The 72,089-nt window shown below is 39.4% G+C and overlaps 3 protein-coding genes, 2 long non-coding RNA genes and 2 pseudogenes across 5 annotated transcripts; 3 read left to right on the top strand and 4 right to left on the bottom strand.

The window, feature by feature from the left end:
* Window positions 1-27,850: 27,850 nt before the first annotated feature.
* Window positions 27,851-29,097, bottom strand: LOC129720551 (ficolin-3-like; annotated as a pseudogene).
* Window positions 29,098-33,991: 4,894 nt separating this feature from the next.
* Window positions 33,992-37,286, top strand: LOC129722459 (angiopoietin-related protein 6-like; annotated as a pseudogene).
* Window positions 37,287-43,644: 6,358 nt separating this feature from the next.
* LOC129722456 (ficolin-3-like) lies at window positions 43,645-44,695 on the bottom strand. The gene is made up of 2 exons (XM_055675907.1): window positions 44,125-44,695; window positions 43,645-44,065 (listed from the first exon to the last, which is right to left on the bottom strand). The coding sequence occupies exons 1-2, from the start codon at window positions 44,443-44,445 to the stop codon at window positions 43,652-43,654; spliced, it is 735 nt and encodes a 244-aa protein (XP_055531882.1). The 5' UTR covers window positions 44,446-44,695; the 3' UTR covers window positions 43,645-43,651.
* LOC129722457 (microfibril-associated glycoprotein 4-like) lies at window positions 44,323-47,291 on the top strand. Its single transcript, XM_055675908.1, is given in 4 exon segments — window positions 44,323-44,705; window positions 44,766-45,015; window positions 45,072-45,355; window positions 45,414-47,291. Coding segments are annotated over 4 exon segments (723 nt in total). The 5' UTR covers window positions 44,323-44,643; the 3' UTR covers window positions 45,541-47,291.
* LOC129722458 (uncharacterized) lies at window positions 45,253-54,809 on the bottom strand. The gene is made up of 3 exons (XR_008727606.1): window positions 54,623-54,809; window positions 54,452-54,561; window positions 45,253-46,293 (listed from the first exon to the last, which is right to left on the bottom strand). It is a non-coding gene; the product is annotated as an uncharacterized LOC129722458 (long non-coding RNA).
* A 1,476-nt stretch (window positions 54,810-56,285) lies between these two features.
* LOC129722455 (basement membrane proteoglycan-like) lies at window positions 56,286-57,379 on the top strand. Its single transcript, XM_055675905.1, has one exon. The coding sequence runs from the start codon at window positions 56,348-56,350 to the stop codon at window positions 57,227-57,229; it is 882 nt and encodes a 293-aa protein (XP_055531880.1). The 5' UTR covers window positions 56,286-56,347; the 3' UTR covers window positions 57,230-57,379.
* Window positions 57,380-61,006: 3,627 nt separating this feature from the next.
* On the bottom strand, window positions 61,007-61,419 carry LOC129722454 (uncharacterized). Its single transcript, XR_008727605.1, has 2 exons — window positions 61,186-61,419; window positions 61,007-61,129 (listed from the first exon to the last, which is right to left on the bottom strand). It is a non-coding gene; the product is annotated as an uncharacterized LOC129722454 (long non-coding RNA).
* Window positions 61,420-72,089: the final 10,670 nt, after the last annotated feature.

The following is a 72,089-nucleotide window of genomic DNA, read 5'->3' as shown; positions in this document are numbered from 1 at the left end:
CGCTGTCGAAAGAAAAATCTGCCCACGAACGTCTAGGAAGGGAAGTTGCTTAGACGTACATATATCCCGTTGAAGGAAACTCGTCTGGAAGCAGCAGTGCCATGATTTAGTGGCCCTCCTGCACTCGATGTTTAGTGAAAATGACGAATTCCAAACTCTTTAGTGTAAGCACGCTATACGATGCTTGAGCTAAGAAACAAGAGAAATCACTTTCTTCCGCGAGTTCCTGTGGAGCAAGTGGCGTATCGTTTTCTCCGGGTTTCTGATAGGATAAAACGCTACTACCGAGAAATGGGATGCAATAAATTTCGATTGTCGATTCCGGAGAATGCCCTTATACACAACCAATGGAATCCGGTTATATATCAGAATGAGGGAAAAAATCGGAGACTTGTTGGATTTGCTCTCCCTAGCGTACGGAGAAGGACTCCATGAAAGACATTTCCGATGGAGTGGAAGAACGAAAAAAAATGTTGAACGAAGGGTTTGTTACCACAGAAGAATCGTCTGAACGAACACTTTGTTTGCAGTTTTTTTTTCTCGCTCTGCTGTGGGGAGTTTGATTGAGAAATGCGCGCCTATCCAATGATTTTATCAACCACCGTGCAAACTAGTTCGCATTTCTTCTGAATGGAGTTTTCAGTTTGTAAGCTACGGAAATTGGAAAATCTAATAAAAAGGTTAATGTAGAAGCTTGGAATTATGCACCCTTCACAGTAGACGAAGTGTAGTAGAAGTCATTTTTATTTTTTTAGAGGGATTCCACGCAAACCCATCAGTTTAGTTGGCAGCACCTTATGAGTTTGGTTACATCGGCAACTTGAACATGATACTTGAAATCTCAAACAATACCTGCACGTCCTATTTGATATACTCTTTTTTCTAAAAACAATTTGATCTGCAGATTTTTCAAACAAATGAAATGAGAAGAATATGTACTTGGAATATTTGAACTTAAAAATGCATTTTTTGATTAGGTATGAAATCCCTCCTTACGCGGACTCAGAACGGTATGCACCGGGTTTCTCTCGATTCGCGCACATGAGCAAAATAGTGAATATCCCACCCTTCAAGACATTGGTAAACACACCCAGAAACACCTAAACGATTGTAATTTACGCCACAAATAAAACCAAATGCCCCAAGCAACGATTGAGAGTTCATTTTTTACGCAAACCGTAATTTGAAAATACCAAAAGTGCAAAAAAATGGCAATGCGTTACGTGATCAGATTCGATAATCAGTTCGGAAGCGGGTCTGACAAGTCAATCAAAAAACTTCCACCCCGAAGAGCGGATACGAGAGCCGGGGGTGAAAAATGTAATTCATCACCTAGTCTAGACCGCCACAGAGGGCGTCTTCGGTTTGATGGTCAACGCCATCAATTGAATTTCACCCAAACAGAAGCTGCTAACCCTCCGGAATCGGTGTTGGCGTTCGATTCAAGCAAGCTGACTAGTTTTCCGATAGGACTAATCTACTCCAGCAGTCATGGTGCGTTATTGAAGCTTATATTATTTATCATCTGCCCTTCTGCGGTGATACTGGGGGTTCGAGTATGCAATGCAGCACTGCGTGCTTAAAAGTGGCAACTCATGGCCGGCACCTTCGACTGCAGCAGTAAATTTAATTTCATCCTACCAACTGGATAAGTAAATACGCCACGAATGGTGCTGCAACTCCCAACTTGACGTTATTAATGACTATTTTAAATGAACTTCATTTAAGGGTTGTTTTTGCTCACCACTTTTGCAATGCGGTGCAAGGTGACTGACTTGCAGAAGTTCGTAATTAAGAAGGGTGTGCTTGCATGAGTCAGGAAGAAATAACGAGACAGCCCAATTGTGCAGTCCCGGCGACTTTATCAAGATGATTCCGATGGTTGCTCTCCACTGCTGGGCGACTGCTGACTGCGAGTGCGGCGGGAGTTTTATTAGGTACAATTCAACCGAACGACTTAGCTTTTCCATTGGGGCGATAATGAGTTTCGTGTTGTTAGCCTTTCATTTCCTTGTCTTTTTTTTTTTGCTCTACTGGAAATCCTTCCTCTTCCGTAACCGACTTGAACCGGTTAAGCATCCGACGAGTCATGCTTGCTTCATTAGGCAGCTGAATTTGAATACGATTTGCTTGGTAGTTTTCATAAATGCTAATGTTTTTATTATTGACTTTTTGCTCTCGCTTGTGGAAGTTGGTCGGAGAAACTCCTGGTTTAATTTGGTTTGAAATTTGGCCGAAACACCAATAACTTATTGGCAAAATCATTTATCTTCGTCATTAGATTAGATGAGTTTGTATCGTCGACATGGTGATTGATAATTTGTTGAGTTTACTCTTCATGCTTTGTTTATCATTTTGGCATTCCTTCGTAGGAAGTTCGTGAATAGTAATTAAATAATCAAAACCCAACGTAATTCGAGAAAAAAATATTTTTTGTTCTATCGTTGAAGTGTTAGAACTACTCAATCTGTTTAGAGAAAGTTATAGTTTTATTCTCAAACTCAACAAATGGTCATAATTCTACCAGCATTCTTGAATCAGTCGTCAAGCAGACATTTTACAGTTGTAAACAAAAGTTTGCGTTAGTTTACTTGATGCAGCTGATCTTCGTCTGGACATTAGTTAGCACTACTGGAAAAATAACTTATTTATAGAGTCGTGTTACTAGTTATACATCTGCAGCTTTTTGTAAAGTTGTTAAGCCGTGACGAATTACGGGTAGTATACAAAAATGTTCTTCACTTACAGCAGAAAATTTAAATGACAATTTTATACGAACAACCATTTTATTTGACCATTTTTGTTCTGCCTGAAACTTTGCACAGATGTTTCTATGAGTTAGAGATGTCATTTGGTGTTATTAGTATTTTTTAATCACGACTCATTTTCGAGAAGGGATTATGTGAAAAATTATTGCTGAATACAAATATTTTCAGAGCCACCACGGTTTGTTTTGATTTTTCGGTAAAGTTATAGATAATGATTTTTTATTTCAAAATAAATAAAATGATAAACCTAAGCATTCATAATTGTTTGATCACGAAGAAAAGAGAAATTAAACGTTAAATTTTTGATGAGTGTTAAAAAATTAAACCCGCAACAATTTGTTTATTTAGTGAGATATCTTGTATACAGTAATTGTAGCTCTTCAAAAATAATATACACCGCAAGACAACAAAAATCAAGGAAAGAAAAATAATATTATTAATTAAATATCTCAAAGAACTCACGTTTCAAAAATCTGGATTTTGACGCAGTATTACGTTTAACGACAACATAGGGGTGCACAAAAAAATTTCAGGTTATCGAGAGTGTGATAAACAGTGTTAAGTTTAGTCTGTTCTTGTTAGTGATAAAAATGATTTTACATTTTTATCACTTTCTTGTCTTTTATTGTTCATTTATAAGTTTTTGATCATGAAATTTGCAAAACAAAAATCATGGGGGATTGTTATAAAGCTACATAATAATCTAGGGGGTGGGTCCTGACTTTGTGTCGAAATGCTTTGATGGGGGAGGGGGGGGGTCAAAATACCTAAAAAAAGCTACGTCATTTATGGATGTTCCCTAATCGCTGCTTCCACAACAAAATGACGTTGGTAACATAACTTGGTAACATAAGCTTTGTACTGAAAATTCAACCCGCTGTCGCTTACGTCAGTCTGCGAGACCACGGCAGTGAAATACCGCAGTGAAACTAATGATTGCATTAACCCATACACTTTTTTACAAACCACCGATACTTGCGCATCCCAGATCAAATTATTGTCCATGATTATACCCAAATTTATGGCGATTGATTGGAGAAAAAGAGATAAAATTATCTCCAAATGATCTCCAGCGACAACTGCTCTGGAAATGTCGTTTATGAACATCGAAAATAAAAGTGGTCCCAGAATTGATCCTTCTGGGACATTGCTTGTTACATCAGACAAGTCATACTTAGCGTTATCAAACTCTATATATTGTGATCGATCCGAAAGATATGAGTTACAAATTTCTCAGTTTTGTACAAAGCAAATTATGGCTTATAGGCTTATTATACGATAATCAGAGTCAACCGAAGGATTTTCGGTTCGGTTTGATATAAAACGAAAATTAAATGTTTTATCGACGGGTTTATTTTTTAAAACATTTTATTGTAACTTAGCAAAGCCTTGGTGCTACATTTCGATTCAGAACTTGAACTTCTGTTTATTAATACAAAAACTTCACAGCCGAATCTTCGAGTCTAGACTCGAACCTACGACGACTGGCATTTTAGGCCAGCATCGTACCTCGAGACTATCTGGGAGATATTGTAACTTAAATGTAGTGAAATAAGAATAAATAATATATGTGTTGAGACTTCGAAGAGTTATCAGGGTTCTCAGATCGTATTGAAACATTCAGGGTTTGTTTGTTTATATAACTACGGAAAAGTCATGCATAATCTCAGATTTTTGAAAAAGGTTTAGTGTGGGTAATAAAGACAATAAAAAATTTGAAGTCCAAAATCTGCTGAAAACGAAAGTAATGCCTTTATTTTTTTCGGCGAAAACTACACGACGATAGGAAGAGCATGGTGAATATTTACCGCTCGCTTCCTGCCTAGCATTAGCGCTACGTGCAGCAATTATTTGCAACACACTTCTTTATTCTGCTTTGTGTTGTATTTCTGCCGCTTACAAGAAAAAATCAATACACTTGCTGCTTACACGACAGTTGAGCGAAAATACTAATAGAACAAATATAAATATTGGTGCAACCCACAAAGGTATCAGTGCACTTGCTATCGTGTTAAGGAAAAGAATGAAGTTGAATTTCCTACACGCAGAATTTTGTATCGAGTTGAGCGAAGATTTTTGCATTGAAGGCGTGGTCATGCAGTTTCGAGAAACACCTTCGATACTACTGAGTAATTTTCATAACCCTCTAGTACCCAATGCCGCCATTTGACGGGTTTCTGTCAAACCTCCAAAAAGCTTCAATAAATACTTAAGAAGTGTTTATAATGATTCATAGTGTTTTTACCGAAGCCTGTCTAGAAATTAACTTGGGCACTAGAGGGATAAGCATCAAGAGAAAGTTTGTGCTTTCCCGATGCGAAAATTGCTCTGGTTCATAGATTCACTAATTTATCAATATTTGACCGATAACGGTGTTCGAGTGGGCACAAAAAAACAATTGAACCAAAAAAACACTCAACATAGCAATGGAACTTCTTGAAATGAGGGTTATATCTTGCTGCAATTAACTGTTCATAGGCAACACTACCGTTTATCTTTGATGCGCTGGTCGTTGATATGAAAATGATTATTGAGAAATACATGAATACATGAAAATTTCAAATGCGTGCTACATAACGCTGATGATTGCACCACCGGTAGCATTGAATATTTTGCCTGGCCGCGCATAATAAAATTTGCTTTCCGCAGTGCCCTCCGGCAGCGGTGGCAGCAAAATATTCTGCAGCATACGTGTTGTTGCCGTATGCAAAATTAAGGTATGTGTTCCGCAGTGCCTGGAATTTGACTCGTATGCAGCTCTCGTTTCCTGAAGTCTCTAATAGCTATACTCCACTCGTTAATGTGTGACAAACTAGAATGAAACTGAATTTTCTACACGCAATCTTTTGTATCGAGTTGAGCGAAGATTTTTGCATTGAAGGCGCGGCCACGCAGTTTCGAGAAGGAGAAGCGAAACAAAACAGTTTGTTGAGTCAGAATATGTGGCAATGGCAGTGGAATTTATTCCGTCTATGTTATTGTTATCCATGCTCGGGAATCAAGGCAATAGCGACGAAAATGTATAGGCAAGCTTGACCATGGAACTTTTCACCTTTTTTCACCATTAAGCAGTAAAGCAACAATGTTAAACATTATATCAAACAATTGTCACTCATTTTATCTATCACACCGATAAATAAATGACTAAGATGCATTAAGTCGTAAGCTTGCTATAATCGTTTGAAATCTTGCCCAACATTTGCCAGTTTCATTTTCAATTCTACAAAATGTAATCTAGTATAAAAACGAAGACGTAGTCTTACGTCAAAAGAGTGGTGAATCACTTTAGTAAGAATACACAGAAGTATACCGCGGTACGCACTGCTAAAATTATTTCGACAGCATTCGAGAAAACATTGCGTGACCGGTGGCTGGATTTTTTTTTTTCAGTGTCGAGATGCAAATCGACCAACGCAATCTACTTTTCTACCTAGATGCTCCCCTCAATTGACATATGCTTAAGAGGCATACAGCAAAAGCACTGCAGTGAGCTTTGTTGTGTAGTTATTGTGTGTAATGTCATTTATGTGAGAAAACTCTCATAACCATAATCATAATCATAATCTCTTTTTTCTTCGGGTGCAGACAGCTTTAACATTCAGCAGAACACCTCACTGGGCAATAGTGAATTTCTGCATCAAGGTACTCAAGGTATTACAGACGCCAAATACTCCAGCTCCAACGCGCATAACTTTCATTACGCAGCAGAAGATAGAAAGAACTTATCGAAAATTATAGCCCAGCACGAGATGAACGGGTTTTTTCATCCCCTTGGCTTTGTTCCTTTCCCACGAGCAGGTAATACACACTGAGCCACGAATGGAATCTAGCAGAACAAAATTATTAGTGCTCTCAGAGTTTAACCAACCGGTTTCTGATCTTCTTCAAAGTTTCTTGGTATAGTTATAGCCTCAATTAGGATGTTTCAATAAGTTCAGAATGAAATTTGTCTGCATTTCAGGTTTACTTGTGATAATTTTATAAGTTCCAAGCAGCCAATTCCAGACTTCCGTACGTTTGCTATTAACAAGATGCTGGGGCTATACCTAAAGTTGTTACGAAATACACTAATTTGAAGGCAATTGTTTCATTCATCCTGTCAAGCACAAATTACAGTACAATCAAGATAGAAATCTGATTGAGCTGTTTAGTAATGTGTAACACGGATCAAATCAACAGTTTCATGCAACGACATATCTCTAGAAAATAGTTTGATTATGTTGAAAGAAATACTGTCAGCAATATCTAGAAATCAGAAAATATAGTTATGAGTTTCCATTAAACTCTACTAGAAATTTGAGAAGTAAATATTGAAAATATTACTAATCCGTAGGCATATCAAGGAAACGACATCCCGCGGCATATGCAATAACCAGAAAATTAACAGATTCGCTGAGTGCCCATATTGTGACAATTGATTGCGCTTTGGAAACATTAATTTGAAATTGTAAAACAGCGTGGGTGGGACTGGATTTTGCTTTGAAAAAGGAAATCGCTTCGAAAATACACTATTTATCACTATTAGCGTTTTGGTAGATGGCAGAAAAATAGTAGGGTAACCGCTCCTATATTCATCTCAGTACCTATATCCATCTCATCACGCCTTTTTGATCAATTTATCGCCAAATTTCACCATATTTTCAACGTAAAACTTTCAGCCGCTTGTGAAAATCGAGAAGCAAATAGATTTACTTTCAAAAATTTGTAGAAATTTGACGGTAAATTGGACAAATGAGAGGAATAAGATGAATATAGGTGCACCAAGCTGTTGAGATGAATAATGGAGCGATTACCCTATCTACTTCAATTGAACAATTTCGAGGCGCTCAAAAGTGCCATTGGTGTGACAACCATTTGGTGTGGATTACCAATTGCCGATTACATGGGATGGTTCTAGTTCTTTGATTATTTCTTCACACACTGTAAGTAAGCAAACAACACATCTACCAATTATTGTACATTTTCACGCCGTGCTACACATATACCTCCCAGATGGTCTCGAGGTATGATACTGGCCTAACAAGCCAGTCGTCGTAGGTTAGAGCCTCGGCTCGAGAGAGAGACTGCTCGTGTTAGTAAGATCGTAACGCTAACCCCACAATTGTCCTGTACACTAAACAGTTGGCTGCGAAGTCTGTGAATAAAAAAACAGAAGGTCGAGTTCCGATTCGGAATGTGGACCAAGGCTTTACTTTGCTTTACACATATACCTGTATGGGGGAACATCCAATAATAATGTAGCTTTTTAGGTTTTGTAACCCCCCCAAAACAACAAAACAGTGACAGACAAACAGACAAAACAGTGATAAAAAAGAACAATGAGAAAAAATCTACATTTTTTTCATATTTGTTACGTAGCTTGGCTTGACCCCTCCCCCCTCCCCATCGTCAAATTTCGTCACAAAACTGCAACCGCCCCCCCTCGACCATCGAATGCTACGTCATTTATGAATGTTCCCTAAGCTAACATTCATTAATTTGTTGATGATCCGCCTCCTCCCGTGTTACAAATTGTAACATATAAGGTACCCCCTAATTCTTTCAATTATATCCCCTTCAAAATGATAATGCGATATTAGGATTATAAAAGTGTGAAAGATCGAAAAGATATAGTGATCCTATTATTTAAGCTCACTACACCTCAATTAAAAATATTATAGCCCTTTCCGACCGAGCCCACACAATTGTGTAGGTAAAAAATGACTGATAACAAAACTTAAATTGCAGCAAGTCCTATATAAAAACACTTGCTTGCTCCGGTTTTTTATTTTTCGTAGCAGCTGCGATGTTAACACTAGCGGTGTGAAAAATAAAACAACGAATAGGACGTTCAAAAAGCAAGAGAGAAGGTTTTGTTCAAGTCACCTTTTACCTACGTAATAATATAGGCCCTGTCGGAAAGGGATAGGAATGCTAGCATTTAATTTAGGTTACAAGTATTTGGAAATGGATAGCTTACTGCGCACATGAAACGATTTTATTCACATGGACTTGGCAGTAATTACTTATAAAAGTTATGCGTAGAATGTAAAAAATAGGCTTCAGGACGTGATTTTATCGTACGTAGAGTACAAAAGGCGCTTACGCCATTTCGATTTCGTGATTGCTATTCTGCCGTTCTACGCAAATTTGTCCCATGTTTCATATCATGCAAACGAGAAAAACGATGTTAAAGTTTTACAATACTTTTACGCATTGCGTCAATGTGACAAATGCAATTATGGGCTTCTAACCAGTTTTACCTTGCAATAGACTGTTTCAATAAATCTAGTTGGAGGTTTTTCGATTTAACACTCTTTTCCATGAAAATACCCACTGGGACAATAATGCCGAGAAATTTGCCTTCCAATATGTGATTTCCACGCATATCAGTCCCATCACATGCATTCGATGTTTCCCAATACAAAGTTCGTACTGGGGATACAAGGCTGTTTAACCTTTCACGAAAATGATCACACTAGTCTTGTTGTCTTTATACGCAAGTGATGATAGTCGAGATGAAAGTTTAGTATCAAAGACAAGCGTTTTTAGGTCGATTTTATCCTTTAATCGTGAAAAACAGAAATCGACAACTGTTGCGCTTACGTCAATCTCCGAGATTACGGCAGTTCACTAGCGAGATCTCTCATAGTCCCCCTACTCCCCCTCATGTCATAGCGCTTTCTAGCTCACTAACTGCATGCTGCTTGCCTCTTGCTTCCACTCTAGCAAGTTGTAAACAAATTAAAATATATAAACCTTTTTGCAATGTACCTAATCAAATATGCGAGTTGGACGTCACAACGTTGATGGAGTTACGCAATTCTCGCCGAAAAAAGTTTTCAAAGTTAGCGACGGTAGTTTGGTTGTCGATTCACGCCGAGTAGAGTGCCCCATGTTAGCGGAGAGCTCTTTTATGCAGAGAGCAAATATTAATCAACAAATTAGCACGCGTATATATAAATCTCAGGACAAACGATGTATTGTGTAAAGATGTGATACTAGGAAATACGTGTTACCCTAGTAATTATTGTGTGGTTGTGTGTGAAAATAATATTTTACAAAATATACATTTATAAACAACAATTATTGCGTAAAGAAATTGTCTTAGGAGTCTTCCACAAACTACGTAAGGGCTTATGAGAGAAGTGAAGAGAGGGGGGGGGGGACTTTTGCACATTGAAGTTAAGTCAGAATCAACACAAAGTTGAATGAATATATCTCCTCGGTAGGTTCAGGCGTAGAGTGAAAGTCCCTCACTACCACGGTGACAAAGGTATCCCTTCCTTTCCGTAACAGTAATCGGAGATGCAGAGTTTAACTCGGTCTCTGGCAACAACGATCGTAACACTCCTTTCGTTCTCCCCTAAACGACCGTGCAAATGTAGCTAGTGCCGTTCTCGATCTTATAACAAAGCCGAAGCATATGAGTTTTTCTACATTGAAGATGGAAAATTAATCCCAAATAGCCATCTTTATGTGATTCTTTGTACAACTTCACTAGCTCAGATCCACCACAAGGAGCAACTACACGAAGTGCGGTCGGTCAAGCTCAAGGTAAAACTCAAGATATGAATTATGTTGGTGACTTTTTCTGTTTTATTTTCTATATTGAAAAAAGTGCTTCTTCTTCAAATTATAACATTGTTTTATATTTATAGATTTGTAGGGAAGTACTTAAAAATTTTACAGAGCCTTAATGTGTGAGGGGAGGGGGTCGATCATTTCAAAAAAGTCCTTACGTAATTTATGGACGACGTGCTCTGTATGCACTGTGTGCTTCACGTGGGTATTTCAGTAGCTCTCAAAGTAAAGCTTTGTTGTTGGTTACAGGCATGGAGACATTTTTGTTCAAACAATTGCTATTTTTGAAGTTTTCAACATGAATGAACTTAAACTATGGCCATCTTTTTCAATTTTTAGTCAACAATCCTGACCAGTAGAAAGGATTCAGTTTCGCTTTAAAATAAATAATTCGTCACAGCCCAGCAGTACAGGAATTATAAGAATTACGTTGCACACCCCGTAGCAAAACCGCTCACTAATGAGATGTTTTTGACGCCCGGGCGTACGTCCGGGATTATTTCCAAAAAACCATTTGAAATATATATTATCGGTGCACTCCAGGATTATTGTACACATTCGTCCAAACGAACCGAACGAGAAGCGTGCCGCACGGTTGGGGGTGCCTGAATCGTCTACGTTTTTCACGTGCACACTCGCTCGCTAATCAATGGCCCGGGTGCTGCACTCTGCACCAATCCGATTGTGTCCAGGGTCCACACCCAGTCGGTGGGAACAACCGAACGCTCTCACAAAGGAGACTTTATTTATAATTTATAATGATCCTTGTGCACATGGAAACAATTTAATTATTCATACTTTTGTTTGCATGTAAAGTATTAAAAAGGGACACTCTTGTGTAGGCTGGATGAAATATTAAACGAATCATTTTTGATTTTATCACCCGGTGGCTTCCGGGGTGTGCGACTTCCAGCGAAAATGGTTTTATTGTAATTAATGTTTTTAATCGGTTCTTCTTCTCAGACCAAGGCGGGCTAAATTTGATTTGATGAGAATCGTTTTAATTTTATTCACTAGCTTAGTTAAAAGCATAAATTTCAATTATTAGAATTTCAATTATTAGCACAAAACTAATTTTAAATAATTTCATTAGTTTCGAATGTAATTTTATACATTTACTGATTGTATTCTTCGAATACCAACTTTCGAACCTGCAATCGCAGAGCATCTCTCTGCGCTCATGACGGCTGCCAACAACCGTGCAATTGATCCATAACGTGAACTTCATAATCTAGTATCAATGCGCCTTTCGCCGACCGTACGACCATTAGCGCAAGCCCAACCCCAAATCGGCCCCAACTGGACGGTGTGCGGGTAAACGAATCCGCTACCGGCCAGCTCGAATTACGCCGAACGGAAGGGCCTAGTCCCCTGCCATAAGCGGATTTCATAAAGTGCAAATCAAACGAGGAAACCTTCCGATTTTCGGATAATTTTCAGGTGTACTATCGATCCGGTGTATGACTCAATCGTACGTGCAGAAATGAGGCTGAAACTCGATACTGGGGTTGAATAATTCACCCTCCCGGAACAGACAGATCCCTGCATAGGCCGAGCGAAAGTAGCATTGATAGACATGTGCTATGGATGCGTTTTAGCTGAAGCAGACAACGTTGAAATGTTATTAGTGCCAAAGTAATGAATCAAATGGAATGGAAACTTTGTAGGAAATCGTCGGATCATGGTTAGGAAATAAAAATAGTACTCAGTAGTCGACCTATGAAAGTTGTTTTTCAATTTTATTACAGTTTCTCACCAAGCTTACTCTTTTTTAATACCTCATATGTTAATGCAAAACAGACCTACGATGAGGAGACGGTTCACCTGCTGCTGCCTGTTAGAATAACGAAATATGACACTGTAAGACCTAGATTAGCTGCTCCCCGCAATTTTTTTTCTGCCCTAGGAGAGACTCTGCCAATGCGGAAACCCTAGTAAGGTGTTGAAATCGCTTTAGAACCGAAAAGAGGTTTATGTAAATTAGCCGTTATACTTGTGTGAATGCGATCACTGAACCGAGCCAGGCATATCGGCAGGCAACGCCTGTTGGCAGCTCCCTGTTTTCGTGGTATTCCTCGCACGGAGCACCTACTACTTAAATGAGGTAATGAGCTGAGAATTTTGCGCTCATGCGTGCTGTCATTGCTGGATTATACAAGAGTTTAATGTTTTATTTTATGTTTGTTATTTTTGCATTTCAAATATGCTATGAGCGGTACCGCGGTGTTAACGCTTGGGGAAAGTGACAGGCACATAGGTGAAAATGTTGGTTTTTTTTCTCTGGCTGATGGATCTTATGGTTCTTGTGGTTATGAATGGTGGCTTCTCCCATCTGATTTCGGTATACGATGTTGGGCTAAGATGTCGTGTGTTCGAGCCCCGACTCGGGCGAGACTGTTAGTGTCAGTAGCATCGAAGCACTAGCCACTAGCCACTAGCTAGTTCTCGAACAATGTCGCATAACTATCGCATTTTCGTATGCAAACTACTACCAATGTTGGAATCATCGGGCCGACGAAAAATATCGATTTATAATCTGTAGTTTTTGTTGCCCAAATTACAAAATCTGAACTTGGTTGAATTGTGGTTGTGGAGAGCGTCACATGCCACTCAGAACACAAAGCAATGGACAAAATTCTAAAAAGGCCAAATACTCAGAAAATTTACCCCAGTGAAATGAGGCCAGGTATAGACCCCAAAATATTTTTGAAGCTACGATGCAAATCAATCTCAAAGAAAGTAAGGTAAGCGATGCTTTACCACTTATTTTAGACTAGCAGCTACCCAAAACTTTAATAAGCAAACATTGCAGATTGAATCAGTTATTCGAGAAACAGCTTATGTGTTTTATAGCTCAACTATTGGGTAATCCTTGTAAAAGATTATAAGCCCTTACAGGTACACTTCACATTTGCCTTTAGTAATACACTAAGGTCTTTTTTACGTGAGGGATGCGTTCCAGATTTATATGAGGCCGCGTAAAAAACTACTTTTCTGAGATGGAAATATAACGAAGCCTCAAAATTATTCAACCTTATTTGACCTTTATAGTGGTTAATCAAAAGGTCAAAATGCAATACATATATTGAATTTTCAGTATTACACCACAAAATTGTTAATATATTTTGAAAACGGATATTTGATTACTTTTGTCTTAAAACTAAAAACGTGATTGAAACGAGGTCGATATCTTGTATCGTAAATGTTTTTAATAGCTAGAAATCTGCACATTCAATTCTAAATTTCGACCGAATTTCGATTTTAAAGTAGAAAGCACTGAAGTATGTCCAATCATTTCACCTATACCACAGCTCGTTCACCCGTTAATAACGACCAGAACTCCAACTTAGCAGTCAAAAGGAATCACTTATCGCCTTATACCTTAATATAGTTTGTATGCTCGCTGGCGAATAAATGTTGACCTTTCGTGGGTGTGCACCTTTAACAGCCCTTCCGACGACGACAAAGCATGGTGGAAAACAATAGCGACAGTTGTCGGACTTTTCCCGGAAAAAAAGAACGGGCTGATGAAATGGGCCACGCACCTGCAGCACACGAACACAATAGTTTGCAATAGACACCATTACAGAAAACACATAGTTATGGGTGCCTTTTTGCTGTTCGGACCAGTGTCGGTAGATTTGCTTCTGCCCTAGCAGGGTTAAAAAATAACATGTTGTGTTGACTCTTTCGCTGTGGCTTCACCAGATGACATGAGGGGCAGAGCGAAAACATAACATGAGTTTCACAGTTTTACATAATTCCCTGGAGGTTATTGGTTCGGATCTGGGCATACTGCGGATACGTTTGATTAATTTTCTCGTTACAGGTGAGCTAATGAATTTTTTTCCTGGGAAACAGACAGTACATGACAGGAATGAAATGTTTCAAAGGCGAAATTATAATCATTTTTCATTTGCCATGAGCCATCGAGCTGGTGGAATAACACCCCTAAGAATGGATTTTAACACTTCACGTAATCACATTCAAACAGGGACTCAACGCCGTGGGTGTTCCCCCTCCATTAGCGTTGATTTTGACACCGAATTTGTCACGGAACCGTGAAGGATGCTGCTGCTATCCCGTCGATATGAAACTTATGCCAAACGAAACAAATTAAAAATTATAATCCTCTCCGCGTGACACTCACCCCGCCGCCGCCGGCCGTGGTTGTTTACGGAATGATTCGTTACGTTTTGCATCCAGACTAGAGGCGATTTTACGGATGTTCGATGGTCCCCCGTTGCGATGCACCGGTGTCAGCAGCACATTAAACAGCGGCTGTCTGAGCTGAACAATGGTGCAGGATTACCAGATCCCTGTGAGTGTCGATGCAATGATGCCACTCTTTCTTCTAAATTTGGTAAAAGCTGACGGAAACAGTAATGGTAGTTATAAAACAGAATCACATTCATGCGAGGATGATGTAACGGACAAATATTGACCAGGATTTAGTCATATTCATACTGCGATTTTATTCTAATACAGTAAAAATGTATTGCTTTTACATACACTGTTATAACTAACGCGAAAATACTAGAGTATCGAAAATCAGTGAGTTTGGTTTTGGTGGCTTCTTTCACAAAAATCAGCAAAATTGTGATCAAGAACCAATACCGTCATAATTCTGCATGAAAACAGCTCTCATAATCAAATATTTGCTTACGAAAAACTTTGAGGTGATTGAAAAAAAAAACTTGAATGCAGTCGAAAAATAGAGTACAACCTCAAAAAGCGAACAAAATAAAGAAAAAGGTTGATTACGAGTCATCTGAAATATTTTAAAGCCATCAGGGCTAAAAGTGTTAGCTTGTATAAAAAAAATATTGAAAAATTTAAGCTTCAGTTACCAGACTTTCTATTATGAGAAGATTTTTTGACCTTTACTTACAGAAAATGTCATCTGAAGAATTAAACGGTTCACCAGCATGATTGACAGTGCGAAAATCTAATTCTAGAAATCCTGGTTTAACCGAAACTGTAATTTTATTCAGAGGATGGATAGAGTGCTTACGGGATAACATTTTATAAGTTTTATTAAAAAAAAAAACAAGTTTATTCACTAAATATTTCAATACAAAGATTATGTTTACAAATGCACCAATTTTTTCATATATAACGTCAAAGACCCTGAAAGACATTCATTGAAACTATATTTTTTGAGCTGTAACTGGAGTCGGAGTCGCCAATAATAATAGCACGATAGATAGAATTATTAGTCTCAGTGTTCTTTCGAATATGAAAAAGTAGGAGGGTGGTAGCCAAGATACGACCGCATAACGTTTGACTACGGTATTTTTATATACTATTAAAACAAATAGTAGATAGAATTGTAACTCTAGTATTTTCGGCAATTCTATCTTACAGTGCTTTTCTAAATGCGGAGACGTTAAAGCGCTGTAAATTATAATATATACTAAAAGAACGGATCCTTCAGATAAGCGCTGTCATAGAAAAACCTTTCCTCGTAGCTGTACTATCGAGTAGGGGCGTGCGAAAACGACTTTTTTGGTGTCGAAACGAAACGAAATTAGCCCTCGATTTCGTTTTAGCCAGAATAGTCGAAACGAAATCAAGATAGATTTCAAGTTCTCGAAACGAAACGAAATTGGCCTCTATATTTCGCGAAATTTCGCGAAATTCTGAAAAAACCGACACATTTCTAAAACATAACAATATATCTAAACATATAAAAATGCAGCTCTGTCTGTCTGTCTGTCTGTCTGTCTGTCCGTCTGTCTGATTCATATAGGCTTGGAAACTACCGAACCGATCGGCGTGAAATTTTGTATATAGGGGTTTCAGGGGCCGGGAAAGATGACTAAGACAGTTCGAGACCCCTCCCCCTTCTGCAAGGGAGGGGTCCAATACAAATGAAACACAAATTCCTGCACATCTCGAAAACTAACCAAGCAAATGGAACCAAATTTTGCATGTGGATGTTTTTAGGAGCAACAAATAGGTTTATGTTGATTCGACATCCTTCCCTCTTCTGTAAGGGAGGGGTCCCATACAAATGAAACACAAACTTCTACACATCTCAAAAACCAACCAAGCAAATGGAACCAAATTTAGCAAGTGGATGTTTTTAGGAGTGACAAATAAGTCCATGTTGGTTCGACACCCTTCCCTCCTCTGTAAGGGAGGGGTCTCATACAAATGAAACACAAATTTCTGCACATCTCGAGAACTAACCAAGTAAATGGAACCAAATTTGGCATGTGGATGTTTTTAGGAGTAGCAAAAATTTTCATGTTGATTCGACACCCTTCCCTCTTTGGAAGGGAGGGGTCCCATACAAATGAAACACAAATTTCTGCACATCTCGAGAACTAACCAAGTAAATACAACCAAATTTGGTAGGTAGTTGTTTTTAGGGGTAACATATATATCCATAATGGTTTGACACCCCTCCCTCTTCTACAAGGGAGGGGTCCCATACAAATGAAATACGAATTTCGCACAGCCCGAGAACCAATCAACCAAATACAACCAAATTTGGTATGTGAATGTTTTTAGAGGTAACAAGTATGTCCATAGTGGTTCGACTCCCCTCCCTCTCCTGTGAGGGAGGGGTTCATAACAAAGGAAACACAAATTTCTGCTTATCTCGAGAACTAACCAACTAAAATTGGCAGGTGATTGTTTTTAGGGGTAACAAACATGTCCATAATGTTTCGACACCCTTCCTTCTTCTGGCATGTCTCCAAATACCATTTCGAAATCCAAGATGGCGACTTTCCGTTTCTGAAAAATAGCGGCAAATGACCTTATACCACCCAACATGGGTATTTTCGGAATTGTTATGATGCACTGAAGCCACAAATCGACCTCAGACAACATTTCGAATTGTTAGATGGCGACTTCCGGTGTCTGGAAAACAGACGAAAATGACCAAATACAACCCAATATGAGTGTTACTTTAACCAGATTGACGCTCAGAGGCCAGAAATTGTCTCCTAATGCCAATGTGAAATCCAAGATGGCGACTTCCGGTTTCTGAAAAACAGCGGCAAATGACCAAATACCACCCAATAGGCGTCGTATAGATATTACGTAACGCATGAAGGGGGGTTACGTAATTTGTGTACGACGCCATATGGGTATTTCCGGGATTGTTACGATGCACTGAAGCCACAAATCGACTTCAGACAACATTTTGAATTGTAAGCTGGCAACTTCCGGTGTCTGGAAAACAGCCGAAAATGATCAAATACCACTCAATATGAACGTTTCTTTAATCAGATTGACGCACGGAGGCCAGAAATTGTTCCCAAATGCCATTTTGAAATCCAAGATGGCGACTTCCGGTTCCCGAAAAACAGCGGCAAATGACCAAATACCACCCAATATGGGTATTTCCGGGATTGTTATGATGCACTGGAGCCACAAATCGAACTCAGACAATATTTTGAATTGTAAGATGGCGACTCCCGGTGTCTGGAAACAGCTCAAAGTACCACCCAATATGAATATCTCTGGAACGAGAATGAAGCTGAAAATTGACCTCAGACACCATTATGAATTGTAAGATGGCAACTTCCGGTTTCTAAAAAACAGCCAAAAATGGCCGATTTCCATACAAAATAAGTATCTTCGGAACCAGAATGATACACAGGAGCTAGCATCGACCACAGACACCATTTTGAATTCGAAGATGGTAACAGCCGAAAATGACCAAATAACACCCAATATGGGTGTTTCTTAAACCAGAATGGTGCTCAGGGGCCAGAAATTGTTTCCAAGTGCCTTTTTTAAATCCAAGATGGCGACTTACGGTTCCGGATCAACGGATCCAGAATGATGCAAGGAGCTATAAATTGACCTTAGACAACAGTCTGAATTGAAAAATGGCAACTTCTGGAAAACAGCCGAAAATAACCGAATACTACTACATATGGATAATCCGTAATCGAAATGATGTAAAGAAGCCAAGCATTGACCCTGGACACCATTTTGAATTAGAAGATGACCACTTTCAGTTTCTGGAAAACAACGAAAATAACTGAAATGCACCCAATATATATCCGGAATAGAGGTCATGTACAAAAGCCTAAAGTTGAGGATTTGCCATTCCGATAAAACCAATTATTATTAAACGATATAATCCAATCGCAAGGAATCAATAAATTTGAAATGTTTAAAATTAGTGAATTAAACACTTACGAAGTTTGCCGGGTCAGCTAGTTATCATATATTATCGTATATTATCGGAATTTTCTTTGATATGGTCAGTGTTAAGTTAGACCAGACTAAGTGAAATTTTCATCAATTCGAGGAAAAAAAATGAAGAGTGAACACTCTTCTGTTAACTTTAAAGTTTCTTAAAGTTACTTTTCAACTGCATCATGTGGTGTGGCAATTGGAAAAGAAACAGTGTTGTCAGTTCGACAAAGTTAGGTTTATAACTAAGTAGGTTACCTGGTCCACTCTGGTCGAATCAACAAAGAATTTTTAATGACTTGGTTTATTATGACTGAACAGTTGAAAAAATAGTTTTAACCCACCCATAACAAGTCATCGCCGTAAAAAGTTCATAAATATTATCAATAGCTTCTGCGACACTGAAAATAATACAAATTGTTAAAACAAATCAAAAATTGTATTTATTCCAACAATCAATGGTTATAATCGAATGTTTTAATGCAACAAACGAATAGTTGCTTTTACTTAATCTAATTATGTGCAATTATCCTTCATAAAAATCATCAAGTGCAAAATCACTGCTATTTGCTATAAATAATTTGAACTTGCTTTTGAAATTGTAATATTTTGTGTCCCTTATAAACAAGACAAACATTTCTGAATTATGTGTTCAATTAGAGCGGACCATGTTCATTTTATTAATTTATAAATAAAGTATACTTTTTTGGCAACAGACTTAAATTATTTCTGATTAAAAATATCTGGCATTATTAAAACCAACCTGTGCTGACTTCAAAACGAAGCTGGAAATTTCGGCAACTACAACTTTCTTTGAAGCGAACAATGTATGTAGTTATACAAGTAAGCAAAAAGTGAGCGAGAACAGAAGGTTTCATTTAAACTTCAAAACAAAAATTCTCATCTAGACTGGACACGGACCCACAAACTCGGATATTTTCGGCGTGGTGTTTTGGTCAATGAATGAGACACAATATTAGAGGGTGATAATATATTATTTTTAGGGCAAATTACCTGCCCAGTAGTTTGATTGGCCAAAATACCATGCCGGAAGTTGCGGGTTCGATCATTCGAAATCTCGCACTGCCGTATTACCAAGATAATCATTCAATTTACCGAATTGGCTAAAAAATTTTCTATCTTAGCAAAAAGCGAACTCAACGAAACTATCTGAAATTGGAGACCAGAACAATTCAAGCAGAAATTCTAATAGTGGAAATTGTTTGCCATTGAACCGATCAAACTCATACTACGTTGGCTCCAGCCCAGCATATAACTTTATGTGTTTTAAGAAATTACGTTTATTTCAATAACTTAAAAAGCAAGAACTCAATCATACGCTTTTTGCGTAGTTGTTATCAAGGTTTCGGCGAGTGACAGGTAAATATATTACTTCTTTAAGTATGATTTAGAGCATTTCTAAATGTTCTGTTATTTTTCACTATAGAGCCAAGTTTGTTTTTTTTTTCTCTGTGTGTGAAAAAGTAACACAAAACGGCGCACCAAGAAACAAAAATAAATTATAATTTATAATACTTCTCTTACCGATAATTTACGGTACTTAAAAGAACCTGTTTTGATCTAAATGAAATTTCTAGCAAACAAGTGTTGATCAGTCTTCAGCAATATTTTTTCCTTGATAAATCAGTATTGGCTGAAGAAGTTTAAATCGCTGCTGTACAGTCGAAAAATTTAACCGTGTTCTTTTAGGCGTTTCAATAGTTTTAATGAAGTGTTAATGAATAAACGAGGAAATATTAAATCTTCGATTAACACCCACTATAGCTACCCATACACGTGCTATAGCAATCCATACATACAACCGAATAAGAAATTGGTGTGCGCTTTTGTAAACGACTAATATTTGTCACCACCAGCTTTTCGGCTGCTCCAGAAAGAACCGTTCGCTTTGCCGGCCAATGCACAAATGAGAAATTGAATTCGATGGCGTACGTATGACACCGGTGCAGTTTTGAAATTAGAATAATGGGGTGAAATTATTATTGCCTGATGGATATTTATTTAATTGCTCATGTTTTTCTTACAATATCTTTCTTTACTCAAGAGATTTACATTATGTTTTCAGCTTCGTTATTTATGTAGTATTTTTAATATTAATTGGTTTTCTTTTTCTTTATAGTTATTGAACAGAATTCTAGACGGTTTAACCGTCAGTGTTTAAATTCTAAAAAACCTACTTAACCTAAATTTGATAACCTATCTTACCAGATCTTGGATGATTGCGTTCTCTGAGGAGAGAGCTTTTACCATGAAACTTTCATGATCTGTTATACGGGTGCCATACGGGGCATTTGAGATGTTTTTCAGTAGCCAGTTTTGGACCACTTGCAGCTTCTTTTTATGCATCTCAGCATAGGATCCCCACAATGGCATGGCGTCATACACTACCGGAGCGATGATCATCTTAAACACCGCTATTTTGTTTTTTTTTTGCGACAACCGTAACTTTCAGCATGTCAACGAATACAATTGTTTAATCAATACAATGCAGCGTATTTTGATCCGTGTGTGCATTATATAGCAATTTCTCATCGATGAGTTGGTCCCAAGGTATCCAACCTTACAGGGCCATTCGATAGCTGCCCGGTTTACCGATAACCGACAAATTTCTGGAAGCGAGAGTTTTGGCGTTTGGCGTTGTTTGATGACCATTACTTGAATTTTTGCCTCGTTCAGTTAGATTTGCTACCTGGTGAGGTAGTTTACGTATGCCGTTTCTCCCCTCTGCAACTCGGTTCTTCGGTAATCTTTCGGCCTTCGTCCATTGGCCAGTTTCGCTGTGTCATCTGCATATAGTGAGAGCATGCACCCACTGAAAAGTGGAGGCACGTCTGTTGTGAAAACACTGTAGAGAGTTGGACCCAATGACTGCCCTGTGGCACTCCAACTGGGATGCCGTGTTGTTCCGAAATTGTTCCATAAAGGTGGACTCGAAAGCAGCGGTCGCTCAGGTAGCTACTCATCATTTTGAGTGAGTACAATGGGAACCTGGCCTGTACCAGCTTATGGATCAGTCCGTCGTGCCACACATTGTCGAATACTTTTTCCACCTCTAGTAGAGCCATAGCAGTGTTGTTGGGAGTTCGTTTTGTTTCGGTATATGAGGTTTTTCACACGAACCAGCTATTGGGCGGCGGAATGCCCCTTCCGTGAGCCGAATTGTTCCGGCCTCGTGCTCCTCAATGTGCCTCTGCAGACGCTATGAGCCTTGCGAAGACCTTGCTCACCGCAGACAATAGTGTGATGGGCCTGTAGCTTGATGAAAGGGTGAGGTCCTTTCCAGGCTTCAAGATAGAAATAACTTTTCCCGTCTTCCATTTGGTCGGAAAGTAGTCCAACTCAAAACACCTTGTGAAGGTGGACGCAAGGAAACCGCAGGCTTTGCTAGAGAGCTTCTGCAGTACCAGGTTGAAGATGACATCGTAACCTAAGGCTTTCATATTTTTGCCGCATTGCACTGCAGCGCTTACTTCCCTTTCTGACACCTGAATAGCCACAGGAACGTCGTGTATTTGTTGTTCTAGCTGGATGATCGTCTAGCGAACAGGCTTTGTTTTGCTCATCTTCATCTTAAAGAGAAAGAGTTTTCTTTCCTCTTAACAACTGCGAGCTTACATTCAATGTGCATCATACCATCTGCTGTAGAGAGAGCGCAGAGTAATAGTTTCTCTGACGGAAAAACGCTCCTAATTTGGCAGAGCAAAAATCCAGTGAAACTCTTGTAAATTGCTCATCCGCGCACGCAAGAAAAACGAAATAAATTGCTCGGCGACCAACTGAGCATTGCGTTACCGTTCTCATCGCTCTAGGGTGCGGCAAAAACAGTATAAAATCGAGCTTTCTGCAGAAAACGCACCCATGGTGAGTTGTGTATCTTCCTATAATATTAAATTCGAAGACGGTTAGGATGTGGCTTCAATGTGAACCTAAATGTTTTAATATTTGGCCAACTTCTCTTCTAGTAAAGGAGAAGCTAACGAAAACTACTCCCTCTCAAACTGAGAGAGCAAATAAATGTTTTTCCCTAAGGCGTCGTACACAAATTACGTAACGCATGAAAGGGGGGGGGGGGTTAATGCGTTACTTATTGTTAGGTAGGGGGGAGGGGGGTAGTAGAGACAGTTACGTAACTGTCATATTTGCTTGAAATTAAAAAATACGTAGGGGGGTCAGGCTGATTAGCGTTACGTAATTTCTGATCGTTCTGACTTCTAAAAGTAATAATTTTATGTTCATGCTTTGTAGGCCGCGTTTGGAGCCATATTTTTCTCAACTGTTCTTCAAAGTAATTTTCGTTTATTGGACTACATTTAGATATCTAATCCGTTTTGTTTATAGTTACTTATTTGTTTTTTTTTTTCGAGTAGTTTACAACTATTTCGGATATAAAAATCTTTTCAGAGTTGATTTTTAGATCTATTGTGTTGTTTTTTCAGGCGTTGAAAAGTGTTTTCAATCATTCAAAGCCAAGTTCCCTATTACAAAAAACGAGGCGAGCAAAATGTGCATTAGGGACCGCGAGTGAAACTTGGTTGGTGAAAGCTAAGTAACAGACGAGCTACTCATCGAAAATCCAGCCTACTCACCATCTGCAGTATCTTAATTGATCAGACGAGTAACTCGCCGCTCACCTCATCTTCCGTAATAGGGGCCATAGCTTGTTATTAAATTTCTTTCAGTTTCTTCTTAATAGTAAAGGCGTTTGCGTTGCCCTTCTCGGCTCTCTCAGGTGGTTTTGGGCTGATTTTGAAATTATTTAGGTTATTCTTTTGCTAAAATTTTATTTTGTTTGATCACTAAATAAAACCACAGAAATAAGCATTATACGACTTTTCGTTGTAAAAAAAATGGCAACGTGGAAAAAGAGTGGGGGGAGGAGGTTTGATAAATGTCCACGCTTGTCCACGAGAAGGGACGGGGGCGGGGGTCCAAAATGACGATTTTTGTGTCCACGTGGAATGTGGACAGCCTCTGATTCATACGAACGCAGAATTCGTTGAAGATGGTCCACAGTTCGTCAAATCCGTAGAGCGCATCCTTGTTACATTTCATGGAGGAATTTGAGGTGTACTCTAACTCCCGCTCTGACACGGGGGTCGATTTTCCGTTCATCCTTCTGGTTTATCCAGGCCTTTGAAATTGACGGATGGCCCACAGGGATTGGCATACCGCCGGGTTGCAGGATGCTTGGGAAGTTTTTCTCGTTTAAGGCAGGCACAGGCGAACCTTTCTTCTGTTTCCGTTGTTACCTGGCTGGTTTGAGATTGTCGCTTGTTGCAGAGCCCGGATGTATTCGGCCTTTTTAGGATAGTTGCGATCCGTAGCAGAGTGAGCACCGTCACAGTTTGCGCACCGTTTTGCTGGTGCATGAGTATCGCGTTTGTCCATGGCCATGGTACAGGCAGTTCATGCATTGTGTGACGTCGGCACGTTTGTTACGGTAAGATTCCCACCTTACGACAATGTGCCCAATGCTTTTCACTTCGTTCAGCTTCCTAAGGTTGTTGTACCCCTTTGCAAAGTGCACCAGATAGAACGACTCGTCCAGATCGGCACACTCGGCCTTACGCCGGATGACGTGTGCAGCCAGAGCAGTGATGTTGGACTCTTTCTTCAACCGATCCAGGATGCTGTTTGGGTCGGCCAGAGGGAGGCCACGAAGCACGACCCGATAAGAACGATTGGTTGGTTTGTCGTGCGTGTAGAACTCACAGTTGGTTTTCTGCAGGTGATTTTTACTCTGTCGAATTCTTCCGCCGATGCGCATAAGATAAGGATTAGGTAATTTTATTCGTCGGTCGGGCATCGCAGAGGTCCACGACTCCGATGTTCCTCACCATCAAAGGGGGCTGCTTCTTCTTCCCGGACGAGTTTTCCGGTGTAGTGACCACTGGAGCCGGCTGGCTCTTGGTGGCCTTAAGTTTCTTTGTCAGCTTACTGAAGGTGTTATTTCGCAATAAATCCGCTTCCAGCTCGTCGTCACCAATGTCGGGTGCTTCTGTTTTCTTCCGCTTGGGCTTGGTGCCCGTGGAAGATTTATTCGCTGCGGATTGCAGCGTGCAGGTTTCTTCCACCTCCATCTACTAAGTACACAACGTAGACTTTTCTCAGTTTGTAAAACGACTGTTCTGTTCAACGGTCAAAACTCGAGATGAACGATGATGATCGGGTGAAATGTTCGAATGGTTCCTTTTATATCAAGGTTTCGTCAGTTATTTGGAAAGAGGGAGGAGTTTGGGAGAATAGGGAAAGGCAAGGAAAGTAAAACAACAACAACAAATCGTTTACAAAGTCAGATCGGTTGTATCCGTTAGTGTCGGCTGTGCTTGGGAAGAGAGGTAGTGATTGGTTGCCCGGTATGATTCAGACAATCGATGTTATTTACCAATTTTTCAATAGTGTATCGCACACAATAGGTTGTTTTTGTTACATAAATTTATACGCAAAATAGATTCTGATCGATTTTTTCCAAAACCTCGACTTTCTGAAAAGAAATGGCAGATGTATAAGCGTTCAAAACCTGACCACTTTACCCTTGTTTTCCCTGGTTGAATTACTAGATTTTCAAATTCAGGTGCCTAAGAGCAAGCGCACCGGTGAGTTGCCATTTGAGTTGCTATTTTCACAACGCTGGCCGTTGCTATTTTGGATAGCAACCGATTTTCGCACCGGTCGTTGCTAATGGGGATTACCAGTTCCACTATTTCTTCTTCACACCGGCAGTTGCCAATTTCTGAAGACCGTCACTAGCCAGCGTTGGTAAAATGTTTGTTTGTGATGTATTTCGCATATTTTTTGCGGATCTAGTAATAACCAACTTATCCGTCAGTCAATCGTTTCCAGAATGAGCTACGTTCTTTCTACTTCATAAAATGTTCCCTCCATTTCACGAAACTTTGTTTTAACTTTGTTTCCGTTTTCCCAAGTTATCGATAGCATAATTCTTTTGCAGGTTTTTTTTTACCTGTGCGTACGTGGATTTTTTCATACTTATATGTTTATTCAAAGTAATTCCGTAAAACTGGGCACGTCCCGCATGTTGGCTTAAATGACTATTCTACTCAAAGCTGGCTAACTGTCATTAGTTGCATTCTGTATTTCATGCTGTCTCGGTTCCCACAGTTTGCTATTACTATTTGAACTTGAATCTTTAATTAAATTTGAACTTAAATATAGAACGCGTAAATTGTTTTCGAGTATTTGGTTGATTCTAGTGATCGAGAAAATGATTTCGCAGAACAAATTTCCTTATACGCGATTAAGAAAATGGTTTTTGGAAAGATTCGGGGCGGCCATGCGGAGGAAGGTGCCATCCAGCGTTTTAACAATGTTTTTATCGGAAACACCGGTCTATATCGATGACCATTTCCAACGCCGCTTTCGAACGCATCTTAGGTTATTTTTGAAGATTGAAACAGCGGTAAAGGAGAAAAATGGTTTTTTATAAAACGACCGAACGAAACGGGAAAATAGTTGGTAATACTCCCGAGCAGATTTCCTCAAACCTTCCAGGTTTATTGAATAATATTGGCCAATCTTGTGAGGATTTGAGCTTTCCGCATCGTGTAGGTTGCAGACCAAAATGCCAACCAAAATGGTCATCTCAATAAAAAACCTATACAAAATGTTTACCCGAGGTGAGGATTGTTATTTCCCAAACCAACATAGCAACGCCCGGTGCGGTTGCCGCGTTATGGTGGGAGTTGCTAAACTAGCTTTAGAAACTTCAATTTAGCCGCTGGTGGGCTTGCTCTAACTTCGAGATAGACGTTAGTCCAATGTCAAAAGAGATGAAGTTCAAGAGAGCTACAGCATGTCGACTTTCATCCGTCACCAGCAGTTATGAAAGCAGGTAGGTCATATGGGGATGAAATTTTTGAGTCGTACTCTGGTACAAAACTACGATAATGAAAAAAAATTATCAATTTGAATTTTTTGTACTTCCAACTCACTAGAAACCTTTCCATGCCAAGCCAAATCCATTAGGAAAATGGACCCCTTTCCTGCCAGCAAACAACATCCGAAACAGTTTGTCATAACAAGCCGAAGGGCCAAACGAGCCAAACGGCAGTAGTAATCATCGGGGAAATGCCATACCGTACAGATTGAAAGTGAACACCATTCACCAGCACCATTTCGCATGAAAAATTACGTTTTAATCGATTATGTTCATACCGAAATTTATTGCTATTTATTCTTCCGTTTTCAGCCTGCCGGTGGTTCGGTCCATGCACTTTTCGATACAATGAATCGAATGAAAAACGACCGTACGTGTCCATAAAGCATCCGAAGAAGGCGCACGCACGAGAAAATTTAATTGATCGAAGGGGACGAAACTGTACGGATTGACGCTAGGGTGGGTTCGAATTCCTACATAATATGGGATCATACTTTTGGAAATGGCAATAAATACACCGATATTTGAGCACCAACTATCAAAAGCTCTGGCGCTCGTAATTGGTAAAGAACTTTCGGACGGATATGAATGTATGTTTCCAATCTCTACCCTACGTAGCATCCTCTAACTATGGAATAAAACACATAAACAACAACATATAAAACACCGCCTGGCCACGTTTCCTTCCGGCCAGTGATTATCCCGGTCGCGCAGCATAAATTGTTACTGACTACCGAGGGTAGCTTCCCTGGTTGTGCAATAAAAGTAGTTGGAACTGACTCGAAATGGCTCGGTCGTAACGCGTATCCGTATATGTATCGACAGCGACAACGAAAACAACACACAGAGTAGTGACTGAGTGAGAGCGGAGGTAAGCAAACAAAACTACATTTAATTAAAAACACACGCACTTAGGGACCGCGCTCTGGCTCGAACGAACATCGGCTGCACCCGTCGACACACGGAAGCACACGACCGGGACAGCAGAGCGTTACTACTGTGCAAGGTTCAGATTTGTTTGACAGTGATTTTAGTCAGAGTAGCGTCGCTCGTGTACAGAACAACAGTAGAATATGCTGACGTTGGTGTTGATCTATTCTCGAAGCGTTGTGAATTCGGAAACTAGTCCCAGTTTGATGCTGAACCATAGACGTGCCCAGGATTTCGAAGGAGAGGGTTTTATCCAAATGATTTTTCTGCCTGGAAGAACGCAACACCTCTCTGTGGACGTCTATGTTCGAAACCAGTAAACCGTTTCAGCCTATTGGTTTGGTCTTGTTTTACGGCATCACATGTGATGTTTCTAGACTTTGACAGGATTTATGTAACTTGCGCGTAAGAATGACCTATAAGAAGTTGATCCTTTGTTTTGTTTCACCTTGTTCCTATCAAAACAACATACTAACAACGCAAAAGCCTTACTCATACCACAAAGCATCGCCTTGAATAGGTCCTCCGCTTATGATTTATACGCTTTTACGGAAACGGACAACGCGTCTCATTCCCACGATCTGCCTGCCGCCCCTGTACGCTTTCGATTTCGTTCGTCCCCTGACAACTTTTTTTCACAGGGTTGATACATCGTGTCCATTAGCATCAGCACGAGGACGAAGTACGAAAAAAACAACAACAACCAATATTTACCCTTTCTAACTCATCCGGAGAGCTGACGTCTCTTTGCTTCGCGAATCTATACTCGAACGGTGAACTTTTCAATGGCGGGAATAATTTTACTCAGACAATATTTGCTATAAAATCAGTACACGGTTGACACTTGGATCTGTTCATGGGTAGGTATGTACTTGAAATTTCACGCGCTACAAAATGGGTAGCGACTGCGGTTGGTTCTTTTGTTAAAACATTCGAGTTCGGATCATCATCCTGGACCACTTCAGCGGGTTTTTCTCGGCACCGAAACCTCCCCACCACATGCCACGTTTTCGACCCAAAATTGTAGCGCTGTTTCTCCGTTAAGGTTATTTCTGGAATGAAGAATGTTACCAACTAATGTTTGATTTTTAGGTAATTTAAAACTTACCGATTTACTCCAGTTCCGCAATCGAAGTGCCAGTAACCGCTTCCCATCTCTTTGGCACAGTTCAAAATGGAACTATCGTGATCTCTGTCGAAAGTACTGAACTGTCTGTCCCGGTATACATAGAATGACTCCCCTGCCGTTCCATCTCGCCACCCATCGAGCGACAGTCGGAAGTTATCGAACTCGTCTGCGACTTCAAACAATTTGTACTTTTGGTTGACTTCGAAGTAATTGAAGTCACCAATCCAAATCAACATCTCATGCTCATCCCATGACGTAATCTACTAAAGAATCCACTTAGATGTAAAATTAGACGTTATTAATGAACACTCGAACCTGATGTATCTTCTCCAAGCCTAACCAGTACTCGCCCTGCAGACTTCCAAACCCGTTCCGATAGTCTGTCCAGCTACGATTGAAGTTGACCGATCCATCGTATCGATTTTGGATCACCAGCCAGCGTCCGCCGAACTTTTCTTGATCACAGTATACTTCAAAGGTGCCGCGCTCCCCAGTGGTCTAATAGAGTATATTCCTGACACAGCCGGGACATCGTTACAGGAGCGGTAATCTCGAGCTAAGTTAGACCTCGGTAGTATCAGAACCACCGCTTGTAGAACTTTTGATAGTTCGAATGCCTTCATCATTATGATAGACTTTAGTAAAGTAGGAAGTAATGTATGGTCAACTTTTGTGTTCAATCCAAATGTACTCGAGTTTTGAGTGCTCTTCAGATTGATTTCTAAACAAGCGGTTGTTTTTGATTACAGTGCACTGAGAACATTATGTTATATTTAAAAAAAATTGAAAAGAGGAAAACAAAATATTCGTATGTTATACGAATTTGTTTCATGGCGGCATGCACAGTAATCTGAATACTTGTAAAACACTTGTATCTTTGGAAATACATATTTCAGTTATGTTTAAAATATTTCACACTGACAGATTTACGTGTCTTTAATAGAAGGAAGTATGTTTGATTGTGACGTTCTTTATGCAATTTTCAAGATGGTGACAAATGAAATAGAATACATAAGAAAACCACAAGGAGGATTCTCTGAGCGCATCGAAAGAAAATTAAGAAGGAATAAAAATATTGAAAATGAGGATCGTGATCTAGATGGGCTCCCAACCGAACGAAATCTTCTGCTAGCTACCAATTTCCGATTTCAATAGGTAAATTTATTTCATTTTATTTTATTTTAACATAATGTGGAATAAGGAACGGCTTAAGCAGTGGGGCCTATTTTAATCAGTCGAAGAAAACATATTTCGAGTATTTCGTCTCAACACTGGCTGCTTGAAATTGGTTCCCTTTCCTATCATTATTCAGCTTAATTTTCAGAAAAAAGTAACATTACTAAGAGTTCAATTCAATGGTATTGTAAATTTAGTCATCTCATCTGATAATCGACTGAAAAACGACGTCTTCTTATGGATTCGAGCAAGCCATGACCGAAATCGGTCGTACAAATTTTCGCTCGCGTGTTATATAGGAAGAAAACTGCTTTAATGTTGTGCGTGTTCGTTATAAATGTTATCGCGAAGTGCGTTTATTTTTTTAAATTTACAAGTGTTTTTTGGAAGAGTTTCCGGCTTGTTGTGTTATGTTTGTTGCGAAAGATCCACCAATTGAGTGTAGTAATGCCGTAAACATCGATTGACAAAATGGCTGCAATAGCATATAGAGTGGTACTACGCCACCGTCGCTTGCAGCTGGTTTTAGTTTTTTTTTTTTTTTTTTTTTTAAGGGGGGATTTGTTAGTAGCTTAAGTATTTATGATAAATATTAGTAAATAATGAGTATGTGTGTCCAATCACAAATGGTGACTTCTCAACACTGTTAGAAATTTGTAATTTTAATTGTTAGGATTTGTTTGCTTTCGCAATTAGGACTTATCATTCGTAGGGATTTAAACCTACTTGTCAGAAAAGGGGAAGTAAACTTACAACTAACCTTATTGCTAACTTATTGACTATAAAGAGAGCTTATCGTAGCAATTGAGGATTGCAACGATTTTTGTCGAAAATTGTTAATCATTTTATTTGACATAGCTTCTAATGGTTCAACACCAGTAAGTCTATGTAATTCGAGTGTACCAAACCAAGGAGGACGCTTCAAAATCATTTTCAGAATTTTATTCTGAATCCTTTGGAGCGTTTTCTTCCTTGTTGAACAGCAACTTGACCGGATCGGTACAGCATAAAGCATTGCTGGTCTAAAAATTTGTTTGTAAATCAAAAGTTTGTTCTTTAAACAAAGTTAAGAATTCCTGTTAATAAGAGGATATAAACATCTCGTATATTTGATGCACTTGGCTTGTATACTCTCAATGTGCTCTTTGAAAATAAGTTTTTTATCATAAATTAGTCCCAAGTACTTAACCTTGTCGGACCAACTTAAAATAACCCCATTCATCTTGACAACGTGATTATTGTTTGGCTTGAGGAAAGAAGCCCTAGGCTTATGAGGAAAAATTATCATTTGAGTTTTAGAAGCATTGGGAGAGATTTTCCACTTTTGCAAGTAGGAAGAAAAAATATCTAAACTTTTTTGCAATCGACTGCAATTTGATAGGTAACTTTAACGTCAGAAACAAACGTTGAAAGTTCCTTTTTGAATATATTAAATTCAGAAGAAATAGTTACCACAATAGGTGGAACTTTCTCCTTTTTTAAAGATTTTATATTTTGTATAGTTTCATTATTGGTAACTTCCATTTCACCAGCTTCTTGCTCAGGCAAAATATCAAAAGGATTGTCACTACAGACACTCGATGTGTCAGAAAGAGATGCCTCTCTTTTCCTCCCCGCAGCGATGCGAGGTTTCTTTTTCCGTCCAGCCATTTCAGGTGATACGAAAAAAGTTAAAACAAATGTTAAATTTAAAAGTAGGTAGTCTTGAGAAAGACTGATGGGAAATAACTTTCAGGTAGTCTTTAAAAGACACACTTACAAAACACAAACTTTGAAGCTATAGGCAGTCAAAGACCAGTCCACAAGCAACCGAAAAAACGTCTGATCTGTAGGACAGTTCAAGACGCACTGCTGGTTTTAGTTTGCTTCTCATCACTGTGTGTTGTGTGTGTAGAAAGAGTTGAACAAGTTGGAAAATTGAACGTCGAGAGATGATGAAAAATTCATATACCTAGTTTTCGGGAGAAAAATTGGACGAAACGGGAATCGAGTGTAGTGAAATCGATTAAGTGCGTTTTATCGGTGAAATTATGATTGTTCTAGCGGAATTGGTTAAATTGTTCAGAAAACTTCAGATTGTGTTGTTGTCTCGCGGCTCTTTGTTTCGCAGTTTCGTGGTGGTAGTGTGCATATCTGGATAGTGTGTATCAAATTACCGGGACTGCTGCTCGCACTGGCCCAACGATTCACAAATGGGAAGGGAATTGGAAGATAAGTATCGGTGTTTGTGTTCTTTTACATGCAATCTGAAGTAGAAGTGGGCAAAACAGTTCTTTACCGAAAGCGGCTCTGAACCGGTCACTCACCGTCTCAATAAACGCCTCATAGTTAACAATTATTCGCGAGATTGATGGATCGTGCTGTTTCGGTAAACTTCGGTCTCGGGCGAACCATCCGTTTTAGCGCGCAAAGAACCGTGGTTCATTTTCTTGAGCCGTTCGAACAATCGCTCGAGCTCGGCTTACCGAAATGTACTATTTTCCGTAATGAGCGCGTGCTAAAAATCTTTGAACGTGATAAGCAGAACGTTAGTAAATATGAATGAGCCAGAACCGGTCAGTTAAAAATTTCGGCCCACTTATATATCGATTGTCTAACTATATAGTCAAATATTTATTTACCGCGTGCGAGATTAGGAAATATATGATCGTTACCGTTTTGCAATTTATGATTTTTCTAGCTTTTGCGCAGATATTGTTACAAATAAACTTTTCTCTCAGTTCACCATATTGTAATCTTATAGGTGGAAATGAAACTAGCTCATGTATACTCGGATTGTTATTGATTTGGCCCTTTGTAAATAAACACTGTTTGTATTATGTATGGTTGTATATTTGCATTTTTCAAATTATAAGGCTTTGAATGCATGCAACTCTGTCAGTTTTCATACTTAATAGGTGTCACAGGTTACTCATCGTATCAACGGACTCGTTCAAGCGCTATATAGAAATTGTATATTTTATGATACAAACCACGCACACGTGTACGTGGCCCCAACAACATACTTATTGCTTGTTGGTTTAATTCGATTCCATGAACGAAATTATAAATTTTGTATTTCTTCCAAGTAAACCACACACATTTTTCCATGGTCTTTCGTGTTTTAATCGGTCTCAAATCATGAAATAGTTTTTTTTTTAAATAGACGAACAGTATACGAGAAATTTATTAGGCATAAAGCCAGATGTGCTGGTGACCAAATATCTGGATACTCCGCGTCGATACCATCCATGAGATCGTATTTTCTACAGATTGATCATCAACGCGCAATAGTTGTTGGTAGCCAAAAGGGTCACTTCAACACAACATAGGAGTGGAGGGGCATTAACGTGGATACAACTTTCGTGATTCGTAGCTTTAGTAACATTATATAGTTGACTAATATAAATCAATGAAAGATACGTTTCGGTTTTACGGTTACATACGGTTACAGTTACATTATGACCTCGTAAGGAGATGTCCGAACATTTGAGTTGTCTCAATTCAATTGTAGGTCCGGGATCAACTCAATTATAGGTCCAGTGTGCGTTCAATCATAGGTCGCGTGCGTTTCGTTTTTTCAGTGTTACATCATCAAACAGAATGAGTTCGGAACCCGTTTTTATTTTCGCGGTGAATATAATTATTTCATAGGCGCGATATTAGTTGTTCTGAACCCGGTGCTCGAAATCAGCGCATCGTTTACCAAAACGAACCCAGCTGCAAACCCTTCCCTCACCTTCAACATCCCAGTGATTTCTCGTGGAAGTGCAGAGGTGTTCTCGGCTTCCAACAAAGCGAGTATCACGTCAACATGTTCCTATACATACTCCTTCTTTGACCTGCATTCGGATGCGGCCGGCGCTGGTATTGCCTAATATAAAGATTAAGGTCACCAGTTTTAACACATTGAGGATGAATGTTAATCCCAAACATCATCCGCTGGTTCTCTGTGTTATTACAGCTGATCTGGCAATAACGGAGTAGCAACCGCGGGCGGTCAATCACGCTCATGCTCATGAAAAACGACGTCTTCTTATGCACCAAATCAAAAAGTTTTGTAGTTTTCCTAGGATTTATCAAACATATCACATCAGTAAAACGCAAGAGTGTTATCGCAACAATAGGAAACTATCCCGTCTTCAGATTTGTAACACAAACGGAAAACCTTAAATAAAACTATCCTCAACGTTTGGAATTAACGAAAGAATTCGTTCTTATCATTATTTTCAGTGTGGACTTTCTTTCGCTTCTATGGAAAATTTTTCCACTTACTGTTATCAGCTATTTGTGTGGTTTGACGGAGTCGATAGTGCATCGTGCACTCGTAATCGATCAGTGGCGTTAGTGCCGTTCTACCATCACCATACCGTGTCATTGTAGCAATCAATTAAATATGAATCCTCACCAATCACTCGTTCTGCTTCTGGTAGCACTAAAAGCTGGGCACACAGTTGCCTTCTCGAGCGCACCAGCTGCTGCAGCGGAAACTCGCCAATATCAATCCTGCGCCGAGGCTCCACCCCAGTCGGGTGTTTACACAATAACGGTGGCCAGCACAGGTGCCACATTCCAAGCTTTCTGCGAGCAGGAAAAGTACGGTGGCGGATGGTTGGTGTTCCAGAACCGCTACGCTGGTTCGGTTAGTTTCAACGAAGTTGGGACAGTTACAAAGCCGGCTTCGGAAACCTGCAGCAAGAGTTTTGGCTCGGACTGGAGAAAATTCATCAGGTACGCGTATGTTTCTATGTTGACATAATGAGATTGCATCAAATGCGACCGGATAACACGATGCTCGTCCTAATTGGCATAGGTAACCGCTGGTGCCGGCGAGCATGACCTGCTGATCGTAATCGAAAACTTTGCCGATTATTCGGCACACGAAATATATTTCGGCTTTCGGGTGGAAAACGAAACCCAGGACTACAGGCTGCGTCTCCCGGAGGACGAACAGTCGTTCCACGGCACAGCACGGGATGCATTCTGGATCTATCGGAACGTTAAGTTCAGTACTTACGATAGGATTAACGATATATCTATTCTGGACTGCGCCATACTGACGGGAAGCGGCTACTGGCACTACGATTGCGGCACTGGGCCCCGACAGTGTGCAGTTCAAATGCTTTATATTGGCAATTCCACTGGCAATTAATCATCGTGCGGATTTAATTTTCAGGAGTAACTTGAATGGCGAATACAGCCGCACCCCGCTCGGTGGCCACCGTGGAATCTGGTGGGGGTCATTTGGTGGACAACAGCATCCGCTGCGGAAAACGCGGATGACGATTAGAAGACCAACGTGAGCGCAAAAGGGCAACCGGAGTTTTGAGTATTTAGTGTTATAGAGCCAGATTGTAAAATCAGGTTTTCAGAGAGTAAAATGAAATTTAATCAGTGTTTTTTTTTAGAGTTTCTGAAGGTATTAGGAAAATCTGTTTCAATATTTTTTATTTTATTTTTGAAAAATATGTTATCTCTCTTTATTTGTTTATACGTTAGACGATACGATAGATGACTTTCATAAAACAACTTATCACGACGAACGACAACTTTTGAGATAATTACACATTCTAACCCTTCAACTCCGTCTGTGACGATTCTTTCAGTTTAGTTTGGCATATATGTACGAAGTACGAATAGAATTAAAGTATTGGGAACTAAAGCAGGAACCCCTGGAAAGAAGGATGGTAGCTTTAGCCATGCCTGTTACGTAAAATCTAATGGTTAAACTCCCAAGCTAAGGTGTAATGCAACCCGTGCCAAAAAATGAATGGGGGTTTGTTTAACCAATATCCAGCCGCTAACGAAGCCTGTGGAATACCTGTTTCCACAGTATTCAAGCCTTCTGCGTGAGGCTACCGTGACAAGCAGAGAACCCCTCTTCTTTCGTGGCAAACTCGTGGGATCAAAACTGGATTCTGATAAAGACAAACAACAAATTTCGAAACCGGACCCCGGCATTCTTACTCTGCCGGAACAAACGGAGCTAACAAACTCCATGGCGTGCAGCTCTGCAAGGCCACACGCAACAGGCAGCACCGAGGAGATGGAACCGAATGAGGACTTCAACCTCTACAGCGAATCGCTGGATGGAGGGCCTTCGGTTTTATCACTAATCCTTGGTTCAAAGAGGAGAGCTCGACGGACTGTCTCCCCGATCCGGTGACGCAACAGAATGAAAAAGGGAAACGTGAGTCATCTCAGGCTCCTGTCAAACGGCTCTCCCAACCGCAACGGCGGCACCTGAAGAGACTGCTGAGCGCAGGCCACTCACGCGAGGAGGCCGCCAACTAGTCGACCAATCTGACCGCTCAGGTCATACCACATATGAGTATGTCATCATAACGTTACTGGAAAGACTCTCGAACTGATGGTGGAGCTAAACGAACAGTCTTTTAACCTCAAAGTGGCACAGGGCTTCCTGCTTAACTACAAGTACGGCAAATCACGCATGCGGCAGGTTGCCTTAAAATTCTCTAACACATGTGCGAGTGGCTCTGGTGCAAAGGTAGAAAAGTTTCGTTCGGAGACTCCCTCAGGGAGCACGATACATTCCCGCGATAGCGAAAAAGGCTCCACCAAAAAAACCGAAAACCAAAAACCGATCTTCAGAGCCGCATACCGCACCTAAACGTGTGAGTCGCTTTTCTTTCGCCTACAGTCTGCTGCAACGGGAGTCTGTTGTTGAGGGTACGCAAACATCCCAACCCTGCATCACCGCTGATGGCAATCGTCCTCCAATCGGAACTCAACCAGATTGGATGAAGGACGCGTCGTCCACAAAGCGAGCAACATACGCGCTGCTTAGGCGTACCTCTCCATCGCGTAAAGAGTGCTTCTAGTGTTCTTTGCAGGAGATTCGCCACGGATCAGCTATCCGTAGCGCTGATCCAGGAATCATGAGCCAACGATACCAGGATTCTTGGATCAACCAACGTAAACGGTAAATTGATCTATTGCAACCAACAGTCAAATCCTAGGACTGCAATTCTGTTGAACAGAAATAATCCTGTTACAGAGCTCTTCACACGGGATTTGATTGCCATCACGGTGGAAGTCCCAATAACTAACGGCACACAAGAGATGGTCGTTGCCTCTGCACGCTTCCCGGGGGACGTGGACGAAATACCCACCATCCAACGCTTCGAAGCATCAACAAGCCACTCATCGTTGGTTGCAATGCCAACGCGTACCACACAGTCTGAGGCAGCTCGGATTTCAACACACGAGGTGAGTACCTGCTTAAATACTTTTTTTCTAACAATGTTAATGTATGCGATGTAGGGAACAAGCCAACTTTTAGTAATGCTATTAGACAAGAGGTTTCAGATCTCACTCTATGTAGCGCCTCGATAACGGAGAAAGTCAAAAACTGGCATGTCTCTGTTGAAACTGGGTTCAGATTTATAGACACACTAGCTGAATGTACCAGGCCTTGCTCGTGTAAAAATTTCTGCTTTTTCTATAATTTTCTATACTTCCATATATTTTTTCCAACCCATCATTTCAAATAATATTTCTATTTTAGTTATAAACTTGCTTACACACCACCTTTTTCGTTGATTAACAATCGATGCGAAGGCATTCCAGCTGGGTCGAGTGAGTTCAAAAATTCCGTTGGAAAAAGGATTGTCTCATCAGCATCTTCGACGGTATCGATTAACTTACAATGAACTCAAATTACACTGAAATTACATAATCAATTGCCTAAGCTCACCTTTTTTGTGTAAACAATATCAATATCATCCTTATAGTTGAACATCAGTCTTCATGAATTAATTAACAATTTGGAGATAAGGGGACTATCTCCACATTTTCCTCAAGTTTTGAATAACTTCCAACCCTCACTATACCAAACGTTCGGACACCAATTTTCGGTTTTGGGGAGTCTGCTCTGACCTATGAACCCAATATCTGGGAGTATTTAAATATTTTCTTCTTGAATTTGAAAATAGCGTTGGACGCCCGTTGTCATTTTCTGAACATAGTTCTCTTTCTAGAAATATTGACATTATTTAACCATTTTACTTAGATTAACACAGCTTGACAGAAAGCAGAAATCACGGAATTAATTTAAAAATAACGTTTCAATATTACGTCCAAGCCTTCTTCTGTATTCTATTAACCTTTCTAGAAAATGTAATCCGCCATGTACGATTTAAAAATTTGCGCCGGTCATGAATATTTGGATTCTAGACTTGATATCGAAAATTTAAATATTATTTTAAAAAATGTCGTTGGACTTTTATTTCTGGTTTATAAAGGTCATCCTGGTTCCGGAAATATCAATGTTTGGAGGTTTGTAAACGTTTTCTACAGTTGTATACAGTTTCCCAGAAACCAAAAGCCGCCATCATTGTTTCAGAAAAACATCGGACATCATATTCCGGTCCCTAGACATCAAATTCTGGCCATGACCGACCGAGGGCATCAAAGTTATCGTACCTTTTCACAAAGTTTCCATAGGGCACTAAAAGACCTGACTTTTTGTAAATTAAGACCCCCTCCCTCCCTGATAGCTGCCCTTTTCTCTTTTCGACATTATGTTCCGGTCTCTGAAAATCAATTTCCGGTCTTCAGACATGACCAAAGGCCTAAAAACTATCGTATTCATTAAGAAAAGTTCCCAAAATGCATGAAAAACTTGATTTTCTGACCAATTAGGACCCCCTCCTCCTTTGGGGGTTGCTCCTACCTCTTCCCAATATTTTTATGACCACTTCCTCTGTACAAAAAACACGTATGCCAAGTTTGGTTGAAATCGGTACAGTCAATCGAGAGTTATGCTGAAACATACATACATACATACAATTTTTTTTTTAAATAAATAGCTGGATTTTAGGAGCTCTTATCTTATTTGATCGATGCTCTTGATTAAATTTTAATTCGGTAAAAGGTGAGCTTCAGCAACTTTTCCAATCAAATTTTTTATCCAAAACGCTAGATTGGACACTCCGTTATCAAATTATGCAAGAAATATGTCAAGAAATCGTTCCAAAAACGAATCAAAGCAGGTTGGATGTTTTGAAACACTTCTCTAGAAACATTTGCACGAAAGCCGATTTTCGGCTGCAAGCAGACGTCACTACGTTTCAAAAAAGGCCAATATTTGGAAATATATGATCGATTTTCGTATGACGACGTCATTACGATTCCGAAAATACCCATATTGCCAAGTATATACTTCAATTATTAATTTTCGCAGATTTCCAGAAACCGGAAGTCGGCAACTCAAGTTTCAAATTATCGTCAGACACCGATAACCGGTTCTTAAGAGTCATTTTTCTCCGAAAAACTTTCCGAAATATTTTTCTCCGAAATACCACAGTTTTAAATGGCTTCCCATAAACCCAAAGTCTCCATCTTGGATTGAAAATGGCATCGAACATCATGTTTCGGTCTCTGGACATCAACTTTCGGCCTCCAAATATGACCAAAAACCCGAAAATCATAAAATTTCAATGAAAGGTTTCCATTATGTATGAAAATTTATTACTTTTGACCCCCTCCTTCTTTAAGGGTGACCCCTCCCCCTATCCAATATTTCTATGACCACTTTCTTTGTACAAAGAACATGTATGCCAAGTTTGGTTGGAATCGGTTCAGGCCTTCGAGAGTTATGCTGCAACATGCATAAATACAAAACTTCTCTTTCATATAAATAGATAAGATTTGACGTCGAAGCTACCCCTCTGAGAATACAACACTTTAGGAATCCAATGAAAACATCTGGAACTGTTTCAATGAACATTTGGTTAACTCAAGAACGTCCTGCCACAAAAATATTCGAACTGCAGTTGAACTGGACATCGCAGCAAATGACCCACAACATAGGATCACGGAAGCTTTCACTTCAAACTGTCCATTAATAAAACGAACCGTCGGCCGTGACGTGCCCTGGTGGAACGAAACTCTCAGTCACCTTCGTCGGGAAGCTAGACGCTTGATCAACAGGGCTAAAATCACGTCCAACTGGAAAGGCTATATAGCATCTGTCACAAAATATATCGCTGAGTTATGCAAAACCAAAAAGAGTTCCAGAGTTCGATACTGTGGAAACATTCAAACTCTGCCTGAGACAACGCGACTGTAGAAAGTGACGTCCAAAGATCATACGAATGGTCTTGGGTAATTGAACAAGGAAGATGTGACAATCATAGTCACAACCAAAGAAACACTTATGAACACTTCCTATGAACATTCACTTTCCTGGCTTGACAGTGCCATCAAAATCGAACGTTGAAGAGCTACAGAACCTCGGATCCAGACGCATGTCGTTACGTGACTCCGGAGTGCTCGTCGACCGTTCACGGAGATTTCTATAAACTGGGCACTAACCCTGTGAAAACTCCAGGACCGGATGGCATTTTACCAATCTTTCAGCAAAAATCGGACGGACTCATCAGCATTTTTCGAGCCGGCTTTACTCTTAGACATATCCCGGTCAACTTCATACCAAAGCCGGGCAAAAAGGACGAAACATTGCCCGAAACCTTCAGACCAATAAGTCTAACTTCAACTTTTCTCAAGTTGATGGAAAAAATTAAGGACAACTAAATCCGCAGTGAGTTTCTAAAGGAGCTACTCTTGCACAAGCATCAATATGCTTATCAACAAGGTAAATCTACTGCAATAGCTTTGGCTAGTGACAAAGATCAAGGAGTCACTGAAATAGAAAGAAACGGTCTGCGCTTCTCTTGACATTGAGGGAGCTACCGAAAACACGTCCTTTGCATCAATTTAAACGGCTGTACAAAATAAAGGAGTCAATACTACAATGAGCTGGATCCAAGCAATGCTTTCGAACAAGAAGATCACTGGGTTTTACGTCTGTCACAGTAGAGGCAGCGAAAGGGTGTCCTTAGGAAGAAGTTCTATGATCACTGGTTCTCCTTACCAAGCTATCGCAACTAGGCTAGGAAGCCATTGGTTATGCGGATGACATAGTCCTTATTGTTCGAGGGAAATGTGATGCAACTACTAGACTAAACCCTAATGTGGCCATTCACCTCTGTCCAGCAACTCCTATCCCAACCTCCACGTGGTGCCGACCGGAATACGATTACCCTTAGCGGAGATCGGGTAACCAACCCCCGGTGGAAACTATGTTCATATGCTGACAGGAAAAGGGATCGTACGCGGCTGTTTCCGCATATAAGGGACGGCGTACAACAGCGTATGACCCGGAGCGGACGGCTGAATTATGGAATGCTGTATCCCGCCAGCTACACCTAAGATGGCAGTTCCATCAACAGGATGTAGGTATCGTGACCCTAGTAAGGTAGCATACCGAAACCTTTCTTCAACCACGAACAACGAATTTAAAAACACGGAACGGATCAATCAGCAAAGATCTAGGCTACGAACACGGAAAAAGATTAAGGCAAACGCTTGGAAATTGGGTACTTGGAACGTTCGATCTCTCAATGAACCGGCGCGGGGTGGCTTGCTTGCTCGAGAACTACAGCGGCAGGGAGTCGAAATCGCAGCGATTCAGGAGGTTCGGTGGCCGAATTCCGGAGAAAAGGAATTCCGTGCAGTAGACCCTATTGTACACACTTCTTTCATGTACCACATCTACTACAGTGGCGGAAAAGCAGCGAAACGGGGCGTCGGTTTCGCAAAGCTGGGAAATCAAAAAACAAGAGTCATCCGGTGGAGGCCCGTAGAAGACCGTATATGCGTGTTGAGGATCATGGGCAAATTCTTCAACTACAGTTTAATCAACACCTACCCACCGACAAACGACAAATCCGATGAAGTCAAAGATGAGTTCTATGACAAGCTAGAGCGAATCTATGGCGAGTGCCCAAAACACGACGTAAAAACCGTCATCGTAGACGCAAACGCACAGGTTAGGAGGGAGGAATTCTTCCGTCCGGTCATTGGAAGGCATAGCCTCCACTCGTCAACCAATAAAAACGGCCTGAGGCTGATAAACATTGCCGCGGCCAGAGGAATGGCCTTATGTAGCTCCTATTTTCCACGTTTGATTATTCGGAAACACACCTGGAGGTATCCAAGTGTAGAAGCCTGCTCCCAGATCGATCACGTACTCATGGACGGTCGGCACTTTTTGGATGTTGCTAATGTAAGGTCTTTCCGGGGACCAAACATTGACTCTGACCATTATCTCGTTATTTGTAAGATCCGCGCACAGTTGTCGAACGTGCTGAAATTTCACACAGAGAGGACGACGCGTTTCAACATTCAGCGGTTGAAAGCTGATGGCGTGGCAGCAGAATACGCCAGAGAGCTGGATCAACGGATCGCAGAACAACAGGAGGAAGGAGTGGAAGACATAAATGGGCCTTGTAGCAGTATTCACGGCGCCATCGAAATGACTGCGAGAGAGGTGGTAGCTACGACGCGTGGAAGACAGCTTAATGGCTGGTTCGATGCCGAGTGCCAGAGAGAAACAGATGAGAAGAACCGTGCCAGGAGCCGCATGCTCACTGCGGCTACGCGTCAGAACAGAGAGAGGTACAGGGGGGCAAGAGCTGCCGAAAACAAAATCCACCGTCGGAATAAGCCCGAGTACGAAGAGCAGGTGCTCACCAGTGCAGAGGACAGCTATGCTCAAACGATGTGCGGAGATTCTATAGAACTGTCAACAGAGTCAGAAGTAGGAATTTCCCTGTGCCGGTCAAGTGTAATAACAAGGACGGCAACCTGCTTACTGATTAACCGACGGTTGCAACCAGGTGGACAAGGGTGTTCCACGGCGGATCAAATTTTCACCCTGCGACAGATCCTCGATAAGTTCCGGGAGTACAACTCATCGACTCACCATCTGTTTGTGGACTTTAGGGCGGCATACGACTCATTGCAAAAAAAAACGAGCTGTGGCAGATCATGCTGGAACACGGTTTCCCTACGAAACTAATAAAGCTGAGTCGTATGATACTGGAGGGATCAAAATCGTGCGTGCGGATAGCTGGCGAGACATTAGCCGCGTTCGTAACGTTGGATGGACTGAAGCAGGGGGATGCGCTCTCCAACCTACTGTTTAACATCGCTCTTGAGGGTGCAGTACGAAGAGCAAACGTCGAAAAAAATGGTACAATCATCACGAAATCTCACATGCTCCTTGATTTTGCGGACGACGTCGATATCATCGGTATCAACCGTAAGGCCGTGGAGTAGGCCTTCGTACCTTTTAAGAGGGAAGCAGCAAGATTGGGACTTGTCATTACCTCTGCCAAAACGAAGTACATGGTAGCTGGCAGAGAGCGTGGGAGTCCCCGTGGTGTTGGTGCTGAGGTGGAGATAGATGGGGAACGATTTGAAGCGGTTGACGAATTCGTTTATCTTGGTACGCTTGTGACATGTAACAACGATATCAGCCGTGAAGTGAAACGACGAGTTGCAGCTGCGAACAGGACTTTCTACGGACTGCGTAACCAGCTAAGGTCCCGTAGTTTGCAAACTCGCACAAAACTAGCGCTGTATTACGGACATGAAGCATGGACGCTGAAGGACCTGCTCGACGAGTGCTCGGAGTTTTTGAGCGTAAAGTTCTGCGACTAAAAGATGGAGTGTGGCGCAGACGCATGAACCACGAGTTGTACCAGGTTTACAAACATGCTGATATAGTAAAGGCAATACAGCAGGGCATGCTTCAGTGGGCTGGACATGTGGCTAGAATGCCTTACGAGAGAGCCGCCAAAACTATCTCCAGTAGAGAACCAGGAAGAGGCCGTTGACTCCGTGGTAGACCTCGCATGCGGTGGATGTGCGCGGGGGAAAAAGATGCACGATCTCGTTCGTTCGGCCCTAGACCGGTGAACGGTCCGTTAGCCAACAAAGTAAAGTAAGTATTTTGCCCCCATTCCAAAGTGAGACGTAGTTCTAGGCTTACAATTGTGCTGTGTGTTTTAACCAGTACTTTGAATACTATTTTGAGCCAAGTTAAATAAACGTCCTGATATTTAGAAGTTTGTGGATGATCTGAAACTAGTTTAAACTAACCTAAAAACCTATTAGTTTTATAATCTTCTCAATACGTTTTCAGCCAATCGTAGATCATCTACCGGATCTAATTTTCACGTAAATTTTTATCCACTTCAGTGGATTTCTTAGCCCTCCCCATGCACCCCACCATATTCCACTTCCGTCATCGAGCACCCTATCGGTATAGATCGTGTTCAAATTATTTCTCCTATCCCCAGTTCCGCAGTCGTAGTGCCAGTGTCCGCTCCCCATCAACGCCGCACAATTGTACTCCGACCGATCGTTGTACCTATCGTAGGTGCTAAAGTTTTCGCCGCGATAATCATAGAACGATTCTCCAGCCGTTCCCTCCATGAATCCGAGCAACTTGAGCTTGTAATTGTTTGTTTGATCGGCAACTCCGAATGTCGTGTAATGACGATACACGGAAAATTCACTGTAGTTTGCCATCACAATCAGCAGCTCACAAGTTCTATTGTTGGTGATCTATAATTCCGAAACAAACTTAGTAGCTCAGTCTTATCATCCGTTGGCCAATGACTCACATGATGCAGTTTCTCTAACCCAAGCCAAAACTCTCGCTGAAGGCTTCCAAACCCAAACTTGTAGTCATTCCAGCTGCGATTAAAACTAGTCGATCCATCTTGACGGTTCTGAAACAGAAGCCAGTGTCCGTCATAGCGTTCCTGCTCGCAGTACACCTGGAAAGGAGCGATACCGAAGCTCGGAGCGAGTGTGTAAATCCCCGACTGGTTCGGTGCATTGTTACAGGTTTCAAAAAATCCAGCAGTATTCTTTGCATTGATAAGCGAATGAACAAAAGCAATTAAGAGGGCGCTAATCAGCAGGTCTGAAGTGACTTTCATGGCTGCTTCCGTTGTACTGTTTGTTGCCTGTTGCGCGTGACTGTCACAGCACGCTCGTTGAATTGTTGAGGATTATTATAAAAGTGTTTGAAGTGCTTTTTTATAAGTGGGGCTATGAGAATATGGCAATTTTAACGCTTGACGGTAGCACTTTTTTAGTACTGAATTTCAGTGACTGAAGAATAATCACAAAGAGAAATGGTTCGTACACTTTCTTATTCTGTGATTTTGTTGTTGGCTTGCATCGCAGAACTCTCAAGGTTTTTGAATTATTCGAATTAATAGACTGCTTAATTGTTCTAAACATGATTCATTTATAGTATTTCACAAGCCGCATACAGAACATGTAACGAAGCTCCTCCCCAAACCGGAATCTATTGGATAAGTCCAACCAATGGCGGTGCACCCTTTCAGGCTCTCTGTGAGCAGGAAAAATACGCCGGAGGTTGGTTGGTCATCCAGAATCGCGTTGATGGTACAACGGTATTCAATCGCAGTTGAAACGATTACAAATACGGGTTCGGAGATTTGAGGCACAACTTTTGGTTGAGATTAGAAAAGATGCACCAGGTTTGAGTTTGAATTTTACGTTTAAAATGAATCCTAATTACAGTTTAATATTAAAGATTACAAATGCTGCTGCTTACGACATGATGGTGGTGTTGGAAAATTTTCAAGATTTCATGGCCTTCGAAAAGTATGAAAACTTTCGAATCAACAGCGAAACCAATCAGTACAGTCTCAGTGTTTCCGCGGTACATGATGGCACGGCAGGGGAATCACTCTTCATTTACAATGGGAAAAAATTTAGTACCTACGATCGGGACAATGACGTCACGTCCATAAATTGCGCTGCGGAACTGGGTGGCGGCTTTTGGCACTATGATTGTCGCACTCTGCTTGAAACCAGGTTTACATGACTGTCAAACTTAATTCGACGAAAGTAATGCCATATTTTTCCTTTGCAGAAGTTTCCTGAATGGATTGTACAGTGAAAAAGCTCTGGACAATGGAAGCGGAATTTGGTGGGGTGGTTTTGGAAGTTTTCGAAAACCCCTGAAAAAAGTGAGAATGATGCTAAAACTACGCCATTAAATTTGTAAAATCCAATCTGGCTTTATTTATAATAATATTTGAAATATTTGTTGGTAACTAAAAATATTGTTTTATAAGTTTTTGGCAGTACACCTAAATGCCATCAAATATTTTTTTTCTCTGAAGAAATTTTATTTCACGAAGCCTATGTAAGCTAACGTAAGTGCAAAAAATCGGTGTTCCGAATAAAATCACAACCTCCATCGCTTAAGCTGAAATCGACAAAGCAGATAAACTCTACTCGAGCCGGACGACACGGCTGCCCACGTTCCGAGAACCGGTGTTTGTTCGATTGAGTTCGCAAAAACGATGGAAAAAGTGACCTCAGCCACAATTGCCTAAGTGCTTCGCAATTGCCATCACAAGCGAGAGCCTGTGAGCGGAGCTGATATGGACGAATTTCCCTGCGATTGTTCCGGCCTCTTATCGTAAGTGCCACCCGGTTCGGTAGGTAGTGTCTAGGTAGGTACAATTTTGATCCGATATAACGTACTTCCGTTTAATCTTATTAGAACGTAATCCCACATGGGTGCGGAAGAGAGCTGCTAGCCGAAGGAATGGAAATGGAAAAAGAATCCCTTCTTCAGCGAGTAACCGTTCAGGCTTTTCCATTACCATCGATGACGATGACGATGATGATGATGTTCAATTGTGCAACGGAACCAGAAACCAATTGCTGCAGTGTAGCTTTTCGTATTTGTTGCCGCAGGTTTGTTGTACCAACATCTTCGTGCTGGGTCAGGTGGGGTAAATCTAAAATTTATAGAACTGGACATTTATTGTTGACATTGTAAAGATGAGAACTTTTTAGATGCTCATTGTCACAATTTATTTATTGATTCGAACGTTGTTGGTCACGTGTTCCAGATTGCGTGGAAGGCAACTTTTGGTTAGTGTCAATCCAGCAAGTTGCTCTGTTATGGTCGTTCATGCTTTCCCAGAAGCGGATACCGTGGCTTTACATCACTCTTGGTGCCCCAGAAGTGCTCGTACGAAGGTGTACACCCCAGCATCATCCCGTTGGCTCACACTGAGCGAGCGAATGACTAGGATAATCGAATCTTGGTGTGCAAGCACCGAAATTCTATTACGAACCTCTAACCCATCTGGGAACGAGAGAGATTCCAACGGTTACTTCTACCTTCCGATGCGTCCAAAGGGATGGCTGCATTCGTCACAAAGGTGACACGGAAGTGATTAAATTTGATGAAAACTGAACCGCTTCCATTTAGTTGCGAGTGCTGATGCAACACACCGCTGCCGGTGGCAACAAAGACAACACACCGGTGACGATGACGGTATCTGAAACGAAGATGCTCAAGCCATGGCAGCCGTCAGCGCTTTTGACCGGCATCTCAATGGGACGAGCAACTTTCCATAGGTGTTACTTTTGGGAAAATGGTAGCTGTTTAATGTAGTTTTCCGCTGCCTTCCATACGCGTTTGTATTTACATAATGTGTTTATCAGACACGTATTTAAATTTTAAATTTATCTCAGAGAAAAAGTTCAGAAAGATACACAAGCAGAACATTTCAATGTTTTGATGATTTATTTTACTATACGGTCTGTTCACACTGTAATATGTGACATTCGAAACGATAAACGCTGAATCACTAAATTTCCATGTGTATATAAAAGTAAATATTTACTAGAATTGTTTCATATTCTCAGTTTCATTAGTCCATCGTCAAATTCACTTGGTATAAAATATATAACACTATTATCATACTAGTGTCGCAAAGGTTTGACACAGCAGAAGTAAACGTTTTTAGCGCGACAAAAATTTCGAAGAAATTTCCGACCAAATATAAAACCAGTTGTTTATTTTGACTGATATTTGAAGAAAACTGTTTCACGGATATCCTTTTTCAATATAGATTCTGATAAGTATTCTTTATGTTACCAATAAACCTATAAGATTTAAATGCGTGAATTTTAGTCAAACCATCGAAACATGGGCCCACTCCTTTCACTGCACGGAACCGCAACGAACTGTTATTCGTGGAATAGCAAAACAAGCCAAAAGTCAAAGAAAGATTGCAGAATTCCGGAAATGAAGACAGTTGTTATCAATGCACTTCATGATTTAAAAAAAACAGTAATCAACTGGACGCCCCCGGAGTCAAATGTGTTTCTAACAAAGATCCGTTCTATCCTGTGGAGAACTTATCTGTTTCTGAACAATCCAGAGACGGCTCGTAGAGTATGGACTCGGTGGTAAAAGCCCCAGGAAGGTTCCTATGCTCGCACAGAAACATCATTTAGCGAGTTTCAAGTTTGACATATTGGGTATGCCTAGAATACAACATGAAATGACAAAATGTGCTATGGTCTGACGAAACGAAGGTCTATTTGTTCGCTCTTATGGAACTAAGAGCTTCATGCGATTAACTGTGCCTTTAAATCACCGTTCCGTTGCCGTGAAAATGGCAATTCATCAAAGATAACTAGTACAAGATACCTGGCTCTTGCAGTTTGTGGCGGGCACAATTGTCGCTGCGCGTGAACGAAAGTCGAACTAATTTCTATACTGGTAATATGATGATGACGGCATGATGGTGAAAGGTGAAGCATTTTTTTTTAAATTTCCTTGTATGGTCCTGCCATCTGATTTTCAATATTCTTCAGATTTATGCGCATTTTAGTCATCAGATAGCAGCATTAGCCGTTGAAAAGGTGTCGTGGGTAAAATGTATGAAAAAACTGGAAGTAAGGTAAGGTAAGGTCAGAACTGTAAATAAATATCCCAGTCACCAGACTTTAATCCCATCGAAAATTTGTGGCAGATCGTAAAAAAGTCGGTTTGTACGGAAAAATCCAAAAAAAAAACAACCATGACATATGGGAAAGAGTCCAAGCAGCCTGGTACGCGATTCCTGTCAGCCCTCACTGGTCAAAAGCTGAGAGTCAAAAGCTGGTCAACTTTTCACCGAACTGGGTGTGAGAAGTCAAGTTGTATAACAATGCAATGGTTATACAACGAAGTATTAAGACGGAATAGTGAACAAATCTTTTTCTAGACATCAGTTTTATTGTTTGACGCGTTATTTTGGTGTTTAAAAGTGTCTCAACTGCACTGAAACAGAACCTAAAATGTCAATAACTTGATTAATCATTGGTTTACCTTAATGCTTGTATGCAAGTCATGAATATCAAATAACTGAATCACTATATCAAATTGGGCCCTGACGGGATATTATGAGTGGTACTCAAAAAATGTGCTCAAGTGTTATACAGGCCCAACACTTATTGTTCTTACAAACATAAAAGGACAACTAAAATTACCTTTTAAGTCGACCGGTTTCGGTCCCCTTGTGGACCATCTACTGGACAATGCCCAACTGATGACATATAGAAAATTGCACAGCTTCATACTGGTACAGTACACGTCGGAAAGAGGGGTGGTGTTAAATTATGTTCTGTTTCGTCAATTGGAATAAGGCAGAAGTTTTTGGGACATCATCTTCGTTCATCAGTGGCTTTTCAGCAGTCTCGATGAACATAGATTCCCAAGCGTTTAAATGTAAGGTTTTCTGACACATTTTTTTAGTTTTGCGTTATCCCAGTCTATCACATAGTTGTTCTCCTTAGAATGGACGGCCACGCTGGAATCGTTGGGTCTATCGTTGTCAACAGCGTTTTTATGTTCTTTTAATCGGACTTTAAATTTCCTGCGGGTTTGGCCAATGTATATTGCAGGGCAACTTTTACATGGGATCTCGTAGATGCCCGACATTTCGTCCCTCGAAATTTTATCTTTTAAAGAACATAAGAGGTCCTTCAGCGTATGGTTACTCTTATACGCTGTCCGAAATCCATGCTGCTTCAGATCGTTTTGAATTGTGTTGGTCAGTTTTGGAAAAAAACGGTAAACTTATTCTTTTAATCTCCTCTTCTCTGGTGCTAATGTTGTAGCGTTTCGTCGATGTCTTTTGCAATTTTCATTTGCTGCATACTTACCTGACAAAACGCTGCCTCTCAGTAAAGAGACTCCGCTGAATGTCATACCTTCTGCAATTGATACTTTAACGATGTTTGTTCTGTAATTCCACCTAGATTAAAAAATACTTCTTGTGTCTTGATGTTCTAAGTATAAAGAATAGTGCCGCATAAATAACCTCACGAGTGTTACTTCATAAGTGTTACCAAATGCTTTATTATTAGCTTCACTTGGCGCAAAACTGCTATCTTGATCAATTAGGAAACCGAAAGTGTCCCTCTTGGAAGAGTTGACGTGGTTAAAGATTTGGGAGTGGAGATTGGTTCGAAGCTTACCTTCCAGAATCATTACTCCAGTATTATATCGAATGCTAACAACAACTTAGAGTTCATTTTGCACATGACCAAGGACTTTTGTGACTCGTACTGCCTCTGAGCCCTCTAAATTTGTTAGCAGGCTCCATTTTTGACTATTCCTTCGATTTTCTGTGGAGCTCATCAGGAAAGTATTGTTAAACAAGTTGGGTTGTTCTACGCAATTCTGTAAATGGTTGGAGGCATACCTCGTGGACAGGCAACTATTCGTGCAGTTTTGTAACTGCCGTTCTAGCCCATTCATAACTAGCTCTGATGTACCTCAGGGTAGCAATCTTGGACCATTGCTATTCAGTTTGTATATAAACGACGCAGCAATACTACTCAACCGAGGTGGAACTGAAAATCTACTTTTCTTGTGTGGACCCCACTACGACCAATAGTGGTTTGATCTATTGTGGCATTGTCCGGACGTTATTGCTGTTTGCACATTTCTGATTTTTTTACCATTTTGCAGTGCTACTTATTGAGAAGTAACCTGCTCCGTGTTATAGTGCTTTTTGTCTTCTCCTTTAGACTTAGTAACCTACTACCTTCCTTATCGACCTTATCATATCCTCCTACAGGCTATCACTCTCAAAACATATAACGTGCTATAGTCTATGATATTATCGAAGCTTCAGACGAGAGGTTATTAAATCTGGAGAGATTTTGTGTGGAAGAACCTGAGAATAAACCCATACTTAAGACCTTTTTGCGAACGAATGGTTTGGTTCTACTAAGATTCGAACCTATCACCATTCGCTTGTCAAAGCGGACTCTGTAACCTTGCGGCTACGAAGCTCGAATCTACTTAGTGATTAGACATATTGAGGATTGCAGAGAATTGCAACGACTTCTAAATTTATTTGGTAGTTGGTATACGAGAAATTGCTTGTTTCTGAGTGTGGAGAAATGTTGTGTCATAAGCTACTATCGAAACAGGGATGTAACCCGCTGCGACTACCTTGACAAGAAGCTAACTATGAAGTCTCACATTTCGGTTACGATCGATAAGGCAATTCGAAGACTTGGCTTTATTTTCAAGATAGCACGCGAATTTGACGATCCACTTTGTTTTAGAGTGCTGTACCCTAGTAACAATATTGATTTTATCAAAGTTTTAGAGCGCTTAATACAGCCAAAACAGCGCTATAAAACTTTGATAAAACCAGTTTTGTTACTTGGGTATTGTTCCATCGTTCGTTCGACACTAGAATTCGCAAATGTTGTTTGGTGTCCTCACAAGACAATGTGGGCAAACAGAATTGAAAATGTTCAACGTAAATTCGTCCGTTATGCGCTAAGACAGCTTCCTTGGAGAGAACAACAATTTTTAACACCGTATGAAGATCGCTGTCGGTTACTGGGCATAGACACGCTAGACAGACGAAGGCATGTGTCCCAGGTCCTTTTCATCTTCAAATTACTGACTGGTGAGTACGATGCACCGAATGCGACCGAAAATGATGCTGCAGGTGATTATTCGACACAATATGCTGCCAACTCGCCTTCGGTGGTTCACCAGTTTCACCGACATGCACATTTATTCAGTTTTAACGAGCCGTCCTACTTGTCCCGACAACGTCTTACTGCATCTGATAATCAAATTATGTTTAGTTAATTAATCTTAAGCATTCATTTAGACACATTTATAACACAATAATAATAATAATAATAATAATAATAATAATAATAATAATAATAATAATAATAATAATAATAATAATAATAATAATAATAATAATAATACTAATAATAATAATAATAATAATAATAATAATAATAATAATAATAATACTAATAATAATAATAATAATAATAATAATAATAATAATAATAATAATAATAATAATAATATTAATAATAATAATAATAATAATAATAATAATAATAATAATAATAATAATAATAATAATAATAATAATAATAATAATAATAATAAGAATAATAATAATAATAATAATAATAAGAATAATAATAATAATAATAATAATAATAATAATAATAATAATAATAATAATAATAATAATAATAATAATAACAATAATAATAATAATAATAATAATAATAATAATAATAATAATAATAATAATAATAATAATAATAATAATAATAATAATAATAATAATAATAATAATAATAATAATAATAATAATAATAATAATAATAATAATAATAAAAATAATAATAATTATAAGAATAATAATAATAATAATAATAATAATAATAATAATAATAATAATAATAATAATAATAATAATAATAATAATAATAATAATAATAATAATAATAATAATAATAATAATAATAATAATAATAATAATAATAATAATAATAATAATAATAATAATAATAATAATAATAATAATAATAATAATAATAATAATATTAATAATAATAATGATAATAATAATAAAAACTCTTCAATAAATCCTGCACATTTCGAAATTATTCAACGGGAAGGTTTTTTTTTTGTTATAATACCTACCTAGAAATGCTAATTTATTTCGTGGAAATTCTAGGATTATATCTTCGATGCAATTTCTGTTTGGGTTTTTGGAAAGCTGCCCAGGTTTCGTTTTTTAATAATTTTACCCAAATTTAGATTTTTCTCTTGAAGGTCGTAATTTTGCTGTTTGTATTGCGTTATCACTGGCAGTGCGAATGAAGTATTCCTTGTAGGAAATAAACACTGAAAAGTGTGGGAAGCAATCATATAACGACCAATCAGAGGCCGAATTTTTCCGTTTTGACAAGGCTTGACTATTTTCAATAGTATAATAGTTTGAGTAATAAAATCACAACTATCTGCATTCGGGAAGAATCTTAGAACATTTTATAATCTATTGTTGCAAGAACGAAGGAAATCCATCGAATACTAACCGATTTATTAGCATTTTAAATTGGACATATTTTCACATTTTTCGGTTTTAGATTTTCATTTTACATCCCTATGTAGCCGAACTTCCTGAGAGAAGTATTCTACTTCAAAAATTTCTGAGTTTAGGGAGGATCACTTGCTTTCTTTTGAAGCAGTTAATGAGTTTTTCACATCTCAATATTATACAGTACACGTGAGTTTACTATCAATAGCAAAAATCAACGCTTTTTTTGAAATAGCCACACCTAAAAATATATATATATATATATATATATATATATATATATATATATATATATATATATATATATATATATATATATATATATATATATATATATATATATATACGTGTTCCGTGTTTCAGAGGAACTTCTGATGGAAATCTGACTGACGCCGGTACACTGGCAGTGTTGGCAGAAAAAATGGTTTGCAGCATAAATTTCGACATACTCAACTTTGAACAGCTCTACTATTTTTTTGGCTCACCCTAGCTCTTTAGTGTCTTCGGCCAAGTTGTTAGGCATCAAAAAACCTACCGTTTGAAGTAATGAGACCTACGGTTTGAGCCATTTTAGCTCTTTAGAATGGAAAATGCTAAAAAGTTGGTTTTTCCATACAAACCTCCATATAAATTATAAATGCAATGCGCCAAGCGGAGACAAAACCAATCGACTTGCAATAAATTCAGGATTGTTTGGGGCCCCAAACAGGGTACTCTCAACAAAGACTTTCGGCGATGTCATCTGTTTATGGAACAGGATACGGGAAAAAAATTCGTACGCAAAATTGTGGAGTGTTATGCTTCGGTAATTCTAATAACCAAGTAGGTTACCTTTTTAGGTAAATAAACCCGCCTAATCAGTCCGCTGATAGTTTATCTTCGGCCCGCTCTCTTAAAATGAACCAATAGAATGGAATACTTCGAAATGTTTTTTTTTCTAATGCATGATCTCCAACACCCACTGGTGATATTGAACCATAGTGATTTGCCGATTCGATCAACATAATAAACTGAATAAGCACTATTTCTGTTAGCACTATTGCAAAGCAACTCTTTTCATTAGTATAGAGTGTTTGTTCTTGCCAAAACTGTTACCATATACTGTTTCAATACATCCCAAGAAAACCATAGTAAAAAATCGAAAAAAACTCTTCAGCCCAAAACACTTAACAACTGCAACCGCCATTCCATTAGGGCCTCCTCCGCCGCAGACCGCACAGTAACATGCAACTATTTGTCCGAAACTTCACATGCCAACCGCAACGCAGCCTGTAAACGCGCTTTGAAATCCAATGGGGAAACTATTTGTTCTAGACATGCAATTATTTGCACACTTTCATACGCTGCCGCTTAAATAGAAACTGAACGCACATACATTACAAGGTTCTATTCGGCAATTCCGGATACATGCACTAAATCATTCCCGTAAACCATTTCACATGGGAAAGTTCGGTTTAGTTTCACTATTCGAGCACATCATTTTTCTACCCCGCTAACCACCTTCCCCCTCCACCATATAGCGGGAAAACTGCGGACAAGGTGGCGTTCAAACTTTTCGCTTACCGCTGCTGCTTTTACCGTAGTTTCTTTTATTACAACCACCACTTATTGTTTCTAGTCACTTTTAATTAATTTTCTTGCGGGTTCCCCGGAAAAACCAACACAATTTAAAAGCAAACACCTGATGTTGGCAGTTGCCGGGAGAGCTTTGTTCCATTCTATTACTCACCATCGGATTTTACCGCATTTTGCAATAAGAAAGTGGCAGCGCAAGAGAGTCCCGGGGATTTCCAGTACCCTCTGCGCCCTCTGGAGGCAGTTTATGTTGTTGAGTAGTTTCTGCGAAGCAGCATTCATTAAGACATAATATGGAAAGGCAAAAAAAAAATCAACACAGTACCTTTCCTAGTAGTACAACAGCACCGATGAAAAGCTTCAAGTAGTACCAACTTTTTATTGTGTATTGTGCAGTTTTGAAAAGTTCACCTCCAGGAAATATTTTTACTCCAATAGATTGATAGTTGTGTTTGTATTTTTTTCCCTTTTGCAAGATTTACGCTTCTGTGCAGTGCCGATGCATTCCGGTAACCGCTTTCGGTGCAAGTGATTGTGTTTTTGTGAAGTCACCACAGCGTTGGCGTAATTATCGTAACTTGAAATTGCAAAGTACACACAACTGCGAGCAAGAATACCACATATCAAATCGAATGCGATTAAATGCTGGGTTCGTAAACTACAGATTTTCTTTTTATGATTGTCAATAACAGAAATAAGTTCATGTTGGTATACATTTGATTATTACATTTTGTCCTATATATAATCAGTAGCGAGCGTTAAATATTTAAGTGTTCACACAATTTGCGTTCAATTTTCAAATTCTTTGCGAATTGCTCATTCGTCAGTATTTCGTTTATTCGAATTACTGCCCCCGCGATAAGACAATACGAGATAATTGACACATTGATTGATACAATCACCTTTTACTGCTGGCTATAAATCATCAACTAATATTCTGCGAAATAATCAGTTAATTACGATACTTCCACCGGATGTTCGTCGGCGCTGATTCCAAAGCCTTCAGTGTGTCTTAACGATATAAATTTTTTACGTTCCGGGGAAGAAAATGCCAGTCTTGTTTGCATTTTCCAGGCTGCATTAACTCGAAACGATATCAAAGTTTAATTAAATGAAATACTTAACTCCATTATTTACATCAATCACTGCGAGAGAAAGCAAATCAGTCGCGGGTGCACGGTTGGTTAGGCTGGGTCATACACATTTTGATGAAAATCATAAATGGTATGCGGTTTGGCTGCGACGCACACTCCACGGAGACGAAGGCCCCGTATGCTGCGCGTGTGCATAATGGCGTTCGAAGCGGCACGGATGTTCAGCTGATGGAAGCGGAAAGACCGCCCAACCTTAACTAGAGGTCTGCTAATGGGACCCGGAATGCTTTTACTTTGTCGTGCAAGCCACACATACATACACACACACGCACGCAGGGCGCGGATTTCCATAAACAATCTTATCGCGCCAAAAGGATGCTCTGCTAACGGCTGAAAGCTCTTGTTGTGGCTTGCTAGTGGTAACGGGGCGCTGTGGTTAACACTGCGTCAGAACCTCCCTGAGCTCTAACGAAATAATTAGTGTTGGAGCGAAATTGAGATGAAAGTACTGCGGCATAGGGACTTAAACAGTGTACTTTTAAAATTGTCGTTACTAATCGGATTATTTAGGAGAAAAAGAACCATCTGCCAGTATAGACAATAGTTACGTTGAACAAACAATTTAAATTCAATCGACACTACTTGAAATGAATTAGTTAAATGGTTAAACTTAACTGGGTTTGTTTGAAGATAACGATTATTCGAAATAAACTTTTGGTATAAAAATTCTCCAGCGTACCACCGCTCTAATTTGCAATATTTACCTACCTTGAATCACCAGGCCGGTTCTACCCAAAAGATAATGATAAAGACAATCATCCAATATAAAGACGTGACGTGTTCCATATTACACCAATAAAAGCGGCTAAAGGTGTTGTCAATATAAAACCGTATTGCACCGAATAGTCCCAGTTCAGTCTAAATTTGATAGCATTACGAGCTAATTACTCTACAAAATGTGGTTCGCAAAAATTTCGGTGCTAGCATTTCCGCTGCTTCTCGTTGGTATTACGGCCAGTGATTTTCGAATTGCGCCCGATGCGAGGCTAGCATTGAGGAAACGATCAACGGACGTTATCCGTTGGTGCGAAGTATTTTATCAAGAAGATTTTCCTCCGAATACGTCCTGCGAAGGGAGGGAGGATAATGTGTGGGACTACTTCCCGGCGTGCTGCAACGGGGCCTTCAATTGCCGCTCGGGATTTATTTGGGACGTATACCTTTGTGCGCCGTACTATGTTTACGATGTCGTGCAGGATACATGCGTGAGACTGGAGGGTGACGTTTGTCCCTATTTCGCAGGTGGTACTACAACGCCACCGCCCGTTGAAACTACGACTGCAACTACCGAGGAATCAACAACAATCACCGAGGAACCAACAACAATCACCGAGGAACCAACAACAATCACCGAGGAACCAACAACAATCACCGAGGAACCAACAACAATCACCGAGGAACCAACAACAATCACCGAGGAACCAACAACAATCACCGAGGAACCAACAACAATAATCACCGAGGAAATTACAACTGAAGAAGTTGGAACTGAGACAGATACAACGAACGAAGAATCAACAACGGAAGCAGAAGAGCCTACGACCGAACTTGCTGAGACCACCGAGCCACCAATTATTAGTTGTGAGACCATGGTGAACGGAAAACTGCCTCATCCAACCGACTGCAAGAAATATATCCTCTGCTTGAACAGCAATCCGACAGTGGAGGACTGCTACGAGGGTTATATTTTCTACATTCCGTTCTTGACCTGCCTGCCTGGTGATGGTGAAACCTGTGAACTGTACAAAGTAGAAGGGAAATCACGAAGAGATCAGTAATAGTTAACCAAGTAACGTGTTATCGAAGTTCTTGGAAAGTAAGAAGACAATCACATTTTTGAACCAATGTTATTGCTAACAGTGGAATGAATTTCGGGTAGTGATTAAGAATCGGAAGTTCTATTAATAAAATAACAGTGTGCTAATTTAGGAAGACGCTTATTTATTTCATAATTAATAAAGTAATGTAAGATATGTTTCTCGAAATTAAAACACAATCTTACTCGCACTGAAGGCCTGGCCCAACTCAACAACTGGTTTACGTTGATTTTACTTGTTGTATATAGCGCTATTCCCATTGCTTCCGTGCCGTGACCAGGCCAGATCCGGGCCGTGTCTGTGTCGTGTGTCGTCCGTGCTTGTTTGAGATGGATTGCATGCATTCTTACGAACGCATTCACACCGAAGCGCCGTACCGAGAGCAGGACAGCGCCGAGTTGCAGCGCCATGCGAGAGCAAAAATATCGTTGCCGACGATATTTCGTGTTGCCCGGAGAGTGCACGGAAGGCACTCGGGTAGATGCGTGTATGTTTTAGTGACATATTTCGAGCGAAGTGCGCTGCGGTATGAAAAAAAGTCGAAGACGTTCTTTCGCATACACACAACAACATTTCTCAGCCAGAGCACAACGCAGACACGATTCAAACACGGACCAGTGTGAATGCATGAAAAATCTCGGAAAAGACACGGACACGCCCGGACCAATGGGAACAGCGCTTATATCTGACACGTAAAGTTAACCTTGAAAGAATTGTCTTCGCTCAGAGATGCACTCACAATCTCAATCAACAGAAAAATTGTTCATGATATCTCCCACTCCCATCGCTTATCTCGGTTTGTCAATTACAATATGGGTGTTTTTTCCTAGAATTACCCATCATTATCATGAAATGATCAATTCTCATGATAGCGCAGGACAGTAAATTGATACTGTTTTGATATGCTGCACGTTTCACATTTTGTCTTTTCGCCATTTTGTTGTACGTCCACTTTTACCTCTTTGACCAGTGATAACCAGTGCTTGTATCAGAATAAAACAAATACAAATGTTGATTTAGGTATTTGATCTGTTAGCCCACTCACTAGTTAGCCTACTATTGTAACGTCTCAAAGCTTTCTAGTGCTTCGATGGCAGTGACAGCAAATTTCTTATACTGCCGTTCCAATCATAGTATAGTCCCATGTTCTACACAAACCTTATGCACGCTGGGACAGCTATGCTTGGAACGCCAGTAAAGTTCCCTTATGCACAATTCCAATACCAATAATAACACTCGTAAATGCTCCAGTTTTCGTGCAAAGCTATAAAAACTTGCGATTAGTGATTTGGCAGACTCTAAGATCATAGATAACATAGGTCCCACTGCACAATAGTCCACCTAATTTAGGGGAAAATTTGGGTCTAGAGCTCTATAGCAACATTTTAGAGAAAAACTTTCTTCTACAAAGTTGTTACATATAATAAAGCGCTCATTGAAAAATTATCAAAAATAAGGGTGACCAACATTTTCGATGTAATCAAGTATTTAACTTTTTTATTTTTGTAGATAGAAGAAAAATTTGTTCTACAATATTATAGCTCCATTAATTTTAAGTAACTTTGTAAAAAAAGTTTTTCTCTATCTTTGAAAACAACCGATTTATATTGAAAAAACGTATTTTACGCTCTAACTTTTTTATTTCAAATTTCATCTCAAAACTTTCTTTGAACGACTTTTAGAGCTTTTTAAAAGAAACAATTTGCAATGCTGATATCGTGAATATCTCAATTTTACTCAAAGTTATTAATATTTTTCATCAAAAAATATGCGTTTTTCATTTGTATGTCATTCATTTTTGGGCAAACATAAAAAATATCTCTTGGTCTCATTTTGAAGGGCATACTTGACTCTATAAATGGAGGAACTTTTAGAGATATGTTATTTTTTAAATTTGAGTAAATTCAACTTAAGAACAAGACGAAAATATCAATAATTTTATACATTATGCATATAAAAGCACCCAGCTTTATTTTTTTTGTTATTTTTTCTTATAACTAGACGTATTTACCTTTAATTTGACCCAAAAAGATCGAAAATCGATCAACTGGTTCAAAAGTAATGAATTTTTTTAAAATTAAATACATCGAACACAGTCGTTTTTATGGTCACCCTAGAAAGTTTTTCTCTAAAATGTTGCTATAGAGTTCTAGACCCAAATTTCCCCCTAAATTCGGTTTCTGGACCATTGTGCACTGGCATGTTAGGCATAATTGTCATTAACCCTGAAAAGACAGTCTGCGTCAATTTGACTCAACGCTCTCAGCAGTTATACTCACTCTTTTATTAATTTATTAATGCATCATTTTTTCTCGTTTTGATTTATCATTAAAGAAATAATAAAGCCTTAATTCTGTGATGTGTTAAAATGTATAAAAAATCTTTCTACGTTCATTCAAATATGATTACACAGTGCAACAATTTTTTTGCCTTGGCTTCTATATATGATTTTTTCATGTATTTTGATGCAAAATCAAATTTCCGTGAATTTGGAGTTATTTAAGGGGCAACAATGGCGTCATTTTGAAGCCAAATGTCAAAATTCCAAGAGTTTGTCCACATAACAGCATTTTCTTACCCATTTGAAAGAACATATCTTAAATCGGACAAAATTGACTTCAAAACGGTGATTCTACGCAGCAGCTTTGGCATGATTTTAATATATTCCACAGAACAAAAATTCCCCTACAATACTGAAATAAGATTATCTCTACGCAGGATTAATAAATTAGTAACATAAACAATAGTACAAAATGGCATCTTTTGCCCATGGATCCATTTATGCAAAGTTTCAGCCAAATCAAAAATGACGATTGGAAAAAATACTACAAGGTGTATGCCCTTGGGTTGTATGAAAAGGTGACGTGGGACTAAACACTGTAATTTGGGGTTTTTTGATTACAAAGGGTAAAAAGTCTACAGACAGAATCAATTGTTTGTTCAGTTACTTACTTTCATTCTCAACCTCCCCTTAAATTTTTTTTGAAATTGAATTAACACTCGAAAGAACTTTGTTTACACTTGGCAGAATGCCTGCAGTGTTTTTTTTTTGCAAACATCATTTACCATGATTTCATCTTTTCATCCGACTTCTTCCAAAGGTTGAAACCATCTTCTTCCGAAAATGCGTCTCGGCCTGGTGCCATAACCGTGCAGTAGAAACAGAACACGGTAGGTACCTTATGAACCAATTTGGATGTGTAATAATGTAGAATCAATGCGGTGCAGCGCCACAGAACGTTGCGGCACAGCTGATCGAAGCCAGCCGTTGACTTTCGGTGGTCAGGGTTGATATTTGTTGACACTCTTGAGTGAAAGTGAATAAAAGCATCCATAAACGTTATGTTTTTACAATCCTTTAAGAGTTCTCCCTTCCCGCTTTTTGCATTGAAGTGAACTGTCAAAACACCTCATTATATTTCATGCGATGGAAGCAAGACAACAAAATCAGTTTATCATTTAACGAAGATTGTCAAGGCATCGGTCAGTGTCAGTGAAAAGTGTTTCGGTGAGGTTCATTTTGGTTGAGTGGACTGTTTGTTTTTCTTTTTCGCTTTGAAGTGAAGATCATTTGGTTGGATTTGTCGTCAAATTTGATTCCGTAACCGTCAACGATGCGCGCGATCTATTTCATCTGAGTATAACAGCACGTTACTAGGACGAAAATCTAGTGTATCTAAAAGAGTGCTGCGAATTGGAAGTGAAAATTGAAAATGATTAGCTGAAGTTTTCGAAGAATTTTGCTGGGGAAAATAACTTTTATTAGCAGCAGAAGTCAGTAGGTCAGGTAACAAATTACCTAAGTGAGCAGTTGACACCGGTGCCGTTGTCGTGTAGCCGGTGTCGAATAGGTTTTAATACCTATAATAAAAATAAGTCGGGAGTTAGCGTTTGTGAACATAAGGTGTTTCATTTACCTTTATGATGGTTTCCATTTCTCGCGATTCAATTCCGTTTTGTGCAGTCGTAGTATACCTGAAACCCTTTCGACTCTTTCTCTGTTTTAAAACACTGTACGTGATAATATACTGAACGGATACTGTTCAGTTGTAATTGCATGTGATCGAAAGATTAGTTCAGGTTCAAGGATCACTAGTTATCTCTAGGAGATCGGCGTTCGTCGTTGAAGAACCAGCTTCAAAACCGCCGATATTTTCAACGATGTTGACCTCAGTGGCAGGCACATCAGGTCCTGAATCCTTTCAGAGACCAGCAAATCCCTCGGGTAACGTTGGAGCAACGGATTCATTTTCAGATTGAGATCCAGAGACATTCTTCAATTTAACGAACTGAGTCGATAGGTATGCAACACTTGGCCATACATCTTGCATGAAGAGCTGAATGTCTCATGTAAAAAATATCTCAATATCAAAAATCCACTCGAGGGACCACAGCTGTTTTTATTTGAGCCTTGCGTTCTGTAAGAAAGGTGCGTTAGTATTTAGCGTCACATACATACAGGCAACATACGTACACACACATACATACACACATTGCTCAGTCAATACGACATACGACCTGGCCCTCCGGGTCTCGTATATATTCTGCATTTTTCGACCGATTTTTTATACTTCGTTTTAGTATAACAAAGGTAGAACAATGCCAGGACTTGATTTTTCAAGTTCAAGTGGTCTAATGTCCTCCAGAACGCAATCCTCCGTTACTTTCTAGAACAATATGTACTATCTATAACTTTGCTAAAGACATAACATAAATCAAACAAACCATTCTGGCTCAAACGAAAAATAGTTTTTTTTTAATCTGAATTAATTTGTTTCTTATTTTACCATTACCAAATTTTGACAGATTCTAGTAAACATTATTATCTTCAATGTATAAAAAAATCAGATTATTAAAAAGGTATTATTTGAGATAATGATAAGTGACATTTTTTAAAAATTTAGCTAAAAAAATGAATATATTTTTTTGTAGATCCGCAAATCGATTGTCCATAACTTTGTCGAAGAAACTGTTTCATTTTTGGATAGGTCCTTTTGAAACAACAGTCATGAGTTAACATTAGTAACTGATATCATAAAACGACCTCTTTGTCTAAAACGAGCTGCCGTGCAAAATTTCAGCGAAATCGGAATGATCGATCATTTCCTTCGATTCGCAAAGGAGCGTGAACTGCATCAGAGTCTAATCGATTCGTCATTTGGCGTAAAATTGTTCACGTATAAGACCTAGAGTGAAAACAATAAGCTTACGTCACAACATGCAATGAGTTCATCATTGCAAGATTGAAAGCTCAACTTTATCATTAGGTTCAATGCAATACAGCGACGTATAACACAATTCATCACGCAAAACATTTTCACATTCTGAGATATATGAAAAATATTATGAAAACACGAATTAATCCACCTAGCGATGAGATCTGAAGTAAAAAATTGTCAGTAGATTTTCAAACGATGCCTTCAAGGAAGAGTTTTTTAATTACCTGAGGAAACATGGCTTGAATGTCAATAAAATTTGAGGCATTCCATAGAAAATTGATAAAAATAAATTTAAAAAGAAAAAAACAAATTAATCCACCTAGTGGTGGAGCTCAGCCTTTCTCATTCATACTCATTTTTATTTTCAAATAGACTTACACGAACACTTCATTTTTCAGAAAAAAAATACTTGATAATATTTGCTGGATTTATTTATCACTTTAAATAACAAATTTTTGGAAGCCAACAATGAAACTATACCGAACTAGTGCTGGGACTTCTAACCGGATATATTTGTGATCCGGTTATGCGAAGCTCGGATCACGGATGTGTAAACGAATACTATTCGGATGTACGGACGTCCGGATGTCCGGATACGGATTATCGAATAGTCGGATATCCGGATATACTATCCGGATATCCGGATTTTTTTCTGTCTTTTAGGCCCGTTTGAATGAAATGTAACGCGAAAAATGGCTTTTTCCACAATCCCCCATCCCCTCGTAAGTAATTATTTACATCATTCTCATTAAACTATGTTCGGATACAATATCCGGATAACCGGATATCCGACTATCCGAAAATCCGGATATCCTGTCGGATAATATCCGGATATCCGGTTGATCCGGACTTTGCATATTTGTCGGATATCCGAGGTCGGATATAAAATCGGAAAATATTGTCGATTGCTACAAATTGTCTAACGGAAAATCCTTGTGGAAGTGCGCGGATACGATCCATCGCGTCAATGTCTTCTACAAACAGTGCAGAAATTTGATTTGCGCTCTTTTTAACATTAACATTAACAGCTCATTTCTAAGGCGGTTTTTCATTCCTCTTGCGAAAAAAATTCTCCCTCATTTGATAATACTATCTGTGCAAAGCAAAATCGGAAGCGCCGAGTTTTGCAAAAAGACAGACAATAAAGAATAAGGAGCCAGATTTTCGTGCTGCCGTTATTATAAAATGAAATGCACCAAAGAATCTGAGTACACCATTCGATTCGTTATGACGTCCAGAATCTCTGGTCAAAATTTCAAAATCATCGTACGGTACATTTTTGAGTAATGCCCTATTAAAGGTCGTGAAGCACAAAAAAGTGATATAAAAACGACGAAATACTTATTGTAAAGCACGTTTTCAACCACCATTTTATGAAATAACTTCCAAAATAGTTTGTACACATTCAAAAGATTATATTTCAAGACATTAACAATTGGTGAAAAGATTTATTTGAAAATCCTACAGTGCACAGTGGTCTAAATTCGAAAAATCGTGATCATCTAGATTTGACTGTAAAAAATTGATTTTATGTACTCAATGTCTTCAGCAAAATTGTTTCATAGAACAAGGCCTTACTTTTGGCGTTTTTAGTTTCTCGAACAATCCACCCAACAGTTAGATAAAAAAATACCAGATAGCCTTCAGCTTTGCGGATTTTCGCAGACTTTTGCCAGCGCGAACGCAATTTTTTCAAATCAGACAAATGTTTATCAGACTTTAGGCAGATTTTTGTGATGCTCCGCCCTCAATATCAGCCTGGTAACGATACTAGCAGGGAAAAAATTATCGATACTCGATTATCGGTACTTTTGCAGGTTTTGGCCAATGCTACTTTTCACAGGCCGGTGGCATATTGAATACAAAGCAAACCGTTTCCATTGTTGATAAGGTTACGGACCCATAAATCGCCCACTTTATTCATGACTAACCAGTTAAACGTTATACATTTTCATGTGTTAAGCGGCTATTACACGAAGCAAATATTTGCATAAAATGACAGTTATTATTTGTTTGTCCGTGTAATACCAAAATATTATTTGCGAAAAATAATTTGCTGTTGTATTTGCTAAATAAAATATTAGCAAAGGTTTGCTTCGTCTAATGTCTTTCTTTGCTAGTAAATTCACGACTGAGCGAATATTTGGTTGAATTTTTTCTTTGGTCATACTGAAATTGGGTATGAGCAAACTACAGCAAATGAGTATCAATGTGTCAAATCAAATTTTTCACGTAGAAGACTAGCCAGTGCGATATTTTATGATATGCTTGAAAAATTATTTACTTAATACGATAAATTTTGTTCACTCAAAACGATAAATGGTGTTGATATGCAAAAAAAAACTAATTAATAATTTTTGAGACTGTAATTTACGGGATTGGCTATGGTTTGTGTCCGTGATAGCAACGTGAAAACCTTCGTGTGTTTATTTTGTAATTTCGAATTCACTGCTGCTGTTGATTGGACTGCATTGAATCCGAAAACCATTCCACCAATGACAAAATTTTGTTTGATATCGGTTCAACTTGAAGATTAGTGGTAGTTTTATTGTCGTTTTTGTATTTTAAATACAAATTATTAATAATACACATATTAAAAAAATACAAGTCATGTTTTTCCTTGCGACATACTTCGAGTGGGTAATAGCTATTCGTCGTATTGTTAACTCTACGCCAATCACCATCAATGACACTTCTTTGCTCGTCGTAGCGATTGACCATCGTAGGATTAAAATAAATTCTGCTTCGCATCATAAGGTACTTAGTTGTGGAGAGCGCAGCAGGCAATATTGTGATTTTCATAAAGTATTGGAATGATTTCTAACCTTAATAATTATAAAAAACACTTCCTTAATGTGCTGGGGCTTTCATCACGATGTGATTTCCGTCTATAGGCCGATGCAATGAGAAAAATTCCATCTATTGTTGTAATTTTCAGCTAATTTTCTTCAGTTTATGGAAACTATGACATAAATAACATCGTTAATTGTTGAGCTAAAAAATGTTTGAGACAATTTTACCTTAAAAAATCAGGCTTCAAAGCTTTGTCTATTGCATCACAAACTTCGGGAATTATTGTTGATTGTGGGATACGAAAGAGATATTGTAACGACATGAAACTATCACCTGTTGCATCAAAGCGCAATGTGAGAGCTAGCGTTTCACCGGCAGAAATAGCTTCTCACATATTTGAATCCAGCTTTTTGATTAATGGATGTACCAATTTCAAAAAGGTGTGAAAATCATCTATGTTCATGCGCAGAAAGTTCTGATAAAACAGCGGCCCCTCATCTTCGAGCTCTCGAAGAAGTTGATTGTAGAATCCTCGGTCTTTTCATCGTTTCACCCAATCACGCACCCACACACTGCGCATCCGACGACGTTTCCGATTCTCACCATTTTTAACGCAAACCAACAGCGAATCTTCTTCTTCGAAATCAGCCATTTTCACTTAAAACAAAATATATTATGTCGAACACTACCGTTATTGAACCAAAACCACTAAAACACAGAAACAATGTTTTCGATTGACATTTGAATTATTGTGCTGCGAATGAAAACTAGATTTGCTTCATATTTTTCGCATCGTGTAATAGCATTGCAAACACATTTACCATAAAATGAACAAAGAGACTTTTCTAGCGTTCAAGCAAACAGGTATTGAGGTAAATATTTGTAAGAAGATCATGTTGTCAATAATGAGTCAATCTTTGGTTTATTCTTCTATAACAATCAATCTTATATCGAAAAATACCTATGTCAAGTTTGGTCTAGCTGTTCCGCAATGAACATGAATCATATATTCAAATACACCGCTATTTTTATAGTAAAAGATTTTTAAAGCGCTTATTTGTTTCAATCGATGTTCTTGATAAATCTTCAATTTAAAAATGCACCAGCTCCAGCAACTTAACGTATTTTGAACTCTTCGCTATCAAATCATTATTATTATTGCTACACCAAGAAGCGGGAGGTGAAAGCGAACAATCGATCAAAGCGAATTTTTGAAGTGCTTTTCTAAAACTATTTTTGTAAAAGTCCAAAAATCGCTGGAAATGCAACAGCCACAGATATTCCTAAAACATCCAAATAGTAATCGATAACGGTGGTTAATCATGTATGCAGAGTACCGGAAAACGACGATTTACTTTTCGTAAGCTGGAAATCGCCGTGTCGGGCTTCAAAATGGCATCGGACACTGATTTTATGTTTCTGAGCATGATCTTTTTTCTAGATGGTTATCTCTTTCTTTCCTTTCAATTGTTTCCTTTCAATTATCAGCTCTGTGAAAAACACACGTATGCCAAGTTTGATGGAAATCAGTTCGAGCATTCGAAGGTTATGTTGAAATATACATGCATACAAATCTTGATTTTTTCGACGTTGACTAACGTCTATATCGAAGTTAGGCCCCTGAATTTGAAAATCTAGTAATTCAACCAGGGAAAACCAGAGAAAAGTGGTCAGGTTTTGAGCGCTTATTTTGCAGTCATCTATAATCAGGTTTTCGAGGTTTTGCGTCAATCGATCAGAAATTCTTTTACGGTTAAATTTATGTAACAAAAACAAACTATTGTTTGAGATACACTATTGAAAAATTGGTAATTAATATCGATTGTCTAAATCATACCGCGCAGCCAATCACTACCTCTCTTTCCAAGCACAGTCGACACTAACGGATACAATCGATCTGACTTTGTTGTTATTGTTGTTGTCACTTTCTGTTTCCGATGTTTATGCTGCTGCTAGCGGAAAAAACCTTGCAAATATGCATCTTTTTGTTGGTGTTAATTTTACGACAGCGGCCGGCGCCCCATCATTCTGATTCCAAAACCACACCAGTAACATGCGGACGCTAGGTGATAGCAGCTGAAAGGAGGAAATACAAAATAGTACCGGTCATCTCGTGCCGGTTTCACCCGTAATGCTGGTGGCTTTAGTAGCAAATGGCTACTGCAAAACACTTAAATGGCTGGAATTCTGGACGGACTAACCAGGAAACTATAATCGGCAACTGGCACCTTTTGGTGCCTCGAAATTTTGGTACAGAAGCGGCTAATTGAATTTTCTGTTTTACCAAATGCTGCTGCTAGCGGAAAAAACCTTGCAAAAATGCATGTTTGTGTTGGTGTTAATATTACGACAGCGTCCGGCGCAGCTTTCAAGAAACATTTGTCTCTACCATTCCATCATCTATGTAGCCCCTCCTTCTTTCTAATTATCTGACGAAGCCTTGGTATAAAACGTATCGTTCGAACATTTCACCCCATCAGTTTCATTATTAAACCGTACCGGATACATACGGACGCTCGGTGTTAGCAGCTAAAAGGAGGAAAAACAAAATAGTACCGGTCATCTCGTGCCGGTTTCACCTGTTATGCTGGTGGCTGTTAGTAATAAATAGCTACTGCAAAATACTAAAATGGCTGGAATTCTGGACGGACTACCAGTAAACGAGAATAATCGGCAACTGGTACCTTTTGGTGCCACGAAATTTTGTTACAGAAGTTTTGTAAAAGAAGCGTTGCAATTCCCTCTAATATTTGCTTCAATGGAATATTTTTTTTTTATAAGAATACGGTAGTCAACGTCATGCGGTCGTGTCTTGAATACCACCCTCCTACTTTTATATAAAAAGACCATATCAAGCTTGTGTCGGAAACGTTGTTATTATTTTCCACTTAATTGTTATTCACAGACAGGGCGAAAATTAAGCACACATCATATTTCCAAAACAGTGTAGAGAGATTCGCCCAGGGTGAAATATGGAACCGAGGCAAGTAATGTGACCCATTTTTCGCCTCTTAATAATTATGAAAAATCTTCAGAAAAATCGATATTTTTATTATAACTAACATGAAATCATTAAAATCACATTCAGGAAATTTCAAATGCCAATGAAAAATACAATATGCTCAAAGTTTGAAGTACAACTCCGCTTAGAAATATTTAGCACTCGTTTCTGCAAACCAAAAACAAATCAGTCCAACTAGCAGACGCTCTATTGATAGCTCATAAATAGAAAAATATTGTAACCATGAATCACGTACCAGTGTTGAAGATATCATGAGATTTCAAGCTTGAGAGTAGCGAATATAAATTATTTGTCTTTGAACATTCAAAAGCATTATTATCGTGAGGATCCATAGGAGGGCGAAATATGGTGCCCAGACGAAATATGGTTCCTCTACCCTAAAATTCCCCACGTACGAAAAAACGTGCTTCGCACTATCTCACTTTCATTCTTTCATCGGCCTTACTGTCGTGAATCATAATCTCGGATTCGTGCTGAAGGATGTCGGAAGAATATAGGCTGTCATTTGCGACAGCTTGGAAGAACCAACATTCATAAGGAGATGTAAAATAACAGCCCGTTTGAAGTTGCATGTGTGCTGTCGTCAGTTGCTGTCGGACTGTTTACCGAACGTATGGGGATCAGAGAGAGCTGTGCAATACAATGAGAGCCGGATTAGTTGAAAATTTGCTGTTATTGTCTTGCAGTCATTTTCATAACACTGCTCCCTTCATTCTTTCATACCGCAAGAGGAATATTACCTAGAAGTAAGAGAATATTCGCTGAGTCCCAATGGAAAAACCGAATATCTACTAGAATCTTGAAGTAAAATAAAATAAATATGCAAACAAAACTTTACACACTAACATAAATATAGGGTAGCGAACGGCTTCGGTAGTGGTTTTCTTCGGCAGGTTTCTACATAAGATTGCTGCAGAAAACCTGCCGAAGAAATATATAATTTATAAATTTATAAATAAATAATTTTAATATTTGTTTTTCTAATGATATGTTGGTTAAGGTAATTTCGTAGAGAAACTCAAGAGTTAATCCGTTTTTAGTGAGCCAAGTTTCGAAAAAAAACGAGAAATTTTAAAAAAGTATTGATTTCCAGTTAACGGGGGGTCCATCAATTTGATCAACCAAATGCAGTTTCTTTACTTGTTCAACATGGGCTTTCAAAAAAACATAACTTGAATCGTTTTCAATACCATCATGTAAATAGTGGGCCGGTCTCAGCGGGAATTGCTCATATACACTCAAGTGAAGAAATTTGAAAAAAATCAACTCCAAACCATATTGCACCCATCCTAATGATTTATCGAACTGCAGCCCTGGCAAAGTAAATTTGAATAATATTCCAGCGGAACCCAGCGGGCAGCAGCGATACGGATGGAGTGAACCTAAACATTTTCAGCCTCCGGTGCCAAATTCACCAATGCGGCATAAGATTAGGATGCGTAACGCGATGATGGTAAGCGGGAGGGATTTGCCCGCAGTTTGCTGCGTGTAGAATTGTGCCTGGCGAAAAAAAAAGAGAACCATCCGATTACAGTCACCACAATAAATAATGTAGAGTAATTTGATAAATTAGCTATCGAATAAATATTTATAATTGCTCGGCATTATTTATCGACACTGGTTAGGTGGTTAGTTAGAGCTACCGAAAGTGGTCAGTGAAGCATTGAAACCCATGCAATCCGCAATGGTTTGGAATGCACGGCCGACACATATTGAAATGTCGGAATGATGGGCAGATTTTTCTGCAAGATTTTCAATTTCAGGCTATTATTCGATTGTTGGTTAGAAAACTCTATCAATCATTGGAAATAAACTCTGGTAGAATCGATTTTTCCTTCTACCATACGTTACCTAACCGGAAATTCGCTGGCAATATATAAAATTAAGATTCAAACTACTCTGTATTTATCTGTTCATTCCATTGTGTGACTTCGCAGCAAATCCTTCTGACCAACAGCATCACCGTAACAATTTGAGCTGCTCCCGGAAATGAACATGAAGTCGTTTATTAAAGCGTTTGATGTCGTTTCATGTGTAATACGGATATCACTTCACCGCAAACACATACGAATGATCAACTCTCGCATTATGCTGCAACCCATTCTAGGGGCTCAGCGACAAAGCATTGTTTACGCGTCGTACCGAGGAACCGACCGGAGAGCATTACAAAATCGCATTGAACGGCAACATACATGAAGATTATCGGATATCGTCGATAGCTGGTGATGTTTCGCTTCGCTTCATTATAGATTGGACCGGCACCGTGTGTTGTCAATCCCATTGAACGGGACGGTCGGAGGGTCAAGTACGATAGGGCGGACAAACTAGGGCTTATTGTGTTGATTATAATAACAACGCCGGCAATGGTCATTAAAAATTTATCAACATCCTCCCTCGCTGCCGGTTACATTCCGGGGCAGGGATATTCTGTGGGCCACACTGATCATTGGCTTTCACAAGTTGATGCTTGACTTTAGACCTTTGTACGCGGCTGAGTGGCCTTGATAAGGTAGTGCCTTATTGAATCTAGCACAAAGCGGAACTGGGTCAATCCATTCTGGAGATACGCGTTTCAATGCAAATATATCACACAAAAGAAGCAGCTAATAGATAAAAATTTCGTAGTTTCTAAAACTTTTGACAACATTTTTATGAATACATATTTGGAATAACATTGGAATAACATTTTACTTTTTGCAGAGGTCATCGTACGAAATATAATTGAAATTTATCAGCTGTAATCACGATTTCTATGTTCAATCCAGTATAAAGTACACTTACTTTCATATTTCACAACGTCAACGGGCGATAAAAGTGAATTCTCCGACAGTGCCATAAATTGTCATCACTACCGCTGTTCATTGTGTAAACGGCAGCCATGAAAACTGACCGACAATCGGTTACATTCAAATCTACTGAACTGCAATTAGGTGTCTGGTAGTCCAGTATCGTACTGTTGGTACATCAGCCGGGAAGTAATCAAATCAAACGGTGCCGATTGGTGACGTGAAAACACTGCGCAAATGACGCCACCCCTATCGTTGCGACCGTGGAGGTCGTATAACCACATTGAGATAAGACTGCAAATAAAGACCAATGATCAACTAACTGTCCCAAACAGACTCGTGCGCGACTAGAACAGAACTGACGGGTGACTGGTGGGAATGTTTTCGACACTGGCTCACAAAGCTTGCGGAAGAGGTAAAATGTTTCCTGCTCAAGATTCGGGTTTGACAACGATGAACAAAACCGTCAGAGTTTTATTTTTGCTCGTGGTTGGACTATCACTGGCTTACAGCGCGTCTGATCCACAAGGAGGTGAACGCCAAACATTATCGTGGTGTAGCAAATTTCCTGACGAGGAAGCCAGAGGGGAGTGCAGCAGCACAGTTGGTACTTTCTGGATGCAATCTCCAACTTGTTGCAATGTGAAGTATGAGTGCGCTGATGGAGAATACTATCAAGGACTTCGCTGCAAGGTTTCCGGACACGTCCCCAATAGTAGCACAATGCAATGCGATGAAGATGAAACCTGTATCGACAATAAAACGACAGTGGCACCGTCTTCAACTACCATCGTAGCAACGACTACCGTTTCAACGACTACAATGGACCTTCCTTCAACCGCTACCTTCTGTGATACATTTCCTACAGACGAACCTCCCATTTATTGCAACGGTACCAGCGGCTCCTTTTGGATGTCATCTCCGTCCTGTTGTAATGTCAAATTCGAGTGCCTAGATGGTGCCTACAACCAAGGTTTTCGATGTAACAATCCAGGTTACGT

Source organism: Wyeomyia smithii, chromosome 2 (genome assembly GCF_029784165.1).
Source record: "Wyeomyia smithii strain HCP4-BCI-WySm-NY-G18 chromosome 2, ASM2978416v1, whole genome shotgun sequence".
In the NCBI taxonomy this organism is placed as follows: domain Eukaryota; kingdom Metazoa; phylum Arthropoda; class Insecta; order Diptera; family Culicidae; genus Wyeomyia; species Wyeomyia smithii.
Note: the sequence above shows the minus strand (reverse complement) of the source record. Positions and strands in the feature narration are given on the sequence as shown.

What these genes read in the sequence shown, in the direction of transcription:
- LOC129722456 (XM_055675907.1), bottom strand. Translation starts at nt 44,445, where the DNA reads ATGAAAGTCACTTCAGACCTGCTGATTAGCGCCCTCTTAATTGCTTTT. An exon ending in GGTTAGAGAAACTGCATCAT is followed by an intron (nt 44,066 to 44,124) that starts GTGAGTCATTGG and finishes TCGGAATTATAG; the next exon opens with ATCACCAACAATAGAACTTG.
- LOC129722455 (XM_055675905.1), top strand. Translation starts at nt 56,348, where the DNA reads ATGTGGTTCGCAAAAATTTCGGTGCTAGCATTTCCGCTGCTTCTCGTT.